At 47.3% G+C, this 70806-nt stretch overlaps 4 protein-coding genes across 4 annotated transcripts; 2 read left to right on the top strand and 2 right to left on the bottom strand.

Annotated features, from left to right (window-relative positions):
* The first annotated feature begins 10699 nt into the window (after positions 1–10699).
* LOC144160000 (uncharacterized) lies at positions 10700–25851 on the top strand. Its single transcript, XM_077691627.1, has 6 exons — positions 10700–10830; positions 11830–12116; positions 13574–13801; positions 17422–17744; positions 21928–22068; positions 25812–25851. Exons 2-6 carry the CDS (start codon positions 11835–11837, stop codon positions 25849–25851), a joined length of 1014 nt encoding a protein of 337 aa, XP_077547753.1. The 5' UTR covers positions 10700–10830; positions 11830–11834.
* Positions 25852–31422: 5571 nt separating this feature from the next.
* LOC144159044 (serum amyloid A-5 protein-like) lies at positions 31423–35171 on the bottom strand. Its single transcript, XM_077690288.1, has 2 exons — positions 34860–35171; positions 31423–32053 (listed from the first exon to the last, which is right to left on the bottom strand). The coding sequence occupies exons 1-2, from the start codon at positions 35075–35077 to the stop codon at positions 31819–31821; spliced, it is 453 nt and encodes a 150-aa protein (XP_077546414.1). The 5' UTR covers positions 35078–35171; the 3' UTR covers positions 31423–31818.
* A 6198-nt stretch (positions 35172–41369) lies between these two features.
* Positions 41370–49311, top strand: LOC144159043 (serum amyloid A-2 protein-like). The gene is made up of 2 exons (XM_077690287.1): positions 41370–41696; positions 45884–49311. Exons 1-2 carry the CDS (start codon positions 41479–41481, stop codon positions 46164–46166), a joined length of 501 nt encoding a protein of 166 aa, XP_077546413.1. The 5' UTR covers positions 41370–41478; the 3' UTR covers positions 46167–49311.
* A 3879-nt stretch (positions 49312–53190) lies between these two features.
* Positions 53191–58605, bottom strand: LOC144159042 (uncharacterized). Its single transcript, XM_077690286.1, has 3 exons — positions 58338–58605; positions 55768–56003; positions 53191–53252 (listed from the first exon to the last, which is right to left on the bottom strand). The coding sequence occupies exons 1-2, from the start codon at positions 58547–58549 to the stop codon at positions 55769–55771; spliced, it is 447 nt and encodes a 148-aa protein (XP_077546412.1). The 5' UTR covers positions 58550–58605; the 3' UTR covers positions 53191–53252; position 55768.
* Positions 58606–70806: the final 12201 nt, after the last annotated feature.

Here is a 70806-nt window from a genome sequence, read left to right on the forward strand (position 1 = left end):
TGTATGACAAGCGCCAGTGGTTCACGAGTTGCGACCGCTCATGGTTATATAAACCGCTTGGCTTCCGAACCTCTGGGCTACGACGCGACTACGGAATGCCGTGTGGCTCTACTTGGGTCCACCGAGCGAGCTACAACGACAAGGCGCGGCCTTAAAGTGCTCTGCACTTAAATACAACTATGTCCTGCTTCAAAGACCTAGCCTTTGCTAACTCATTTATGTCCTTTTAACCGCGAAAAGTGTTTATTCCTACAAAAGTGCAAGAAGTGATATCGAAAAGTTTCCATTTCCACTACCGTCACTAAACATGCGTATTAGTGAAGTAATATGCGCCGCCACTAGAAAGCGCAGTATAAGTTTGTTAACTGGAAGTTGTCATTCAACTGATAGGTTGAAACGGAACTACAGGCCCGACTACAATCTTCAGTGATATTTGTTGGTGATTGCTAATCGTAAAAAACAAGTTTCGTCGACGTCCTTTATAATCGCCCGTAAAAGGCTGGGCAGTCGCCACTTCTTTGTGTGTTTTATTTACCATCTGGAATATTCTTGGAAGTACGCGACGGAAATGGTATTAATGTTGATATGGGGACAATCAACTCAGTTATTTTAATGAACTCAACTTGTATTTGGTCGCATGGCCTCTTTGACAAATGGTTCAGTTCTGTTTTATACTGAAATATGATTGATTGATAGATAGATAGATTGATTGATTGTTTGATTTATTGATTGATTGGTTCATTGATTTATTATGGGTTATTTTAATAATAATACTAATAATTATAATATAAGCTTTATTCAATGTTTTATATACACGATATATTTACTCCCACTCACAAGCACGCAGTGCTTGTGAGTGGGCAGGCAGATCAGAAGCGCAGCGACCGTGCGATAACGCAAAAAATTGAAATAAAAGAAAACAAGGGGAAAAAAAATAAAGAATGAAAATACATCCATGTATGCCCTCAAACAGCATTTCATCCCTTAGAAAACACTGCTAGGGAAACAAAATCAGCAACAAGAACAGTAATGCCTAAAAAGATTACACAATACCGATATCACAAATATACAGCGGCGTACGACACAATTGACGCATATCAATGTATGCTGCACTAAGAGCAGAAAACATAACGTCATAGCTGCAAGCAAACAAAGAAGACAATTTTTGCATAACGAATGAACCAGGACGGTAAAGAAAGAAAGGATAGGCAACAATTCGCAAAAATATGCGAGGGAGGGAGAGAAGAAAAAAATTACAAAAGAGATATACTGACTTGCATACAGGTAATTGCCATGATGCACAATAATGCCACACTGATGAAAATGTAGATCACAATTTGTGCAACCCAACCGCGACAACCACGATGCATTGAAATGGGCCGCGAAGTTCTTTTTTCCACTATAGGTCTACTTAAAATCTAGACACCAGTTTTTCAATTGCTTTCTTACTTGCTTAAGACTGGTTATATTAAGAAGTTCTGCTGGGACCGAGTTAAACATGGATGGAACATATTGTCTATTCCTTTTCCCATAATTCGTAAAAATTCTAGGTATGTGGAATCGTTCTGTCTGCCTTAACGTTCTAGCTTTAGCTACAGGCATTTTGAATTCCACGAGATAGTAGCGCGTAATAAAGTCGGTATAACGAAACAACTGACCAAGATTTAATATTCCCACTTCATTCATTATATCTGTTGTTTTCTTTTCATGCAGGCTTGTAGCATATACAATGTTCCTGACGATTCGGCGAACAAGCTTATTTATCTTTTCCTGTTTAGTTATTGGGCAGCTTCCGTACAGAGTTGTGCCGTAGCGAAGAGTGCTTTCCGCAAGTGACTGGTAAACACGATATCGTGTTTCTATATTAGTGCGGTCTCGCAATTTATACATGTAGGCAGATATTGTCCTCAGTTTTTTACAAACTTGATTTATGTGTTCATACCAGTTAAAAAACTCGTCTATGCACAAACCTAGATATTTTACACTTTGACTGTACTCTAAAGTCGAGCCAGAACAACCATTACAGTTTTCTAAGTGTAGAACTACCTTTCTGTTCAATTGAATTTGCTTATAGGGGCTTCTAATGCAAAGAAGTTTTGTTTTGGCTTTGTTAACGTGTATGTAGTTCTCAAGCATCCAATGAAGTACTTTGCTTATGTCCTTTTGAAGAGCTTCAACGGCATGTTCGCACAACGAATGTTCAAAAACTAATGCTGTATCATCAGCACACTGATACAGCCTGGACGAAAGAGATAAATTGTTAATGTCGTTCGTATAAATATTAAAAAGTAAAGGGCCAATTGTAGAGCCCTGTGGAACCCCATTTTTAATTAGTAATTTTCCGCTCATGGCATTTCCTATTCGAACAGATTGGTGCCTTCCCGTAAAGTAGTTCTTGAATAATTGGCTATATTTTCCTCTGAATCCCATGTGTGCTAATTTCTGTAACAATATTTCATGATCAACAGTATCAAAAGCCTTAGACATATCCAGGAACAGAGCTAACACTATTTTATTGCTATCTATTGCTTCAGTGATAGAATCCTTAAAGTCTTCTAAAAGTAACGTTGTGCTCTTGCCCTGTCGAAAACCATATTGCGTTTCAGATAAAAGGGTATGTTTGCAGCAAAGATTTATTATGACTGTCGAAATATACTTTTCAAGAATATGGGACATAACAGACAAGATGACTACTGGCCTGTAGTTCTCAGGATTATCTTTAGCACCGTTCTTATGTATAGGGCGTACTACGGAAATCTTCATTTTTTCTGGAATACTACCGGTCGTTAATATGCCATTAAGTATCGACAAAATCGCCAAGCCTAATCTGTCTACATGAACTTTTATATCTCGCGTTCGGATCTTATCGTATCCCGCTGGTTTCGTAATTGAAATCGTATCCACAATATTGTGGAGGTCCCCCAGGGTCATGTCTGGGAGAAAGGCTGACTCAACAATGCTGGGCACATTGGTAATTTTTGATTCAGGGACCCTTATATTTTCATTAAGAAGTACGGCGCTACCAATAAACAATGAATTAAATGTGTCACACAATGAGGTAGTCTGGCAGGAATCTCCGAAGCCTTTGCGAATTGCCGAGTCCGCTTGCCGATTAGTGTTCCTGTCCATAAGCTCGTTTAACCGCAGCCATGTTTTTTTCATGTTTCCCTTGGCCTTATTTAACTCGTCAGAGTAATAACGTCTCTTTGCTAGTCGGAGCTTCGCTGTAACTTTATTTCTGAGCACATGAAATTCCTCTTTTAGCGCCCTGTCCCCTGGCTGCTGTTTACCCGCGGAACCTACACCTGGGCTATATTGCACGCCGTAGTGGAAAGCTCCGGATTAATTTTGGCCATGTGGGATCTTGCCCTTGCCAAGAAATGTCGACACACGGGTGCTCCTACTTTTCGCCTCTATAAAAAAAAAAGCGGTCGCTGAGGACGTTAATCAAACCCGCGTATTTAGGCACAGCAGAAACACGACTCCGGCACTGAGCCACCACGGCGAGTTTTTTCTATTGGAACAGACAGACTGATAGGATTAGAACGTGTTGCCTGGTGATTTTGCTTTCTGCGACTTGGTTATCGTACCTGTAAACCCATCGAGGCTACATGCACGCACATGCGACTGGTTTAAGTTTGAAGCTTACCTCGTTCAACTAATATCATAGGCGTTTCATGGGCTCTGTAGTGCTAAAGGCCTCCCCAGCACACCTTCACACAGTTTGGGGACGAAGTATGGAGCATTCGCACTCAACCGCGTGTAAATACAGTCATCGTCACAATGGTCCGGTCTGGTGGCAGTAAAATATCCTACAGACACAATGAACAGTCTGCTATGACAAAATAGGAGGTTGGGGGAAACGTTCGGAACGCTCCCTCCCAGAACACTGCTGACAGTGAATGGGTAGGCACTCCAGTGGAGGAGTCGCTATCAACTGCGGGAAACATAGTGATGCATGTTCACATGCAAACTTCGTCCGAGCATATCTGTGCATAAGCTTGAATCACCAAGCGGTATCATTTGCTGGCGTCAATTCTCTGTAAAATCGTCCAGAGCTCGATTTTTCAACATCTCAGAGATCGTTACTCGGAAATCGCGATGTATTGTAAATTACGGACGTTGTGTCTGGTATAATCATAAAATATAAGCTGTGAGTATGCCGAACCCCCAAGCGCGTACATTTTATCATCTTCTCGGCCGCTCGTCACTATCTATTCATACGAATAAAAGTTGGCTTCATCTCAGCTTTCCGGTGGCAAAGGGGGCCCAAACTCCACTTCTAGGCGCGCTCGCATTTTCCCCTCCACCCTCTCCTCTGGAGCAGTACATCACCGAGTAAATCACCAAGCGGCGTTGCAGAGCTCATTACCGACAAGAATTAGAACCCTTTGGGCTGGCTCAGTGGCTAAGGCGTTTGCAGGTCGAGCCGTTACGTCCGTCTGCTGTGGGTCATGCGTCACGCAGGGGTGGGAGCAAGTTCCTAGAACAAGCAATAGATAGCACACTGGCCTCCAGAAGAGGGTTCCTCTCCATCCCGCGAGAAAGATCCTCACGCTTCGGCCATTTATCTCCCAAATTTTTGCTCGAACCGTACAATTTGCTCCCTGACGGCGGCAGTGTTCTCGGGCGAGAACTTCATGACGTTCAGCCGAGACAAGATAACCACAGCTACACTGTTCTACCAGGTTTCCCAATGGGAGGAACAGGGTTTTGTTCTTTTCATGACGGCGAAGAACGAACACTCCCGTGTGCCCAAATTTCGCTGAACGTTGCAGATATTCGTAAATTTTTTGCACCGGACTAAGCCGGGCCTCCTATATCCAAAGGCGTAGCTGGGACGCAAAAAGCCATTCAAAATGTGGGGAAATCACAGGGCTCTTTCTTAGCTTTTCTTTGGTATAAAACCGAGATACAACAAGGGGTGCAAAAGAACCAACTCCCCTAAAGCGCGTTTGCTGTGCTTCACTTTGTCTTTGATTGGTTGCAGGCCACCAGCAACGGAACCAGGTCAGCTGCCAGGCCAGCCCGACGAGGCTAAGCCGACCCCCAACCCTGGTGCTGACGTCACCGCCCTGCAGCCGCCGTCGGAATCCGCAGCCGCCCCTCTCCCAGTAAGCACCTTGTTGAAAGCGCGGAAGTAAACGTGGGTGTACGGGGTCAAACCGCTGTCCTCCTCTATTCTTCAACAAAAAAGTAATATAGAGAATTTTCATCGGATCATTATCGGTAGCATTCTGTAGCGGAAACAGTATTCGGGAATAACGTTGGTGGCCTACTACCATTTTGTAGGCACAGGCCAACCCCAGACGGGCCGACCAGGGTGCCGGTAATGTTGAGATCGAGGAGCGAAACCCGGGCAGGTGAGATGATGCCTATTCAACCGACACCACCGGTTTTTTAAAGCGAAATCTTTTTTACCGCCACGTGTAAAAAAATACATAGACCCGTTGGTCGACCTTACAGCTTGGATAAGGTGTCCGGACGAACGCCGCTGGCCTGAATCCGGGCTTCCATTGTGTCACAGCGGTTACACCGAAGTAGCGAAAAATGATGCCCGCTCAACAATGCAAAAAGTCGACTACAATTGTATACTCTATGTGGTATACTCCCGCTAAATCTCGTATCGGTATACATTTAGATCGTAGATTCGTTTTTTCTTTAGTGCGCGGAGCATCGTCAAGTAGGTTCATTCTTGGCGTGTGGGTTGGGTGTTGGATGGGTTGGCGATTGATTGAACGCACTTTCTGCGATGGTTGGACTCACTTTTAGCGAAAGTTTTGATGCACGTTTGCAGCAGCTTTAGTGTGAGAAAGCCCCTGCGCTTTTCTTAACTTTACTTCGCGCTTCTCTTAACGCGCTTCTCTTCTCCTTTCCTGCACCCTCCTGTGCGGAGAGGGAAGGATTGCACTGCTGACTCGCTCCTGCCTGCAGCACCATCGTGCCACTCCTCGGGGCTGTGGGCGTGGTCGTCGGTCTTCTTCTTTCCATCGTCATTTTCCTGTTGCTCATCAATCCTGCACAAGACGACCCTGGCCTGGTGAGAAGGCGGCGACTTCACAGTAGACTCTCTTGTCATCCTAGCGGAACCTTGAGTTGGCGGGATCTGGAAATGGTACACACGTGGAGGAAACCTAGCGTCTAAGGTTTACGTAGGTTACGTAGCTTTGGTTACGTAGCTTTGTATATTGATGATGTTAACGCAAGCCTTGGATTTGCAACAGTCGTTTATTCACCCGTTTGATGCTTATACTACACGGATGCAGCAACTTGGAATTTAGGGTGTGCTTGCTAGAATCGTGTTCGAGACTACCTTTTCTGTTTTTCGCGCTTTTTGCCTTGTATGACTCCGTTTGTGCCCATGCGCTTGGGGCAGCGGCCCTAGCAAGCTGCTCCGGAAAACTTTATGTGGCTGATTTTCCCCTGTACCGATGTATACGATAAAATAATGATGATATGACTTGATTTGGTATTCCTCTGAGTAAAAATGTGGCGGTTGTTCAACGCGGGCTTTTAGTTACGCGGTAAGAGGGACGCGGGGCAAAAATCGCAACAAGATAAGAATTACTTGATCTATCAAGAACAATCGCTTCTGATACCTCGGAATGCGTGTTTTAAGTGACACTAAAATATAAACGTTCTCCGCCTATATCGGGAAATCGTAGTTCTTTATGTAGAGGTGTTTCGCTTCAAGCAGAAGCAGTTCATTGCAGGTGAACTTGCCCAAAGCATGAACGCCGTATCTTGACCAGGTACACTTATAGCTACGATATGTGATGTCTTAAGTCACGAATGGGAAAAGAAGATACGCCGTGCTGGCGTCAGCGGCTTTCTTGCGATCAAAGGGCAGGTACAATCGTTTCAAAAATATTTGAGGCATTGGAAAGTTTACTAGCACACAAATGAATCGAACTAGAAGTTTACCTCTCGAGTGAGACTGAAATGTTTTATGAGAGAAACGCGAAACAGGCACCTCTCTTCTTTAAATACGTATACTAATCTGTACTATTTGAGTGTTACGCTTTCGCTTTCCTCTTCTTGGGGGCCTGAAACTGTTGGCGGGACCTGGAAAATTTTACACGAAGACGTAAGATATACGTGTCTGTGAAAAACCTGTGGGCCCTCGATACTGATGCGCAATGTATAACTAAAAAGTGCTATAAAACACCATCGTTTGGCATGACAATGGGAGAAGGGAAGCACATAGAAACGACGTGACAAATACTTTGCCATGTCGCCTTGGTCAGTGTGTCTTCACCGATCGGGGTGCTATAAAAGAATTTATTCCGAATTCCGTATTTTCAGCATAATATTTCAAAACAGGTGGTCCCACTAATACCAGCGGGAAGCTTTACCTGTTTTGGTTTCAGTCAGATGAGTTGCCTTCGTTCACAAGTGCAGTGAAAAAAATATGCGGGTGAGTTTACAAAGCTTACCTCCGCGAGGTATTGTCCACTGTCGTTGTTGGTGCGCACTCCAGGCCATCAGTAGTGGTGTTGCTTTGCTTCTGCTGGCAGGCCGTAATTGATTGTGTGCTTTCATGGCGCCACATTGGGATTTTAAGTCCTCGATGCATTGTTATCAGAAGATCTTTGTGTGGAAGAGGACCTGCGTAAAGCCCGCACGGTGTGCCACTCGTAAGACCAAGGAGCAGCATGTGTTACGGAACTGCTATAGAGGGCCATGGGGGGAACGTAACCCGTAAGCTAAAACAGCCATGTATGTGAAGTGTAAAGAAGGCATACCAGCTCAAATTAGGCCAAACGAGTAAAACTACACTGGCCGCGTAATTCCAGGGCTAAAAGAGGTGAAGCAGTAGGGTAACTCTGTTAGCCGCAAACGAATCAGGTTATGCGTAGGCAAGTACACAGGGCTCTGTGGAAGGGTATGGGGACATTCAGGGCAAAGAATGCATTCAGGTAACGCATGGTGCTAAAAAAGGCAAGTCGCTGATGTAGCCTTCATCTTTCAGGCAAAACCGACCCGATGACGATGATTAAGGCAATGCAGCTTCGATGATATGGACACCGACACTTGTAAGGAGCTCATGGGAAACATCATATTGAAAGAAGGAAAATGGTTTAGTCGCGGCGCATCCTGAAACGCTGTACATCGTTTGTGTTTTGTCATCCCTCAATGGCGGTCATAATTCTCGCGCCAATACGAGCAGAGAACATCCTGCTAACTTGCGGGGTGTTTAATTCCCAGACGTTTCGCACTCCAGGGACACCGAACGCTAACATTCTGTGGCGGTAACTGTGCTCAACCCAAAAGTTGAAGTGGCAGTGTTAACGCCAGGTAACGCATTCAAAATGTGTTAGGCGGAAGCAGAATGATACGGTTTAATTCAGACAACCTAGGGATCTTTAACGGCGCAGAAACGTCGACACCAAGGTGTTTTTTTCCTCCATTAAAAAACAGTGCAACCGCCTGGAATCGATCTCTCGAACGCGTGCTCAGTACAGCAGCTTTATAGACCGATCCACCGCTGAGACTCGCAAGACGCAACAATGCGCAACTGTTTGAAGGACGGGCGCAAGAGTATAGTATAAACAGCGTCAGTACGTGGTTGACCGTATGTATTTCTAGGCACCATAGTTGACAGCGTCAAGGATGACAAGACGCACTCTGAGAATGGGAGTCCTATATTACCGGGCGTACGTGTCGAACTCGTGCGTTCACACCTCACAGTCTTGGATGCTGTGGCATCAAATAAATCTCGACGGTCGCATCACTCTCACAATATTCAGGTGTCCACCACATCGGGCCAGTTCGTCGGAACGATGGTTTCGGTGAACGGCGGGAAAGTGTACCGCTGGCTGGGCATCCCGTACGCCAAAAGCACAGGGGGCAAGAACCGCTTCCGCGAGCCCATTCCCCGTGCCGTCCGGAAGCGCACCATGGCCGACAAGCCTCGACCGCCCTGCCCTCAGTGGGGGAACGGCACGCTGGTGGGCAGCGAAGACTGCCTGCACATGAACGTGTGGGCACCGAACGGGAGTTGGGCGACCAGATCCGATAGGACCCTGGTATTGGCGTCTTCCGGCTACTGGTTCCAAAGAGGCTCCAACAACGAACCCGACTGGGCCGAACTGGCTTTCCGAGGTAAAAGCTTTTACCAGCTCAATATAGCTTATTAAAAAGTTTCTGAAGACGGTAGTATTTCTTTGGCTGCTTAAACGCGGAAATTTTGGCCTGTCTGTCGGTCTGTTTGTCTGTCGGTCTCTGTGGCCTGCTCTTGAGCCGCCCGGCGAAAGTTAATGCCGATGTTGAGCGACAGGTTTATATCCTCGGTATTCAATTGCGTGGAATGCATGCAGGCAACCAAGTGTGCGCCGCCATATCTGTGGCCAAGCGTCTGTTGCTAGGCGACGTTGTGCGCACGCCCGCAGATCAGCCACCCCTCTTCTCCTCCATGCAACTGTGTGAGTGCGCCCACGGTGCGCCGTCACTCGTTACGTCGGGCTCCGCGGGATGGCAACACTTGTCCAGCTAAGCAGGACTGTGAAACACATGACTGTGTTTCACGTAACGAACTCTTCGCCGAACGCAAATTATTGCGTAGAGTTCACTGTGAGTGCGATTAATAACATCTCTGTTGGCCCCACAGTTTAGAATCGGATTGGAACGGATCAGATGACGCACGCCGGTGTCTTTTAAATGCGAATGCATTTCTTAGTCGGGGGTTGTCGTGCGTTGGCCGGCGTGCACCTAGCAACAGCTGTGGCGCGCCTAGAAACCGGAGCATGTAGTAGCTCGGGCGGGAGTAGCGGATGGCAAGGGGAGAGGAGGAGCGCGCTCGGCGTGTGAGGGCGCTCGCATCGCGGAGCTCGGCGGAGAGAGCTCGCGTGCGGGGCGGGCATGTTGCGCGGGTCTCTCTCTCCTCTCCGCGTACCCTCTCTCCGCTCACTGCGCTCGGAAAAATATATATAAATGCAGTGGAGCGCGCGCCTCTCTCCGTGACTGCTTGCCGCAGCGCACTCATCGGTGCACCCAATGCATTCGCATTTCCGCACGATCCCCTTCGGGGAGGTGGGGGGAGTTTTTTTTTCTTCGGCGTGCGGCCGCAGTGCCCCAGGCTGTGCCGTGTCGGTGGCGCATCGGCCATGTCTGTGGCCGTTTCCAGTGTGGCCAATCGAATAAATTGACCGCTAAACTTTTGAACGAATACCGTCTATACTTACAGCCATGTTTAAAAGTCGAACACCGGTGGCAATCTTCACACTTGTCAACATTCCTTAGCCAAAACAAAACATCGCGAATATATAAGGCAAAACATCAATACATAAGTGATGTTTTCCGTGTTCATAAATTAAAATTTGTGCTTCGTTTTTGCGATAGCAAATAAAACCATACAGCCAAAGCAGACAAGAAAAGTGGCCGTACAAGACGGCGCCATCTTGCAGTTGCCCTCGGAGCGCACGATTGTGGGTTTCCCAGGGCGACCGCCAGGAGCTGCCACCGTGTCAACAGAAATATATTCGCCCGGGCGTTGCGTGGTTCGTGTTTCTTGTCTGCACTAGGAGGTGTAGAATTTAATTCTGTATTGTGTGCACATAGCTCAGGAAAGGACGGCGCCATATACGCGATTTTCCATCCTTCAGCGGCCACGGCAATGGGGATGAAGTACCAAGCATAGACGCGGAGACATGCTCATGAAGTGCAACGAAAACACCGGAGGACAACGAAAACACTACATTGCGGCGAAGAAGTGCCGGCGTGGCAATGATGTGCCCAGTGGCTAGCGAAATGCCACCCCGAGGCAGCGCTACACATACCTGGCGCGTTGCACGTGAATCGTCCGCTTTACAACTCTTCGGCGACAACGCGGTAAAGATGAGAAGGGAAGGAAAAATGTATTGATGTAAAAAAATAGAAGCGGATTAGCTCAGCTAATCTTGGATAAGCAAAGCAAAAGCGTGGCTTACTCTGGTTGAGTCTTGGTTTCGCTTGGTAAACCTTTGATATACCTGTATTGCCGAGCACGGCTCAAAGTCGTGCGGTCCCTCGCTTTCATTCGCGGCGAACGCAGAGATTTGTGGTAGGCCCTATAGAAGTTTCCCGAATTTTTCTTCATCAAGAGCCGCTCCTATTTTTCTAGCACACATTCAAGACCACTGTTGCGGGTGTACTGCTGGGTAATGTCGGCCTCGCGCTGCAGGGCTTCCTGTATTTCGCCTTCGGAGTCGGTTTGCCCATATAGTGACGTTGTCAGGGAAGACAGCATGGTACATGACCTCTATCGCCGAGAGTCGAGCTGGAAGTTTTATAAGCACTATGTTAAAGCGTGTTGGCGACAGTAGATCTCGTTGCGGGGTTCCCTTGTTTGAAGTAGGCAGAGGGTGGGTTATGAGGGCCCCTATGCCCACCATGCACCGTGGCGGTACAGTTTCGGAAGAGGGCGCTGATGTACGTGAAAGCACGTCGTCCACAGTATATGTCGGTGAAGTTGTTTAGTATGGTTTTGTGCATGAAGTTATCAAATGCAGCCTTGAGGTGTATTGCCAGAATAAACTTTGTTAGTGACGAAAAGATTGTTTTCTATGTAAGGCTGAAGTCTGAAGTCTACGGAAGGATGAAGTCGGAAGCTCGGTCGGGGGAATTTGTTTCTATTTTCCTCTGGCCTGTTCATTGCTCATTTGTAACGGAGTGTAATGGCTCCTGGCTGTCTTTTTATTGGTTGATAAGCTTAAAAGCAAAGAAGCGCTGATGATGAAAAGGGAATGCCGAAGGTGTAAGAACGAACATATGGATTATTGAAAAGTCAGATCGGATGCAATGATTGTACTGGTGTTACACTGACCAGTAAACGCAATATAACTGACACAGGAGGCATGGTGGTGATGTCCCCCAACGTGCGCCTCGGCGTGCTCGGGTTCATGCACCCGAAAAAGGTGCTGCCGGTGCTCGACGTGGCCAACGAGGACGCCATAGCCGCAGTCAAGTGGGCCATCGCCAACGCGGCCGCCTTCGGCGCCAACGCGGACGGAGTCGCCCTGGTGGGCCACGGGTCGGGAGCCTACATCCTGGCCCAGGCGGCTGCAAGACTGAACATCAGCTCCTCCCGGGCCATCCTCGAGGGACTCTTGCCTAGATCAGTATTTCCAGTGAACAGGGCGAGTGACATCCTTTTCTTCTTCATTTCCCGCCGCTGCTCGCAAACTTTTTCTGCGGTGTAACCAGGCCACAATATGTAAGTTGAGGCTGTAAAGTATCTGGCTGGATGGCCAAAGCGGATCACATAGTTATTTTATGCATCTTATTCCCGCCGGCGCTCCTATTGAACTCGTTTGAAGCGATGTGGAAACTGTATGGTAACCTTTATATACGCAGAGGTTAACAAATGTCTAACCGTATGTGTCGACGGAATAGTAGCTCATTTGTTTTCCTTGGGAGGTCTTCAGTTCATTTTATTCTCCTCTGCAGTGCTTTGCTGGTACGTAAGAAACAGTCGCATCTTTTTAGAGATTCGGTCGTGTCACACCGAACGCTGGTCTACCCGGCCGCGGCGGCCGCTGTTTTTAAGGCGAAAGCGAAAACGCGATTTTGAGCGCACTTTAAGGATCCCCAGGTGGCTTAAATTAATCCAGAGCACTCCACTACGGCGCGCCTCATAACCTGTGTAGTTTTGGCGCGTTAACCCCTGTGATAAAATAACACTACTTGAAGGCCTGCAGCAACGGAGTAGGACGAATGACGCGACGGCACAAATCAGTATACCACACCTTCTTGATCACGGTGTCAATTTGGCGACATAGGTGCCCTACAAGTTGATGGTGATGACCGGATCAAGGTTACTCCCAACCACGGTAGTGCTCCAAACACCTCGTATTTCATAAAACTACAGTTAATATACGTTTTGGTGAAGAAATTTATAAACACTGACCGCAGAGGGGTCACGCCTACGTTGTTTACCAAGCAGACTGCTAACGACTTTTCATTCCTTTAGTTGGCAGTTTAATTATGTGCCTGGAGTCAGTACTTCTTCGCCCCCCCCCCCCCAAAACGAAAAGCTGGAACCGTTGTTAACGGCAAGAGGAGGGACTTCGGTGGAAGCACTTGAATATGCCTTTGTTGGGACTTAAACACCCTAAGAATGCGCATAATCTAAGAATAAGAAGCGAAAGCCACGCCATTTGTGGTGAAGAATGATCAGCTTTTAAGCTATATAGACTGCTCCCCAAGCCTCCTGCGGGGATCGTAACTCGCTTTTATTGTAAAATACTGAGAGCATGTCTCAAAGCAGACAGAAAGCAAAATGTAACACTGTCATTCAATTCGGTGCAATAGAAGAGGGTGCGGATTCACTATAAACTCACTCTTTAATAACCATCTTATAGCCCTCTCCCCCCAAAATACCCATATGCACTGAGTGAGGTATAGCGAGGCACGTATCGTGACCTAAACTTGGAGCGACGTTGCTTCACAGCGAAGGATTTTGTTGTTGAATGTAAATAAATTTCCTAGTGCTGCCTGACAACACCATATCTTTCCTGGCTTCCGCGTATCGATGCTTTGGATAAAGCCTGCGCACCTATGAAGCAAACAAAAGTGACGACTGTTATTAACGCAGGGTACACCAGAGCCTTCGAAGAACCTGAGCGCTTCGCTGGGCTGCGGCGACCATCCACAAGGCTCAGCCCTGCTTTCTTGCTTAATGGGCGCTGATTTGGAGGCGCTTGTTTCGACGGCAGCAAAGATGGACCTTCGTTTCACGCCGGGCTGGTGCGATGACAGCCTTTCTAAGAAGGAACCCCTGCCTGCGGTGAAAGAGGTCATTGCTGGCACCGACATCGGGCAGGTGGGGAACCACATGGGCGCTTGTCGGCTGTAAGGTTTTAGCCACGGAGTTGCTGCTGGTCGAGCCTTTCCGTCTGTCTGCACAAGGTCGTCCGTCACGCAGGCATAGGAGCACGTTCCTAGACGCGCAGGCGCGCTCTAGCGGGAGGTGTGGAGAACGCGACTGATGACGGGGACAGGGGATGAAAACGAGAACGAATAGGACACAAAGCGCTACTATTAACTGAATTTTTATTTTGAAACAACACCGCATATACAATAGCATTGATCACTGTACAACAAGAATGATATCACGGAGCCCTAAAACACAGTCTTAAATATACAGGTTGTCACGTGTAACAATAAGCCAAACGCTTCCTTTGGCCGCGAGAAGAGGGTTAGTGAAGCTCTTTTGTTGGCAGGGATACAGAAGCTACGCTGGCACACTGTAACCTAATCTACGAATACCTCTAGTTTTTCAATTTCTGTGGTGTTCTGATATCTGGGTCTGCCTATACGCCTCGAGCTTCGCGATCGCTGCGCCGCCTGCCGCCGCATCTCCGCGGCGCTTACGGGATGTCCGCTGCGCAGCTGATAGCGGCTCAAGCAGTATTTTGGTTCTGTTTCGCTTCTTTTAGCCTTTACGCGCCCTAAAAATCTGGTTAGGGTGATGTTTGTAAGCAAATAGTACGTTTAGGGCACTTCAAAAAACAGCTGCGTCCTGATTAGAGTGGTCGAACGCCAACTGGAGCTAATCGGGGACACGGTACTGCGCGCTTATTCGCCGCTCTTACGGGCGTCGGCGACGGCAGCGGCATATCACCACTGTCACCTCCGAATATCTCAGGCGAAAGTGAATGCTATTAAAGCCTTGTTTAGTCCTAATACTGCCACAGTGAGAGGTTGGTTTCGTTTTGCCGCGTGGACAACGAATTCGGCCTTGTTTTAATGTATACGTCGTAGAAAATTATCATTCGAGGAGATGATTACCTTGGACGTGACAATTACGTGTGCCTTTTATAGAAATAGAGGTCACGCGAACATGCTAAGTATATTCCAAGTCTGTGGGTCGTTAAATATGTGCCCACTCCCGCCTGATAGCATGGACCAAGGAGAGTTAATGAAACCACGGAAATATAAATGGTCTACCAAGTGCGGAAAATAGCTAGTGCGGGAATAAAAAAAAGCAGTGCAGTTTCGGAAATCCTTGAGACGTTTGTCTTACAAGCAAGGTTGAACTCACTAGGCCTACTAGATGCGAAATGCACTGATATTTTCCAAGGCAGGTATCGGGAGGAGGGATGCGCATAACTATTGTTGTGTACAAATGCGGAGCGAAATCAAGGAATGGCCATTTTAGTAATCACACACAAGCTGCACGTGCACCTTCATTTTGTTTTTCGACTTTAAAAGCAGATCACTCGGAGGACACATTTTTTGAAGTATACAGTAGGTAAGTTTACAAGCGATAAAAGGTTTCGTTGGAAGAGTGTGGTATCTGATAAGGCGCTCTGATTACACTTTTGTGCTAAATTCTGCAGGCTCCCTGTGTCATATGATGATGTTTTTCGAAGAAGCGTTTAGTCATGGTCGCGGATATAACCGGAGGATATATGTAACCGATGAGTGTTTGGGAAAGCTCACCTCGCGACAAGACGACCCAGCCGTAAATTCTTTGTGCTGACTCCCGCGTGTAATTTTTCATTATCCATCGTACTTATTGCGCAGAACGTGCGTGAAATTTATGCAACATTGGCTTGTTCAGGGTAGGGATCAATATCCGAAATCTGAAGCGTAACTGGCGGGCTGTCAAGTGCGAGTGCTCCGCTAGATTATGAAAGCACACGAAACCAATTTACATCGCAGTGTATAGCCGTAGCATGCGCATCTGAACGAACGCTGCTTACGGAGGTACCGTTAGTAAATTTCAGGGCAGTGGAATTACAGTCAGCTCCATGCATATATGCCGGTTTCGTGATGCCGGCCTGTGACACACACCTGGCGCTAATGCGGACCGAATGTACCGCAGTGAGATCGCGTCAGAAGCATTTACACTCTCTTAAATACACATTTGCGAACAGAGTGACCGCTCCACATAAATATGTATTTCCAACGCATACAAACGAAACATGTTCGGGCAGCCCATTCCCAAAGTGCGAACACTTAGACGTTTTGGTATGCCTTTCCACCTTGATGAATGGGGTTCGGCCCTGTTACCAGAACTTCACAAAACCGAGAAGCAACTCACTCACCTCATACGCCGAATACGAAAGCAAAATGACGGTCTCACCGAAAGTGACACGTGCCGATTGGTACAAGCTTTTCTACTTACCCGAATAACATTTGCAATTCCATTTACTGAACTCCAACCTCAATAGAACGGCGAGCTGGATGCGCTCATATGAAAAACATACAAAACGGCCTTACGCATCCCCACACACACCTCAAATGAAAAACTGCTCAGGTTTGGGCTATACAACCCCCTTCAAGAGCTAACTGAAGCCAAGTGAAACTCACTTCATCGACTAACACTTACTCCTGCAGGGAGGAAGGTGCTTTATGACATCGGAAGACCGACCTCAGCATCAGAAGACCTATCTCCACGAATCCCGCTACACATATGCAAGAAACTCTAGGTTGCTCCCGTCCCCAAGCATACTCACCCTGTCTTTAATCGAGGCCGCCGTGATGCAAGGGTCCAGCAGCTTGCGAAAAAATATGCAGACGACTCTCATAGCCGACACACGGATATCGCTCAGAATGCCAAGACTCTCGACACCACCCTGGTCACGCATGATTGCAAACCAAAAGTTGCCACTGCAGCAACGTACTTCAACTTATCTAGAAGATCGACAGAACCTCTAGCTATACCCCAAGCAAAAACCACTTACCACATGGAACCATATCTCACCATCATTTCGAACTGTCAGCAAGCCTTCCGATTGTACCAAGCTGGGCTGGCCCCACCGTAGGCCATCCCAATCCCACAGCGATTGCTTCAAGAGATGGAAGCCGTCATTGTTTGGACTGCTGGCCACTCGGGTCTTGTTGGGAAGCTGGGCGCGCGCTGCCGCGCAAGAACTCCACTGTCGGGCATTCCCATCCTCAGCACAAGCTACCTTAAAAGGTACGGACCGTGAACCCCTTCAACCTGGCACCCCTCGACAGCAGCTACAGCTCACTCGTGACACTTTACACCCACACGAGGAGAAGATATCTCCTCACACCACACGTTATCTAACTACAAGGCATACATCTACCGCAGACTATAAAGTGAAATCTTTTAAAGCACACCATTATCGTACACATATCTCCATATATAAACCAATACAACTGCCCGCACCTAGACACGACAGTCCTTACACAACCCACGAAACCCTGACCCTGGCCACTCCTCTTCCCCTGAGTAGCGGGAGTTTGTGCTTACCAGCTCGGCACCGGAGCGCCAAAAAGCCCTTGTACAACGAGCTCTGAAATCAGCAAAGGCTCGTTGCCTCCTGGACGTAGGAGGATGACCACCACCCTTCACTCCCGTCCTTTTGCTCAATAGATGTTTGTTCCTCCTCCCACTCATACATTAGAGCGTGTTAAAAGGACATGTGGAGTTCCCGTAAGTGACAGGCTATTCACCATCCCGCGCAGGTCATCTCGTTTCTTGAAGTATACGTGATGCATCGAGCCGTGGCTGCTGGCGAGGCAGGAAACATCAGCGCCTTCTCCGACTTCGTGCTCAGATACATCTTCGGTAATGGAACTGCGGCGTACAATCGTTTCAAGGATGCATTCACTACTACGGAGAAAGGGTTGCAGTACACTGTGGCCCTTCTCACCTCCGGATGCAGCACACGCGAGCTTGTTAAGCGAGCAACGGCGAGCGGATACCACTACATCACCAGCGGAACGGGCGGAGACCTTTTCGAACCCGTCCTGGACATGGCCGCTATAGTAAACTTCCTAAAAAACGGGTAAGAAAAACTATATCATGTTTTACAACCAGGTTGCTTCTCTGTGGAGAGAGACTATCAAACTTTACGTACCCTCGGCATGGCTAAACACCACGACCGTCAAAGGGATAGAATGTCGACAGGCTACTTGATAAACCAAGCGGGGCTCAAGCACACCTCGTATCTCGATAACCTTACGTGCGGTACATGTTTTTGGCAGGGAGGAACTTAAGGCGGCTTATACAATTAATCCGAAGCACTCCACTGCGGTGCGCCTCCTAGTCCCGGTGTAGGTTCGGTGCGTCAAACGCCACATCAGTCAGGTAGGGTTATCTAACATGAGAGGTTTAATGTCAACCTTGATCGCGTTGTCCGAAGGTGATCACGGAGTGGCTAGGCAACCGTTATGAGAGAATTGACCTTGACAGTCCCTTTGTGTCCTTTTGTGTCAATGTACGGGAAGCTCCTCACCAGCGCAGGACGCGTTCTTGATGAAAACATTCACGGAGTGATTGCGTTCACGAAGATGAAACGCGATAATCAGTTTGGTAAGAAGGGTCTGGCGCGGGAGTCGGCAACCTGCGGCCGCGGAGGAGTATGATGCGGTTACAGGAACGACGTCAAAAACCTCATCGCTCAACTTGTCACTTGCAATCTGAAGGCCCACATGGAACTTTTGACCTGAAATGGGGTTAGATAGGAAAAAAAAGAAAGATGAATACTAGTTGGCAGTGTCCTCCATTTGCACACTTAGCCAACATACTGTCAATTATTGTAAGGTAATTCGGTGAATTGGGCAGTCTTTTATTCTTTGCCTGCAAAGCTCCTCGCAGTGTTCGCTTCATTCTATTCCTCTGCCCTCCACCTCAAAAATGTTACCGACCCCTGGTCTACCGCATCACAAGACATGACCTGGCGTAGACCTATAGGAGTGGCCTTCAGCCTTCAGTGGATACAAACAGGGAACGATAATGACGATTTGAGTGTTTGCTTAATTGCACAAGTATTCCGCTCAAGTTTTTCTCGTCACTAATGCATTGAGCGGGATGGCCTGTGGTCTGTCAATAACGGTACATTCTTTGATAATTGCGCTCCATGCATGTATAGCTGTTCGGGTTCTATAAGAACTTGGTGCTGCAGTGATGACCATTGCAATGCAAAGTCATTGTGGCCAATATGTGACTACAGCCGTGCATGCATTTTAGCAGAATCTGTAGAAACAAATCTTTTTGAGCCAACAATAGTCGATGACTGTGCTGTATTGTACGGTATTGATCCTGCTGGCTTGTTACAGCGTCGAAGTGGCCGTGTTCGTGAGAAAACAATGGTTTATTTGGCACCGTGTTGATGCATGTCATACGTTATGTAGTTCAAAAGTTATACGTCGTAAGCGATCGAGGCTGAAGAAGCTACAGATTTCTATTGCATGCTGGAGTTGGTATTGGCTCCAATCCTGTTTTTTTCTATTTCTTCTATGGCAAGCCACATATAGCGCTATTTTTAAGCCCTTATTACAGCGGCTATGACACCGGCCAGCTTGCAGTGTAACCAGTTTTTTATTGCGTGACTATTATTATTCTCCGGTACCGGTAGTATATATGGTACGTTTAAACGTAGCTGGTTAGAAGGAGAAGAATAAACTATTGCTCGGGAATGTGCCTGGTGGTAGAAGCATCGAGGAGATGACCGTCCGACATACTTTGTATTCGCCGTGGATGTGTGTAACAAGTGCGTGCGACAACGGGTGGGGATGAGAAGAGATGTGTGTGTGATATGCTGCTGCCACTTGCGGGGATTTGTACAAGCCATGACCACTATTTGTTCGGCCTGTGTAACCTTGAAGAAAGCCAAAAATTTTGAACGCAGAACCCACCGCAATACCATCCTCGCAGCAGGTAGCTCTGCTCGTGTTAGCGTGATATCCACTGGGGGATCACGGGGGTCTTGGTTCGCTCAGTTTAACCCCTGGGTTGACAAACGTATTTTGGTTTACTGGCATTTGTTAGGAGCAGGCACCACCGTGATATGGGTCGTAAAAGCGCTCCAAGGTACAGCTGACGCAGACACGATAGTGACTTCCAGCACGCCCATCATAAGGTATGGAGATCGGAAGCTGTGAAATTGCAATCAATACCACACGGATTTTTATATTTGTGCAACCACAAACGCTGTATAATGTTCCAGCATCCCGGGGCCCTGACGTGACCGTCTACGACATCTAGAACTGGCATTAAGCTGATCGGCCTCTTATGCTATCTATGGCAGCAAGCGTGGAAAAACCTAGGCCCTTTCTGTGCGAGCAGCTAATCACAATTTGGATTAAGTGGCTCGTCGGATAAACACAGAGAAAAGCCAGCAGTCAAGAACTTCATCGACGGCATGGGGGAAGTGGTTCATCATTTTTCGATTGAAATAGATTTCCTGAGATGTTTGAGAGAATGCAAGTGAAAGACAAACATAGTTTCCTGGCGGCAATTGTCATTTCGTATACCCTACAGAAGCGGCCCTCCCTGCATGGCGCAAAGCATGAATTAAACACGTTGAGAGGCTGATCACTGCCTAACGCCTGACACCGAAACCCTGTTATTTACGCTAAAATTGGTACGGATATTGATAAACAATGTTTGCATTTCCTCAACAGAATGTGGTAAAAATGAATCAGCCGATGGCACTAGGCGCTTTTACTTGTGTATCTTGAAAGAAACGGAATTGCGCCCCCGCTGGGAACCCGAACCTATGACCTTCACTGTATGCATTTTAGGGTTGAGCGAATAAAGAATTTGAGGTTCGAAGCCAATTCGAAGCCAATAGTGATTTGGTCGAATGTTTTACAATCGAATAGTTGAAATAGTGCATATCACAAATTGAAAAGAAAAAGGAAATTGTGATTCGACTGGAACTAGAACTCACGTAGGTACAGCATTAGGAAATACATTACCACTTGAGAATATACTCGAAAAAACATGCGCAGCTTTCCTTTAGTGTATTCTCATGTTTTCGTGAAGAAATACTTGTTGCCCCACATACTCGGGGAGAAGCAGCTGCTGCGGGCGGCTGACATTTCCTGTTGTCAAGAACGGCCTCTGACTTCACGCTTTCGTGGCGGGAATTCAAAGGTACTTTCGTCCCACCTCGGCCAGCGCAAGGTAAAGCCGGCTGCCATGGTCCCTGCCCGCCTCCAGAGGGATTTCAGACCGTGGGAGCACAGGGGCGCCCAAGTAGTCGGTAACTTGTCGGTCACCGCTCACCCAGTGAGCTGCCATATTTACTAAACACAAATGTGCTGAATTCTAAGCAGATACTAAAGATGTAAACACAGAAGTGATGGGTGCACTTAGGAGATTTATTTTCAAACGCCATTAGTATTAGCCAAAATAGAAAAGTACACGCAGTTGGCTCCAGAGATCTTGCGCCAATAGAAGCTCCGGTAAAGGAGAGTATTTTAGCCACTCGTATCCGTGTCCGATGCCAACCAAAGCTCAAGTTACAGGCCACCATTTTGAATAGTGTTCCGCTAATTCTGTACCAAATTGGCAGTAGTAGTGCACCGGCTTGGTCCCGTATGTCGGCAGTGTGATCATTTAAGTGCAGCCTTTGAATTCATAGTGTGATGGCGGCAGAGCTGGTCGAACCTCTAGCCAAGGCGATAACTTACCACTGATAGAAATGTCTGCGTTGGCAGGGTCTTTGATGAAAGCCCGGGATGAAAGACAAGCCTGGTATTAAATCTCGGAAGGCTTGACCGAGAAGCTCTGCATTTGGCTACCCAATCGGGAGTGCCGAATACTTCTAAAATATCAAATACCTGCATTCAGATCGAAGCGAATAACGCATGGAGAGCAATTCAATTGAATATTCAAGAACACCTAATATTCGCCCATGCTGAATGCATATACTGCTTGCAAGCGAAGTTTTGTTCTCACATCACCCGCCGCGGTGGCTCAGTGGCTAAGGCGTTGCGCTGCTGAGCACGAGGTCGTGGGTTCGATTCCCGGCCGCGGCGGCCGCTTTTCTGATGGAGGCGAAAAGCAAAAACGCCCGTGTGTACGTGATTTCGGCGCACGTTAAAGATCCCCAGGTGGTCAAAATTAATCCGGAGCCCTCCACTCCGGCGCCTCTCATCGCCTGCGTTGCGTCGGCGCGTTAAACCCTATAATCAGAATCAGAAATTTGTTCTCATATCCTTCCCCGTCTTCCCCGCCAGAAGCGTGCCGAAGATGAAGAATGGAGAGCCGTGGGAACCCTGGAAGTCCACCAACAACACTCGCCTAGAAATCGAGGACAGCACCGAAGCCCTCACCGAGTATTACGAACCACTGGACAAACTGTGCGCGAGGTTCTTCTGGTGAGGCGGACGCTTGAAGAAAATGGTTGTAGAGCTGCATCGCCGCATGATAGAAAAAATATATTGTTCAAATGTCGCTGCTGCACAGAAACGCATTCTTTCGTTTTGTTGTCTGGTTTGTTCTTTAATTTATCTTTTACGCACGTGAGGTCCGAGCACCTTCTTTGCACGAAAGACCATAACATACAGGAAGAGGTTCTCATTCTCGCTGTCTGTCTCGCACGCAGCCACAAAGAGATGCTCTTCAGTATGGCAGCGTTTATCAGGTCCCGTGTCGTGTTTTCGGGATACGCGTGTGGCCGGGCCCTGTCGTGTTTCGACGACGTTTAAGTGCGGAACACTTGAAGGGCCCGGATGTCGTCGTAGCTCGTCCGGGGTCACGTGGTCGCGCTCACAAACAGAGGTTTCAAAAAGAAAACCGCTTTTTCTGGTTAGCACAGAACCTCAGCCACTCGCGTTACGAAGTTTCTGTTTATTGCTCTGCACCACAGACGTCCACGTTGTTGGTATGCGAGGTGTTAGTGGTGATCTTTGCGCTGCGCCCTTGCCATGAACGCTCCCGTTGCTAGGCCACACATAGGACATAGGCTGCAAAAATATAAATAACGCATAATTAATTAACTCGTTATATACCAAAATAATAAAAACTTAGTATGGTGTCTCTTTATAGGCCTGACTGACTGACTTACTGACTGACTGAGTGAGTGACTGTTTGACTGACTGACTTTACTGAAGAAAAGGAAGTGGAGGGATGGGGTTAGGGAATAGATTGGCGTGGAATTCATGGGTGGAACCCAAGCTACCGGGCTCAGGTGACGAATTTACGACACCATAAAAGAAAGAAGTCAGCCCCGCAGTACAGAAACATCGTTGGGGACAGGACGATCCATACTGTAGGTGGAAGGACACTCATTGGAAATGGAAATCCTCGAGCAGGAGCACGATGTAACACCGGTGCAAGGGAAACACAAAAAGCATTGCCTCTCTCTAAGAATACTTACCCAGAGATCCACAAAGAGAGGATCCGCTCTGTGGATCTCCATGCTAGCTTTCCCCGAGGAAGGGTAGCACAGATTTCATCCGTCGCAAATTAAGCAATCCCGACAAAGCGGTGTATCTCGACGCGGCAAACTACAATGCCACAACGACGGTCTGAGTGGTAGCCACCAAAGTAGGCAGAAACTTTAGGCTGCCTGCAGCAGAAAATCGCCTTAAACTAGGAGAAGTGAGCGCAATACTTTCGGCCATTCGTTTTAGGAAAATAAAGCAAAGTAGCCTCAACAGTAGCCTACGTAGCCTAAAATGGCGGCACGACTAATCGCCGCTGGCAGAATACACAAACAGGTGACATCCATACTGCCACAAGCAATGCGAAAGTTCGAAACACATCACGTGTACCCCGGGAAATAAAGTAGTCGAAGGGAATGAGGTGGCCAATGCGGCACAACACATTTACCATGCAGCCCACGGGAGCATCACGCGTCCTTACACAGGGCTGACCTGTGGTGAAAACCGACACAGAGTGCGGCAGCTCGGGGCCCAATTTCCACCTACACATTAAAGCCTCACTGCTTCTGAAGCGTGAATCCTGCGAAAAATCCAAACAAATGCCTATATACACACATCCAGATGTTTCAAGATGCTGCGACAAGAATATAGAGACCTTGAGGATTACTCCAAGAAATGCGGCGAGACAGCCATGTTGTTCCACGTCACATGGTCCTGCCCAATCATATGGGGAACTGGAACCAGAAACACCTCAATGCAGCTTACCACACTGGATACATGGGAGGCGGCCTTGGCAAGCACATATCAACGCTAGACTGACACTGAAATTAGTTAAGAGAGGGCGTAGCAGCCCCTCTTGGCGGAAAAGTAGGAGCAACGCCGCCGCCTGTATCAGGCAATGTTATGCAGGTGGCGTTGCATAAAATAACATAAACACAAGGTATTCTCAAGAATAACAAAGGAAACACTGGCGAGCCACTTTCAGTCGTTTTCGACATCTTTCACGTCAAGTGAAACTACTTTAATTTTTGGGCAAGGATTCAGTGCGAGCTTCTTTGCACCAAAGGCCACATAATGAAGACGAGGTTCTCAACTCTCGCTGCCTGTTTCGCACGCAGCCACACAGACATGCAGGTAAGTTTGACAGCGCTTGTCAGGTCCCTTTTCGTAGTTGCAAGCTACGCGGGTAGCCGACGCTATCGTGCAGGAGTGTTGTAAGCTGGGCTAGTTGGTAGTGTTCCATGGCGGGTAACTGCGCAAACTAGGCGAAAACAAAAATTTCTCCCACCTCCCCTCGCGGGAAAGCCTGTGTAGATGCGACGCATAGGGGGTTCCGTTGTTGTTTCCGTTAGGTTGATTCTCCCATCGCGTGAAACGTGCCGTGAACCCCCTGCCGCGGCTATGACGCAACGTGGCGCGGCTATGACGCAACGCAATCCAACACAATCCACTTTAATCCAATCCAATCCAAATCCAATCCAAGCCAAACCAAGCCAATCGAATCCAATCCAATGCCCCTCGCGAGAGAGTTCGCTATCGGAGAGGAGAGGGGGTGAGCGGCGGAGAGCGCAGCTCACGCGGCGAGGATAATGGGGGAGGGGTGTGGACGGACAACAACAACGCCGTATGGAGGGAAAAGGCCAGTGAATGAGATGCAGTCGCATCTAATACACACCCTTTTCGTGTTTTCGCCCAGTTTGCGCTGTTACCCCCCATGGTGGCTATCGTGCTTTGACGTGGCAAACTTGTGAACGAGGTTTTACTGCCAGGCCTTCTACATTTCAGACGCTCTATAAGCCGTTCGTTCGTGCGGTGCCGGATAATTTGAGGAAGGCTTTTGTCCGACTCCGCAAACCGCTAGACTCTCCTTGAGGCGATCTCACTGCGGTTCAGAGCATGAGTTCGCGTGTTCTAATTCTGGACCTCAGGTGCTGTTTCTCAGGCGGATGTGAAAAATTGGCCCAGCTTGCTCTTGCGGTGCAACGCTGGAGAAACACCAAAACTGGCAGCCCCTCTCTGTTTGTCGGATTACAGGCTACAGTGATTGCGCATTACAAGACTACTGATGCTTAAACTCCCTAAAACCTAAACTAAACCCTCCATTCTATTCAACCCAGGGAAGTTATTCAGGAGGGGGGGTTCGCATAACACAAATGGGCCGACTTCCTACCGGGCTAAAGCAATTTCTCACTTTTTCTATGACCATATGCCGTGCATTTGTCTTACTACTTCCTGGCCACTCAGCCAGCTGCCAACCAAAAGTGTGATCCCTTGCTTAAAGTTACATTTCATTACGCATGTACAGGTGCCCCAACAAGTAAACGGCGCACGGGTTGGAGATTTTGAGGGGATTTCTCTGCCGTATTCCTAGCAAGCAATCTTGAGTGGCTATTCAAAAAAGTCATTGTAAAATAAAATCGGGCACACATATATTATTTACGGTAGCAGCCGCATAAAATATAAATTATTCTGATTCATGCAGCCGTGATCCGTATACTTTTAGGGCACCTTTGCTTTGCACAAACAAGAACAGCATAGCTTTGTTTGTGCATCTATTTGTATTTCCTCCTTTGACGAGCCATTACCAAAACCAGAGCTAATTTAGCCCTCATAGAGGTGGTTCAACTTGCACAAAAATTTTGGCGGATGGTGAGAACTTTCTACGAATGTGAAGGCAAAAGTCTAGTTGGGCCCTCTGTTGATCTGCTTTCGATCTCTCATGTTGCCCCCATCAGCCCGCTGCCGCAGCTGCACCACTCGCCACTTTCCTCATGACGGCAGTTACGAAGAGCAGAATTTCGAGCTGCTCAAGCTCCTTCCATTGCGTTGCACTTCTCGGTCTTCCCCGCCCGTGAACAGGGCCTGGTGCGTAGTGGCCCATGGCCATGTGGAATGAAGCTTTGAGCACATGCGGCAACATATGCGTCTAGAACGTTCTAGGGTCCCTCTCCCCCTCTCAAAACCCTCCAGCACGGCTGTTTCTCCTTCCCAAAGCGCGTTCCTGGTTCTCCCTCAGGTTTTCTCTATTACCGATTTTGTGTGCCTCACAATGCATTCAATGAAACAGAGGTTCCAAAAATCAATTCCAAATATGTTCTTTTCACAAGGCATGCAGTACTCAACCAAACAAGAGCAAGGGGTGAATGGTAGTTGGAAGATGGTGCAGTTGTGCCAGTTCATGGATTGGATAGTTTGCTTTATAAATGAGGGTTCCAGGCACAAACATGATTTTATATTATGTACTGTCTTACCAAGTGCAAGTACGACAGGCGTTGAAGGGGCAGTTTCAATCCATTCATCTATATTTGTGGACGCCTGCAGTAAAAACAAGTAAATGTATGAATACAGGTTAACACAATGGGTATTTGAGCTAGCTAGCTCAGGTCTTTAACGTGGTAGATTTGGTTCGACTTTCTTTTTGTCAAGCCTTTGCAGGAGAAATGCGTGCATAACCAACATGGAAAAAAGACATTTCCCAATGACACAATTTCAGAAAAAAGATACCTAGATGACCAGACCTAGGGCACTAGGAAAAGCGCAAGGGGTGCTCAGTTCCGCAAATTAAGTGAGAAACCCCCAATCAAACTTAATGGCTGAAATTAGAAATACTTACAGTAAGGAAACAATCTCAGAAATCAGAAGTCACGAAGTTGAAATGTGCATGCCGTATTACAAGTCCGGAAACAATCCACCACGAAATCACGGGTATACTTGCTAGCAGACGTTGGCTTCCATACAGAAGAGAAACACCAACTGAAAATAATTGGATGCCAAGCAGGCGTCAACATAGGCAGCATACTGGTTTATTGTCCTCCCACTATAGTCTTCACTAAGTATAGGCTACAGAAGCCGAAAATTTTGTTCTTACCAGCAAATGACCTATAGTCAAAATTCATGGCTCCTTCTTTGGCACCTGTGAGGCTTGAGGCTTGGTTGGTGCCCCAGTACGGGGTTGTGTTGTATCGGCGGAAGAATTCTCCTCACATGTGCACAATCACAAATAATTAAATAGGGGTTGGGCGGCACTATGGGCCCTTAATGCCCAACAGTAAATTTTATTAGTTTTATTAATTTGCTCTTAATACCAAAAGCCCTTTCCGGGAGTACGATCTAGGCCTGCGTGCCGCACGATTCGTAAGGAAACAAAAATAATTCAGTGTTGGGTTCGCTCGGGTAGCACAGAAGAAAATGCCTTGGGAAAGCTTTGAAAGTTTTTATGAAGGCTTCGAAGGATAGTGGTGCGAAGGGTTCCGCATGAGAGCAATATATTCCCTTAGGCGACGAAAAATGCCAAATGAGGACTACTGGCTGCCGGCCAAGGTATGGCCAGTCTAGCATGACAAGGACTGGTTGGGGGATTCGGTGCATGTTTTTAAAAAATGTAAACCGCTAAAGAAAACACCACACAGAGACAACACAAGGACAGGCGCAGGCTTGCAACAAACATTTATTACACCCAGAACCAGACATAAATATAGGCGGGCATATAATTCGCACGCGCAAGAAACACAACTCTAAAACTAGTGTCGTGAGGATTTTCGCAAACGCTTTTCTATTAACATCAGTTTATTGAAGAGCACAACGTTGATTGATTGATTGATTGATTGATTGATTGATTGATTGATTGATTGATTGATTGATTGATTGATTGATTGATTGATTGATTGATTGATTGATTGATTGATTGATTGATTGATTGATTGTAGGGTTCAGCGCACCAACGCAACGCAGGCGATGAGGCGGGCCGTAGTGGAGGGCTCAGGATTAATTTTGACAACCTGGAGATCTTTAAGGTGCGCGGAAGTCTCGTACACAGCGGCATCTTGGCTTTTCAGGAAAAGCACAGCCGTGAGATGATGTTTATCGTAGAACGTTTGGGAAAATATTCTCCACAAGCTTTAGGTTTGTGCTCTTGGCGCGTGCGCAATGATATGCCCGTCTGTATTTAGGTGTGTTTCTGCGTTGAATAAGAGTTAGTTGCAAGTCTTCGCATGTCCTTGTGTTCTCTCTTTGTGGTGTGTTCCTTAGCGCAATTTACACATTTTGGTATACCCAGTCGTATAGAATTAATGATTACGGAGGCTAAGCCAACCTTCATCTGAAAGGTTCACTATTCGCCAACTCCAAACGCGTGCTTGTTCAAAACGCTACAAAAAAAAGTATACTCTCGCCATTTGCCCCGGCTGCTTTTACTGTGGACTCAAACTTTGTCTACGCTGCGACGTGACAGAATAGGCACTATTACCATAGCGTAAGATTACCTGACACAGTTCGTGCAATTGGCCGCCGACCGCTCGTCGTCCGCGAGCCGTACCGCTTCAGCAGCGCACAGGGAGTGCATTGGGTTTCATGTATTGGACCATAATGGAGACGTTTCAGCGGCGCTGGCCGCTCGACGATCCAACAGCCAATGCCAGCAGGCAGAACAGCAGCAGTGGGAATCCTTATAGGACTAGGCGTATCCCAAAGGTTATCTGAGTCGGGAAAGCATTGTTTCTATGCTCAGACGGGCTTTTGCGAAACTTTCTCGGCTCCGGTGTCTTTGTATAGGTCTCAAAGAACTCTCACGATAAACGCTGGCATACGATTACTGAATTAAACTCTCACAGCCAAGGTAAGCTGCACGAGTACGCGGTTCGGTTGATGCTGGTGGGGTAGGGGCACTCTAATAGGGGAGTTCATGTTGCGTATTTCACCCTCCCGCATGGATAAACACTCGCAGAACACCTTGGAATAGAAAGAAGGCTTGGAAGTCAGCACACAGGCCTCAGAGATAAGGAATGAGTACCAGATACGCCTAGTTCTTTGTTTGCTTGTGTGTTTCTTGCTCTCCACATTAAGTGGTTTTTATATGTTTTGTTGAAGATAAGGAAACTTTTGCTAAGATAGGTGAGGCCGTTTCCTCAAGTGGCTCTTGAGGCGACACGAAAAGCTTTTTTACCTCTCTTATAAATTGTGTTTTGGTGGTTCGGCCTGTTTTCCCTTGGGTCGGCAGGTTGCTTGTTATGACTATGTTTCGTTACCTCGAACAGTGACCTGAGTCCTGGTTTTCCCTTCTTGAGCGAAATATGCGCAGGCGTCTCAGTGAAGCACAGCGACCGTTCAATTAGTCCGCGGATACCCGTGGTACAGGTTTTCCGTCCGCTAAGACGTGGGAGGAAGACTCTTGCAAGGGTCGCAGTCTTTAGTAAGGCAAGAAATCCAGCAGGACTCTGTAGTAGACAACTGAAGGCCCGTCGCACGGGCTCCATGTGGAAGGGTTGTAGCACCACTTTTAAGGGTTTCGCTAATACATGAATCATTTTTTTAAATGACCCATCGGAATACATGGACACTCGGTAGAAAGAGGGTGATATGTGTGAACCTACTAGATTGAACAGTAGAGGGATCGAGGTGGAACTCTGGCAGGCTTAGCTCTGGTGATTATGAGCCACCTGAAATGCTATCGCGCTTCTTTTGAGAAATAGGACGGCGCAAACATGGCTGCATACCCGCATACCTGGTCTTGTGCTCTGAAGCTATGCCAGGATAGCTGAGTGGCATAGTCTATTAAATGTCTTGGTCATGTCCAATCGTCTTACAGTACCTATGCACGGGGACGAAGGTTCCCTTCGTAGATTGTTGTATTGCCTGAGGTGAACCACACATGTTAGGTGACAGTGCCTGTTCTTGCATCAGCCTGTTTATTCCGCCCAAAAAGATTCGTTGAAGATTTTTCCCTATACATGAGTTTAGTGAAATGTTTTTTTACAAAACTGCTGGCGCAGTTTTAAATCAAGAAAACGTTCGCACGAGAGAATTCATTGGGAACAGCGCTTTTCGTCTAATCCTTGTGAAAGGATATAGAAGTAGGCGATTGACCGGTTGTTTAGGTTTCTCAGCATTCTATTACTTACACGTTCTGAGCAGGGGGGGGGGGAGATGTTCTCACGTTTTACCTCGGTCCCGTATCTTCTGCTTCTGTTATCCCGTATTCCAGAGAGGATTGATGTCGGTCGAAGTATTTCGGGGGAGGCCCTCTGATGACGTCTTGGTTAGCCGGTTCTTTTAGCAGGGGAGCTTTTGTCGGCCGCGCCTTTTCATTCGCCTGCTGAAGCTCGTGTGTCACGCAGGGGTAGGGGCAGGTTCTCAGATCCGCAGGCGGCCTCCATCGGTGAGTGTGCAAACCGCCTCGCCGGTGGCATTAGGCATTAAGACACACCGATAATGGGCGCAGTGGTCTCGCAGACGCGGGTTCCTCTCCCTCCCGATGCGAAAGCCTCCCGCCGCTGACGTTTAACTGATGCATGGAGGACAGAAACTGATAATTCTCTTGCGCGAGCTGCAGAATTCAGGTGAACCCAAACAAGAAACCGTAGTTCCGCTGTTCAGCCGATTTAGCACTGATTGGAACTGGTTTTAATTTTTTTTTTACCATGTTAGAGCTAGAAGGTGCATTAAACCAAGTCTTCGGGCTCGCAGGCTACTTGTGCTTTTGCGTGCGCCATCGCTTTGTGATGCCTTTGAGAGCTTCCCACATATAATTTTTGGGTGATCCCGTACGTCAACCAGGAGCTGCTTCGCCCATCCCTCTGGGTCGGGCGCCGAGAAAGATGGGAGGTCCTCTGCTCGCCGTGCCTTCCGAAGGTCCTTCCAGTCCATGATAATAGCTGGGAAGAGCGGTGGTGGTGGGAGCTGGGGGTGTCTGAGTGTCATGTGTAGCTCTACATTGTGATCACCTAGTTATCTAACCTATCTACCCTACTCTATTCCCTTATGGCCCTCACTGTGGGTAGAGGAGAGGTCCGGGGGGACGGTGTCTCATGCACTCCCCCTCTCCCTTCCTCCCTTTAGCTGATAGGTCCGGTGGAATTTCGAGCGTGAGCGGCTGGGATTAAGTTATAGCCCAGAGTACACTGCGGTATTTGCCATACTTAGGATAACCATATGCCTATTTTGGCTCGTTCGAGTCAGGCGGGTGTGATGCGGAATGAAGTGGAAGCGGCGTGTTCGGTGGCGAGGATCAGTGACCGAAAATTGTGCGTGCTGCGTTAGTATGAATAAGATAGTTTCATCCTAAGGAGAGGGAGTACACCTCTTTTATCTGAACTGCAAACTTCCTAGGCTCTGTACTACAAGGAAAACGGATATTAGCAAAATGTTCTTCCAATGCAGACGTTCAAATACCTGTAACATCAAGGCTTACAATCGGTAACATTCGGTAAGGATCTCAAATATGTTCAAGCATTCAACTTAGTCGGTCTTTGAAATCTGACTTTTGTTCTGTGGTGGAGGCATACGTTTCTGTAACATGCCCGTACGTATACGTCGGCGGAAGGGAACTTCGTGGAAGCAAACCACTGCTGGTCGCACCAAAATAATCTCTTTATTAGAAAAGAAACTAAAAGCCCAGCCATCCCAAAGAATAGTCCTGATGAGATATATGCTCCAAATCTATTCAACTACTCTAAAGGGGAAATTCTTCCTAATATTTTATTCCTGTATAAAGCCGTTCAACTACAACTGCTGAACCGTTGCTTGCAACCAGCATAGCGGCGAAGAAAAACCAGTGCTGACAACTCGAAATAATTCCACAACAAGAATCCCCGCTACAAAACTTAGGAAGGTTTCGCTGGTATGTTAGACTTCTGAAGGTATTGTTTAAGGATAATTGAACACCAGAGGTTGACAGCCCTCCGACGCTACGCCTTGCAAAAAAAGTGCTAGTGTATCCCATTCCCTGAGTCAAGGTAGTATTATAGCTTAGCCGCATGTCTTGGTATCCGGGTTGTACGCGCAGCGCACGGCGGCCAAGTATCGGTGGGCGCAGTCTCCTCCGCCACGGCCATAGCGGTTGGCCTCCTGGTCGGCTGCGCTGTCAGCACCTCCGCCGTCGGCCTCCTCGCGACAGTTGCTCACGGCTTCGGCCGCACGCCTGGCTGCATCCGAGTTTCCGCACTGGTTCATCGCCCTGTAGTTTCCAATGCAGTGGAAGTACCTGCGGAGGGGAACCAGGGGGCGGAGCTTCAAATTTGAAATACCGAGAGGCCATTAAGGAGACCGCTAAAGCAAAACTTAACCTCGTTCAGTTTGAATGCACCACGCTCTAAGAAGTATCTGTCGGCCGTCTTCATCACAGCGCTCCGAACTGACCATTCCAAGTCTCCTAGTGTGGAAATTCGGTGAATGGCGGCGCCCAACATATGATTTGAATAGAAGAAAGTGCACGAAGGATAGCGTTACTGTATTTTTACTATACTATCCTTTATTTTTAATAAGCCCCCATATTAGTTAGAAGCCTGGTATAAAACCAGCGCGCGCCTATACATACAGTACGTTATTTGGAAATCAACCTACATTTTTGCGCCCCATACTGCATGTCGGCAAACTTTCATGCTATAACAACATAAAGTGATGTAATACAATACTTTGAAGCGCTCGGCAAGATTCCAAATACTGTTTTACCTTACATACGATTACTGGGGATCGTAATGCCTTCTGCCAAAGCCGACAGCCCCGAAGGTCTGGAATTTGTTTTGGTCTCTCATTTTCGCTATTTCCGGTTATTAGACTCTGGCTGTTCCCTTCGTTCGAAAGATTGCTCGACACAGAAGCTGACGCCTAGCTCCGACTCTTCGCGCTCCGCATGGGACCAGCGTCGCAGGAATGGGGCGACGCCGGCAATGTTTCTTCCGGAGAGGCATCAAAAACTATACTTTAAATCACCTCTTCCGCTAGTCAATGCCATTTTATGTCTGTTATAATTGTAAAAAGTGGCGCACCCGCAAAGTCTGGTGAGGACAAGCACTAAAGTCAACCGCGGGCAAAGAAATAGACGGGAGAGCGAGCCCCAGTGAAGCAGATGACAAATGCGAGAATCCCTCAGCCGACGCCAAGGAGACGTTCTTCGCGGCGCCGCCCGGGGTCGCGCTCACCGCCAATAGCGTCACCAGGAGAGTAGTTTAGCCAGTAATCTATCCCATTAAGCAGACAGGGATCAGCGAAGCAAGCCACAAATAAGCAGGCGGCTAATCGGCCGTACCGATACTTTTGGTCAAACCCCCGCTAAGGTTTACACCAAAACTGGGAATGCCCCTGAGGCCGTCTTTCACTTTTGTCGCTGGACGAATACCATATGTTTTCTATCAGCGGCATATATTCATGCCATTTCTGGGTGCCCTAGAGAGTCATCACATAGTATGCTATGAATTATTTTCCCGCCTTTCAGTATTTGTACTGATCTACAGCTAAATGCCCCTAAATTTGGTTCTTCTCAGCAAACGAGTTGCGGTAGCATAGTTACGATTCAATTGTTGGAACTGTGTGGCTTGCTTGATTCGTTCGCCTGTACATGGTAGTGTCTAACCTTTCAAATCACAGCAGAAAGGATCTACGCATGTTGGTACCCTCCAACATTGAGAAAGTGGATGGAGGGCTAAAGGCATTTTTATACTACTAATGAACTTATGAAATACGTTTAAATAATTTTTTACTGCGTAGTACTGCGCAGCATTTCTTAGAATAAGACCTTTCCGGCATGCTACATAACACTTTGACAAAGAAAGATAATCATGTGTCGAGCTGCCGCTTTTTAGGCTGCATACAAAACAAGAGCTATGGGAAAGCGTTACAAGTTTAAAATGGTCATGCAGACAAAACACAAGTTTAGTTCATTCGAGAGATTTCCTCGTTAGAATCATACTGACACAACTTTTAACGCACACTTTGCTCAAACAAGCTATATAATTAGGAAAGAAGAGAATGGCCATGTGACCCACTAGCTCATTTCCCGCAACAGAACCTATGATGTCACATGCCCAGCTCTGCGATTGGCTTAGGCCGACAAAAGCCAACGCAAGTTAAGCAGGTCTCATAAGCTTACCGAAGGAGCTATTTGCGCTTAAGTGTAATGCATATTCCCTTCATAGCAGCTAGAACGGCGGGGTAAACAATGAAAGTTACGGCAACACACGTAAACTTAGAAGTCCCGATGTGCACTGCTGTTGGTACTGGGCGCATAGCTGCAGAGCAGTCCGCCGCTTTGGAGTTGTGTTACACGACACTGGCACATTGACGCAAGCGACGTTCTTTTACGTGGCCCTGTTTGTCGAGCATACCCCATATTTCACGAAACGATTACTTCCTACCGTAACAAAAACAAGCCATGTGCAAATACAGTCAAAATAAAGCAACCGCGGACGACGGTCGCGGCTCCGTAGCGTAGCGCCATCTGAGAGGACTGACGGTAAGCAAGACAGCAGAGCCTAATGACGCACTGGAATATCATTTGAATACCTCCCGCTGTGACTTCATGGCAGACGTCACGGAAACACAAGCGATTTGACGGGAAAATCAATATTTTAACAGAATTGATTAATTTCTCAGTGAATACAGCATCGTTTGCTGCCGGACAAGCGCTGGGGGCACTATAAAACGCGAAGACGTTCGTATAAAACAAACGCATTTTGTCTGCATGGCCCCTTTAACTGTACAGCGCGAAGGGTGGTAAACGTTCCTCGAAAGAATGATATTGTTGCGAATCGCTTGACTAGGTTGATTGTTAACGTGCTCATTACACAATTCCAAATTAGGGCTAGGTTCTGACACTCCAGGTATAGGCTGGCGTCAAGGATGATTACTGTTTCAGGCTAAATCCATCTAAAAAGTTTCTTGATTGCCCAACTCCAGGTTACTGCCCCGTGCTTCCACGAAATATAAACAAAATAGTGTCTATTGTCTCCAGTGATCCTCAGTTGGAATCGCCTTTCTTGTGTGGCGAAACATTAACCATAGCGGAAGCTTACTTGTCGCAGTTGATGCAGTTGGCCGACCTCATCTCGTCGTACGCAGACTGCAGTTTTCCCGCCGCGCAGAGGGCGTCACTGGAGAGCAATGCAGCGGCATTCCTCGTCATACATGCCGCCATGCCGAAGACATTGGTGCGGCGCTGGCGGCTGGCTCCAAAAGCCGGGGCCAGCAGGCAGGCCAGGAGCAGTGCGCAATACATATTGGGACCTGGCATTTCTGGCTAAAGAAACGCTGCCGATGCTCGGAAAGCGTCGTATCTCCTCTAAGAGGGACTTCTGCAAAGCGTTCTCGGATCTGGTTCCTCTACTTGGGCACTCAGCTATCGGCGAGAGCTCGAGATAAGCAGGAAGCGATATGCGCTTCCTGTTTTTCGGTCTGCAATTTCTTTCAGTGAACTCAGCTGAAGTTCCTGGTTCGGTTGAGGCGAGGAGAGGGGGATTCTTGTGGGAAAGGTAAGGCTATGTATTCTTTCTCCCGCCAGCATAAACAGTCGGTATAGATTTTAGAATGAATGAGATGAAGCAGAAGATGGAAATAAATGCCTAGAACTCAAACAGTCGAAGATAACACCTGGAGCTTCCAGTCTAGTTTTTTTTCTCACCAAGTTGTTTTTCTATAAAGTGCACTTTCAAGATAAGGATGCTTTTCTCAGATTAAGGAGGCGGCTTTCTCAAGTGACCCTCGAGACGACGCTTTGGGAGCTTGTAGGTCTCACCGAATGGTTGTGTTCGCACGGTTTGTTTTGACGTTTGTTGGCTTGGCGACCAGCTTGCTTTGAGGGTTGCCTCCTTACATAGAACGGCTGGCATCGCGAGTTACGTTTCAGGCAAGATACGGGCAGCGTTCTTATATCAGGGCAGCGACCTCTTACTAACGCCACGTGCGTCTTCAGAATTTTTTTTTATTGTAGTAATCGCAGTTGTAATGTCTGGGTGTTTAAACACGCATTCGATATATCCCGGTATTCCACGAAACACGATATATCCCTGTATTTCACGGAACACATTTTTGACAGACTCGTTGCATAAAGACGTAAGAGAGGGGATAAAACTTTGCAGAACGAGAACCTTTTACTTGTTGATTTTGCATGCTTAGAAACTTTTCGAAATGCATGTTTCATAAACGTACAAAAAGTTGCCGCATAACACGCTTTACCTTATGTGTCTGCAAGAGTAAAAACCTTAGGCGAGTGTAAGCATTTGCATTCCAGCAAAAGCCAGCACTTTGGTCTGATCAATAGCCCTAAACTTCGGCCACGTTTGGTCCATTTTGTAGGCTTGCGGCCACTCACTTGAAATGCACACGCATTGTAAGTACTGGCTTCACACTCTGTTTCTGGTGTCCCACAATTTAGAATAATTTACATCTGAAGGCAATTTTTGTCTGTAACTCACGCCCTTACATCACAGCAAATACACAAAATTAACACCCTTTTCGAGGGAATGTAATGAACAAAATGCCCTGCCAACAGATGTTTTTTTTTGTTTTTTAAGGTTCAAAGGTGTAATTTTTCTTTAAGCCATATAAAAGGCTGGTTTCTCGTGTTATTGCTAGGCCGTGCGGGTGTGAACCATTTTACATTGTAGTGTTCACACTTCCCCGTGCTCATATGTAGAAAAAAAAAATCAGATAATGTCTGCAGACGCAAGGCTGAGTACTTGTTGTTGGGCGAGTTGGTGCGTCTTCTCAGAAGGGGTAAACTGCGCTAACGAAGACGTTACACAGAGAGAGGTACACAGAAACAGGCGCAGACTTGCAACCTCTCACTAACGGCATCGTTAGTTGCAAGTCTGCGCCTGTCTTTGCGTACCTCTCTCTGTGTAGCGTCTTCCTTAGCGCAGTTTACTCCTTCTGAGAAGACGCAAGGCTGCAGCAATCGGAGCTCCTCGCGGGAGTTAAAAGGCATGTGCAGCTTTCCCGCTCATGGCAGTCCTTTCAACAGTGATTACTCTGCAATTTTTAGCGAAAGGAAACGTTCTTTTGCACAGCTAATATTTGGGGTGAATACTTGCTTTGTGCACAGTTTCAATTCGCGCACGTTGCGCGACTGGGTTCCTGAGCTATGGGAACTATCCCACAGAAATGCATGGGCAGTTAGATTTGACAGCGAATTACACAAAAAAATATTCAGAAACCTGGAATGTTTTTTAGCGTTTTAATCTTCACGTTGACTTCTAGCTTTATGCCAACTATCATTTTCCTAAAGTGGTTTTTATAGGTTCCCGAGAGGTTGTAATTTTGAGCGAGAAAGCTGGGTATGGGTGATGCTGTCAGCTTCGAGGAAAGCCTCGTCTTTCAGCTCGCTTGTGCCCTGCATGTTCTAAGCTTGGAAGCATGTGCTAATTTACTGAATTTAGTGTCCCAAAGCTGGGAGCCGAAGTTTGTTCTGTTTATGGCTTTACAGCTTCGATTGACCCTTCACTGCTTGCTCTGTGGCGCACTCAGGATTAGTCGAGAACCCGTATTTAAGACAAATGCGGACGAAACTAGTAATTCTAAAGGAACGAAAACTTTATGCGGGTCAGCACTCCGTAAAACCAAACTTCATGCAGACAGAGGCTGCGAATCAAATGAAGATGCGCAGAATGGTATGGAGGAAACATAAACAGGCATGGTGCATTATGCACGTGCACCCCAGTTACGGATTCTATATATTATTTGTGTTTTCGATGTCATGCGGTGGCAGATTCTTATGCGCTCATTTTTTTAAAATACTCCAACAACTTTTAGTATAGTTGGTAGAGTACGGTCGGAAATTGAAGGATTAGAGGAGTCTAGGGCTTTTTCTCTGTTTTAGGGGTCTATAGCATTGCATTTTAAGCCTTTTTTTCTTTCATAACGACGTTTTCTTTCAGTTTCATAGCCGTTAATATGCCTGTTAATATGCTAGCGCGTTAACGGTTAAAGAGTCCCCGAGAAGGTGGGTGAAAAGCAAAGCGTTGCATTTTGTTTCCTCCAATATTACGAAGTATGCTTTCGACCATTCCTCTCGTTTAATTTGAATGAGCTCCGCTGTACCACAACGCAGAGTTTAAAAAAGTGCGCGCAAAGTGACCTATGAAGCCCCCCATGAGATACTCTCTCGGGCTTTGAATCGCTGAGCATAAAAGTTTCTTCGGCTTTTTTGGAGAACCCTTCCGTACGTCCTTTCTTTTAGCCGGCTTTGATTTGTTTCGATGGATACCCTATAACGAAAGTGGATGTCCTGCATCGGTTTTTGTCGAGCTGCCGACAAAATTTGCTCGCTAAAGGCAGCGAAACCTTCATTGTTTCCCATGTCGCCACTCGCATTTCCCGCGGCACCAAACTGAATATGTTGCCTTTATTTAAGGTATCCCCCTTCATCACGTCATTTTACTCTGCATTCCTTCCTGTCGCCTGCACTTCAGACTAGTGCCACTAGATAAGGCTACAGAGTATCGGCACTCTGTCCTCCTATTGTTCCACGTCACTGCCGTGATCATTCGTGAGTTCGCATCACATGACCAAAAAAAATGTATTTCTGAATTTTCGCACACGATAAACGACACGCCCCTTACCAGGGTGACAGAGTATAAATACTTAGGGATCACGATAACGCATGATCTTAGGTGGCGATCCCATATCAACAACGTTACATCATCCGCTCTGAAACGGCTATTTTTTACCAGGCGCCGCCTGCATCTCGCGCCAGCTGAGACAAAGCTGCTTACGTGAAACACTCGTCAAAACAATCTTAGAGTACGCAAACATCGTCTGGTTCCCTTCCGAAAGAGTGCATATTAACAAAGTCGAAGCAATACAACGGAAAGCGGTTAGGTTTATATTCATCAAATACAAAATAACAGAGTCACGTTCCGAGTTATTAAAAAAAGGTGAGTTGTTGACCGTGAAAAATAGGGCGAAATTAGCGCGTTCGAAGTTCCTTGATTGATTTGATTGTGGGGTTTAACGCGCCGACGCAACGCAGGCGATGGGGCGCGCCGTAGTGGAGGGCTCCGGATTAATTTTGACCACCTGGGGATCTTTATCGTGCTCCGAAATCTCGTACACACGGGCGTTTTTGCTTCTCGCCTCCATCAGAAAAGCGGCCGCCGCGGCCGGGAATCGAACCCGTGACCTCGAGCTCGTTTAAAGTTCCTGTTCCAATTGATTCATAATCAGATGAACATTAGTACCACAAACCTCATCTCGGTCGTACAGACATGACCGACGCGTAATAAGCACTCTTTTACACTCACTGAATTCCCTTGCCGCACTAACTGTCTCAGGAACTCCTTTTTCCCTCTAGCGATAAGAGAATGGAACAAACTAAGCCCATTCATCACGAGTGCCACTTCAATGACAACTTTTTTAAGACTTGTAGAAAAGTAAATGGTGCAAAGTTAATTTTTTTAGCTCTAACCATGTGGCGCTACCCGTGTTATAAACTGCCATCATCGTCTGTTTGTATGTATTACTCTGAATATTTTACAGTTCGATTGCTTTTATGCCTGTATTTTTTGCTGAAAGGATCAACCAAATGTAAACCTTTTCAGACATGAAACTGTGTGAGTTTGCTTTAGTAATGTCAGAGTGTATTAATGCCAGTAAGATGCACACCATGATAACTGAAATCGTTCTGTTATTATACATTATTATTGTGCGCTGTATTGCTATGCATTTAGTACTGACTATCACATCTGTGGCACATTTTTTACACTTCAATGTACTTTTTTTTGCCCACCTGCTATTATCTCTCACGAAATTGGCGGTATCTCTAAATAAATAAAATAAATAAAACTTGTTTACACTGCGACGGTTCACGGGCACCGCCGTTTTGTTGTTTATACGTTTCTGTCGGTCAATTATGGTAGTGTTGCAAGCTGAGCTAGTTGTAAAGACATTCTTGGATAAAACCAGCGCGAACTCAGACAAAGACGAACGAAGTGCAAGCCGAGCGGCTGTCCTTGTGTTGCACTTCCTTCGTCTTTGTCTAAGTTCGCGCTGGTTTTATCCAAGAATTATGGTAGTCTTGGCTTTTCCTCCCTGCTCTGTGGCTAGGCGCGACTGGCGTCGTTCTGAGCGCGAATCAGATAACGCGCTTCGCAGCATTTCGGCTACAGAAGTGTTTCCGAAGATGCCGTGTTTCTGCGTCTTCGGCAGTGTTGTTTATAAATCACCTCGTCATAGTTAACGGTGAGGCCGCAGAAGCGGCAAGATGGTAACACTGATAAACACCAAAATGGCCGCCGTTGCTCACTTGCGTTCCTCTGTGGCGGTACTCTGTATCTTAACTATACTCGGTGACAACTTAAGAACGGCACCGGAAGTTGCCGCTGTGCCTTATCACCGTAGCCGGATGTTTCTCCGCGCTGCGCAAGTAGGGCGTTACTGGGAATACTTTGAACATGGCGTTCTTATAAACGGCTGCAGTGACGACAAACAAACTGCTCGAGACAAGGCAGACGATATCACGCATTCATACCAAACCCCTTTCAAAACGCGCGCGCACTGACGTCACGGGTCCGGCGCTTTGGCGGAGTGATACACTACATGAGGTTCTGCTGTTCTTGAGTTGTAACTGAGTATAGTCACACTACTTCAGACTATACCTGCTGCTGTCACGCGTCTCTGAAAGTTGTCATTCGTGAGAAAGAACAGGGGTAGCTCGAAAGCCTTTTTACTCAACCAGGCATGGCGACGACTGAACCAAGGCTCCAAAAATAAATTTCCAGGTGGGTATATGCGAATGAAGTGGCGCGTGGCACTTGTGAAAGATCGGTGACCTGATATGAGACCCCTGCCCGCATCTTTCCTGAAAAATAACTCGTGATACGCGCACTTTGAGCTAAGTAGGCAGACATCAAAGGAAACCGCTTGCCTGGCCATGATACTCCAGAGACAACCGCGCCAACACAATCATTCGATGGGATCCACTAAATTTAAACGCGTTGTCTGAAGGACCTCTCGAGAAAGCCGCCTCCCTATCTCAGCAAAAAGTACCATATCTTGAAGTGGGCACCAGAGAAAAAAATCACCGGACATCTCCGCTAACGTTAAACCCGGGAAGGGGCCAACAAGCAGTGTATAAGAATATTCTTGGTGCCTTGTCGTTTTTGCCAACGGAGATGAAACCATTGGGGGGTACAGGTATACAGCTTTGCTGTAAAAGTCTCTTGTCTTTGAAGCACGAAGCTCTCTAGCGCGAGTCGTAAACGAGTCTCCGATGTTTTTTTAGTGCGCTGTACTACGTGCTCCAGCGCAAGGTGTACACGACTGTGCCGGTGTTTTAGTACCGTGACTCCATGAGACGACGATTACGACGACAACAGGAGACGCCAACAGCCCGAACCCCTAAGGGGCTTTGCCCTAAAACAACGTCAACGTCATCAGGGAAACAAACACACCCCTCATCTCGTTCCCGACCTTGACTGTCTGAGCACTCCGTGTTTATGTTACTGTGCTTCCGCTTATCTAATATAGAGTGTTCTCCGACTACTTATGCCGGTGGCAGCGCATATCGGCGTTTATCTTGAGCTCTCGCCGAGATCTGAGGGACCGGTAGAGAGACCACATTCGAGCACGCTTCGCAGCAGCCCGTTTGAGTCGAGCAACGACGGCTTCGGAGCTTCGGCGGCGCTCTTTTAGGAAGAAATGCTAGGTCCCAAGATGTATTGCGCACTGCTGCTGGCCTGCCTGCTGTCATCGGCCTTAGGAGCCCGCCGACAACGCCGCTCCAGTTTCTTCTCCATGGTTGGCTGCGTGGGGAAAAACTCTCCAGCGTTCGCCTCCGTTGGTGCCCTCTGCGCTGCCAGGCAGCTGTGGGACGCGTACCAAGAGATGAGGGCGGCCAATTGCAAAAAGTGCGACAAGTAAGCTGCCGCTATGGTCCCGCCTTGCTTTCTCGCTCGAAATTTTGACCGCTCAAAACGTAGTAAAGAAAACTATTGCAGCATCGTGGTATTTCGCCGACAGCAAAAAGTCGACTGTAACATAAACCCTGTAAAACAATTCGGAAAACTGGCCATAGTTTTAATGCGTAGCCTTCTTTGACGAGTAACCCCAAAGCCAGGACCGTGTAAGGCGCTGAATTTCCACAATACTGCAGATATCGTGGAAGTACAACCTGTAACCACTATAGTACCGTAAATGGAGATAACTGATGGTACGAAGTTTCGCAAAAGTAAAAAAATACGAGAAATCTTTAAAAATAACTGAAAATGGCAAAACGTATACCTCGTAGCATTTCCACAATATTGCAGATTTCGCGAAAGTTCCACGTGCAATAGTTATAATACCGTAAATGGAGATAATTGGTCGAAGAAAATTCTGAAAAAATAAAAAAAGAATAAAAGAATAAAAACACAAAATGATTAAGGAAACTGCCGAACCGTGAAACTCTCTGCATTTCCGCAATTATGCAGATTTCGGGAAAGTTCCAAATGTAATTGTTATCGATTGGACGAAATTTTAAAAACTAAAAAATGAGAAAAATACAAAGGAACTACAGAAAATTGCATAACGTATAACGCATGGCATTTCCACAATAAGGCAGATTTCACAAAAGTTCCACCTGAAATCGTTATACTACCGTAAACTGAGATAATTGGTCGAACAAAATTTTGGAAAAATGAAAAATAGGAAAAATATAAAATAATTAGGGAAACTGGCGAACCGTGTAATGCCCTGCATTTCCACAATAATGGGGATTGCGGAAAAGTTCCCAATGTAATCGTTATAATAAGGTAAATGGAGATAACCGGTCGGGAGACATTTTGAAAAACTACAAAAATAAAACAAATGTTACAAAATTACGCGAAATCTCAAAACGTATAACGCATGGCATTTCCACAGTAAAGCAGATTTCGTGAAAGTTCCACTTGTAATTGTTATAACAGCATAATGGAGATAATTGGTCAGACAGTACTTAGAAAAACCGACGGCTTTGTCTTTAAAAAAAAATTCCCCGCATTTCCCCGAGGGGAAGAATGTGAAAGTGCGAATGCACGAGTTGAATTTGCGCGGTTCGGTAATGTTCGCGAAAGAGAGATCACACACACACACACACAACTACAAAGAAAGAAAGATGCATTTATTCACAGACACCTATTTGTGTTGTCGTTGTACTTGATTGCTAGAGCGGATCTCAGCTTTAAAATTTCGTGTCAGTACTCCTTTAAGCGGGTGCATTAGCCCTTCTCACGCCCGATTCTTGGCCAATCCCCCACGTGGGTATGTGCCATGTCAGCGACCAGGCAGCGCGCGCCCATCTCCCCCCGTTGCCAAGGAAGACGAGGAGATTCCTGGCCAATCCCCCACGTGGGTATGTGTCATGTCAGCGGCCAGGCAGCGCGCGCCCATCTCCCCCCGTTGCCAAGGAAGACGAGGAGCGCGCGCACCCGCAGCTGTTGCTATGCGGACGGCGGCGGACGCTTCAGGCTCGCTTAAGAAGTGCATTCGCACTTAAAACTCACACTCACGACAAATGGCATAAGAATGCTACGCATTAGTAGATAACTCTGTATTTATGCAGATTTTTGGGGGTGATTTTTGTGTAAAGTTTCTTCTCATGCACTTAAAGCGATATTTTGCACGACTGTAACTTTATTGATGGATGGATGGATGGATGGATGGATGGATGGATGGATGGATGGATGGATGGATGGATGGATGGATGGATGGACGGGCGGGCGGATGGACGGACGGACGGACAGACGGATGGATGGACGGACGGATGGACGGATGGATGGATGGATGGATGGATGGATGGATGGATGGATGGATGGATGGATGGATGGATGGATGGATGGACGGGCGGGCGGATGGACGGACGGACGGACAGACGGATGGATGGACGGACGGATGGATGGATGGATGAATGGATGGATGGATGGATGGATGGATGGATGGATGGATGGATGGATGGATGGATGGATGGATGGGTGGGTGGGTGGGTGGATGAATGGATGGATGGATGGATGGATGGATAGGTGGGTGGGCGGGTGGGTGGATGGATGGATGGGTGGGTGGGTGGGTGGGTGGTTGGATGGATGGATGGATGGATGGATGGATGGATGGATGGATGGATGGATGGGTGGGTGGGTGGGTGGGTGGATGGATGGATGGGTGGGTGGGTTGGTGGATGGATGGATGGATGGACAGATAGACGGACGGACGGACGGACACATGGATGGATTTTTATTCATTTATTCATTTTTATTATTTATTTATTTATTTATTACATCGCTGCAACCCACCACTGCCCGGCAGACGCTGCTTTCTCTGTAGGAGTTCGCGCGCTCCTCAGGCGTCGACCGCCTCTCGTAACCTTTAAATTCTCCCCCACCTTCCTTTCTTCCCCATGCTGACCGACGCGTCCACCTTCTGTAATAAAGTTTTCTTATGTTATTTATTTATTTTTGATTGACTGACGCATTGTTGCGGCATTACAAGAGGTCCCATAGCGACGAAGGCTTCCGCCAGATGGAGCGATAGCGGAAGATTGCCCTTCTCCATTACCCCATTCTCTTACACTCTAATAAACGTTTTACGATCTCTACATTGCTAATGTTGACTTCACTGGAGCAAAGCTCCGCCGTGTTTATCGTGGGAGCAGCGAGAGGGAAGGCGAAAAGCGTGACAACTGGGGAGGGGGTGGGATAAGAGAAGCGTTTACGTGGCAGCGGCGGCGCTGGACTATCGTGTTTCGGCGATGATGTTTGCAGCGAAGTAAGAGATACGCGGCAAGCATTTTCTGGGGTCCCAACATGAGTAGATCCCTTCAGCAGTAACTGGAAAGAACCGCCGCGGTGGCTGAGTGGCTAGGAGGTTGCGCTGCTGCGCACGAGGTCGCGGGGTCAATTCCCGACCGCGGCGGTCGCTTTTCTGATGCAGGTAAAAAGCAAAAACGCCCGTGTGTATGAGATTTCGGCCGGCCCACGTTAAAGATCCCCAGGTGGTCAAAATTAATCCGCAGCCCTCCACTACGGCGTGCCTCATCGCCTGCGTTGCGTCGGCGCGTTATACACTACAATCAATCAATCAGTAACTGGAAAGATAAAACATATAAATACCGGGTAGCGAACCGTGCAACCCTCACGGTTTCAGCATTGGAGTCTTAACAACGCGACCAAAACTTGTTTGCTGATCAGAACCACACCTAGTGGCTTTTAATTTAATTTTAGACTAGCAAGAATTCTGAAAGACGGAAACACAATTCGTAGTATTCTATGTGACACGCTTCAACTGCAGCCAGAAATTGCAAAATTATAGGCCGCCGATAAAAAAACATTAGCGGTTCATCCCTCGCAGAAGTTGAAAGATGTCGTCAGTCCTACTGTCATTTTAACTCGAACCTTACCGGGGGATTGGGCAGAAGTATTGTCATGACCCACTAGTGGCTTGCCTGTTTGCGTTCCTCATTGTATTTTTGAATGAAAATAAGTGCCTTCAAAAGCAATGACAAGACCACTCTTTTCTACGCTACATGGAACTGCCCCATTATAGTGGCAGACAGAACAACGTACACTCCTCAATGTAAACTTCAGAGAGCGGCCCCCGGCAAGCCACGCTTTACAGGACAAACTAGAACTGATGCGTAGAGTCAAGACCGGGTTATTGTCACCGGGGTTTTGGATATAGGATTCCAATCATAGTTCCACCTTTCAATCCCTTTCCCCCCATTTTCAATAAAGCGTATGATGATGATGATGATGCTTGCTTCCGGCCTGCTTTTTGCTCATTGTCTGCTTAATAAGACCGATTACGTCCGCCTTGGTGCCCTCAAAGGTGTTGTCAAGGGATGATCTAGTGCCACAGATTCTATAAGACACATACTGTCATACTGTCGTATACACATACGCAGGGCAGGACGGATTTCTCTATATGTCTTGTGTTTTCTCGGTTAAGAAACGACCCTCGGGGATAGAATGGAGTTTAGTTTATTACCAAGTGGTAGCACATTTTCAAATGAACAAGGTTACATGTCGTCCTCACGGCCCCTTAAGGGCCACCCGCTATTTCCAGTCTAAAGTACCGGCCCTTGGACCTTCCTCTGCAGGTACTTCCACTGCATTGGCAACTACCAGGCGATGAAAAATTGCGGAAACTCGGAGGAAGCTCGTCGAGGGGCCGAAGCCATGAGCAACTGCCGCGAGGAGGCCGACAGAGGCGCTGATAGCGGAGCCGACCAAGTCGCCAACCTCTACGGCCGCAATGGCGGAGACTGTGCCCTCCAATACTTGACCCCCGTCCAATGCAAGTACGACCCGGTTGGCAAGACATGCGGCGATGTTACAACAACAAGCGCACCTGGACATACACCTGAACCTAGCTACTACTGAGCCGTACTGGCACTCTTTCTTTCACAAAAGGCGTAGCTATAAAATGCAGGAATGACCTAACGAGAACAGACAAATACAAGCATTCTCTATACATTGTCAACTCCGATACCCTTTTTGTAGTTGTTCTTTAGCGTTTGCGTTGGTCTTCCACTTCGCCCACGTTTTAGCCGCTGTTTTTGAAGCAACGCCGTTGTTGACGGGATATCGAGCGCATAGCAACCAGTTTCGTGTGCCGAACAATTTTTTAATGAGTACACCAAACCCTTACTTTAAGAAAATCGGTTTGTTCGAAGCGACTCGTGTTGTTGAAGGTGTACACAACACGTAGCGGCTCCGTTTAGTCAGGAATGCTCGTTGCGATGAATCGTTCATTTTCCTAATTGCAAATTACGCACGGTCTAGAGTGCCGCCGACGGCACGCGAATACGTAGGACTAGGATAGCCACGCCCTAAGGGCCTGTCGTTGTGCTGTAAACGTTCTATTATAGCTACTGGTTCCCGAGGATGGTTGATCAAGAACGGCTGTTGCCTCGAGCTTCTTTTCCCATTTAAAATAAATTATAATATTCATGGTTTAGGTAAATTTACGGCGTTTTAATTGAACGAATTGTATTCGTTAGGTCATATTTTGTAATGTTAAGGTGGTTTAGGAGGGGTTACTTTACGTTAGGTAGAGCGATGTAGTTCCAGACAAGGCAATTTATGCAAAACGCCGGTGGATATCCATAGAGTAGAGTGCTTATAGAATCGTCAGACGGCATTCTAAACAGTCTTCAATAAGGGATGTTTTCCGGCATCACTGCAGTGGTTTAGCTTAATGAGCGTGCCCTGCGCCACCTTGTGGGAATGGGAATTCTAGGAGAAAAAAGGAGCCTTCAGCAACGCACGGCGAGTCAACATAATGTTTATAGATATAGATCATTACCAGATATTGTTGACGGCAAGACCAGACGTTAACCGTCTTTGGGGGCCTGCAATTAAACCAAATTTAGTATCAAAGGACAGGAACATGCAGGCACAATGAATTACCACTGTATTAACATAGGCAAATATACAGGAAATGCCGTGAGCGCTGATTACCCCAAACCATTCAGTACGCAAACAAAGTCGATTATGCTCATTCCGACTACGCCATATGAAATTCATAAAATAATCGCTAATGTGGACAATGGCTCAGCTGCTGGTTATGACGGTATAAAGGCCTTGCCCCTCAAATACACTTCCCAAATTATCAGCCCAATATTGTCACACCTAATAAGCAGTATGCTTGAAACAGGATAATTTCCCGACGATCTAAAAGTAGCAAGTTAACACCGTTTATAAAGGAGGAGGAGAGGTGGAAATAAACAACTATCGACCGATGTCGGCCCTACCGGTCTTTTCAGAGGTATTTGAAAGGATTATTAATGATAGACTCACATCTTTTTTTCGAAAATGGAAACAATAACTTCAGCGCGATATGCCTTTAAAAACATAAATCCACGGAAATGGCGCTAATTCACATCAAAGAAAAAAATATAGAGAACATTGAAAACAAAACTACTTACACGTGGGCTATTCCTAGATCTACGAAAAGCGCTCGATACCGTGCAGCATCACATACTAATTGAAAAACTTGAAATGTATGGCATACGAGGTGTAGCGGTAAACTCCATGAAAAATTATTTGACAAATAGGTATCAGTGCGTTTCTGTCAACGGTCTCTCATCCATTCAATTGAGGATTCAGTATGGCGTCCCCGAGGGCTCTATTTTATGGCCGCTATTATTTCTGATATACATCAACAATAATACAAAAATTCCTGGTTCTTCCGAATTGACTATGTACGCCGACGACACAAATGTATTTTTTACTGGAAAATCTGTAGAATGCATGCAACAATCAGTTAACGTGTACCTCATGAAGCTATCGCAGTGGTAGAAACCAATCATTTAAGGCTTAAGACAGTACATCGTATTTAAGCCAGGAAGTAAACGAAATACCAGTGCAATTAAACTAACGTATGAAGGTAACTTATTGGAACAAGTGGCTCAACAAGAATTTCTTGGTGTTTGGTTTTCTGAGGAGCTTTCGTGGTCGTTTCACGTCAACAAACCTACAGCTGAGTTGTCACGAGTAACAGGAAGCATATACCGAGTTCAAAATCTTATAACCACCTCGCTAAAACAAACACTCTATTGTCTTTTCTATTCCAGACTGAGTTATGGCATATTAATATGGGGAGCCACGACGGCTTATAACTACAATAACCTGATTATTTTGCAGAAGAGAAATGCTACCAGAGGAACAAACAAAATTTAAGGAGAGACCTACTCTTTATAAAGAATAACATGCTTAAAGCTGATCAAATCTATTACTTCAAACTTTTACAACAGATTATAAGAACCGCCTACATAGCGTACTAACGGCGAAACCTAGCACATTTCCAATACGCAAGACCTTAATTCCACCACCTACAATTCACACTAATTATGGTAAACAGGCTATTCCTTATCAGGATACAAAAATATTAAATAGCAGTGATATGAAAATAAATATCCTAAGACCATTTGCCCCATTCAAAAGCGAATGCAGAAAATTTCTGGTCCGTAATGGTACATCAATTCTCTAAACTGGGGATTTTTGATTCTTGTGAAATATTGTTTCTTTAATATTTTTTGATCACCAAGAACGTTGTATTGTGTGTTTGAATATTCAACTTATATGTATGATATATTACTCATGCTATAAACAAATTCACTGGGCCCATTGTTAGAAATACCTGTCTATTCCCTTCTGTACACTCTACGCCCCATTAACATTTGTGCGATGTATGCTTACTTAATGTTTGCTATTATAACATGTTACACAGATAGATACACCCCTGAAACGCTTCATCTATGCACGTGGATATATTGTAGTAGTATTGTGCTTCATTTTTGTTTTAATGCATGAACCTGTGTTATGTGTTTTACTATTTTGTTAAATTGAATTCCTGTTGCTGTTTTCTATCTCGTTTTGCCGTGACCCAGCTGATTGAATCTAGATCCTTTGTGTGAAACTGTGAAACCTGTAAGGGGGCCGGGGTCCCGCCAGGCGATGCCCGCCTATAGCCTTGGCTCCCACTTTAAGCTGTCTAAGAAAAATAAAGGGTAAAAATTGTCCAGTTAACGTTTTCTGAGAGGCGTGGAACCACCCTGCGAACTTTTTGGAGAGGTATGAAGGCGTGGTCATCGGGCGGAGCCTGAAGTTAGGGAGGGACAGGGACGAGATCTTATCCTTGGAGGTGTTCCACTGTATCACCAATTCATTTTTAAACCAGACATCGCCACAACTGGAATGTGTGTGATGACAAATTACCACGTCAATGTGTGGGAACGAAGATACACGTGCGTGGCGTTTAGGGACCATCGCTGTCCTCTAAGGCTGCACGCGTTTGCCCAAGACGGGTCTTTGATTTGTTGGGTTTAACGCACAGAGACTACACAGACGATTAGGCGCGCCGTAGTGGAGGGCTCCGGATTAAGTTTGACCACTTCGGGATTTTTAACGTGCGTCGAAATCTCGAACACACTGGCGTTTTCGCTTTTCGCCTCCATCATATGCCCCAGAACGGGCACTCATGACTGAGGTTGTTCGAGGTAACGATGCGTAATCAAAGCAAGCCACCAAACAAGCGAAACGACTAGCGGTCGAATGAACATAAACGCGAATAATCAGTGAGGTGAAAAAGCCCAACACTCTTTGTCTTAAGAGGCACTTGAGGAAGCGCGTTCACTAATCTAATCAAACCGTCCATTATCTTGAACAGATACAGAAAGAAGTGCATGGTGAGAGGAGGAGGAGGGTAAAACTTTTATTGAGGCCCAATCCGACTCCGTTTGTGAAGGCAGACCAGTGGGGAGACTCCTTAGTCCAGGAGTCCCTGGCTCTTGCTGGCAGTCCGGGCCCGTTTCACCAGGTTAAGCTGGGAGCCGAGTTCAGAGCTGGACAGCTGCGCCGCCCACTGTGAAGGGGAGGGGTGGGGATTGGGTGGAGGTCGGGCGTGTGGGAGCAGTTACATACTATGTGATATAGAGTACCCCTTTGGGGACAAAACTTGCACTGTGGTGAGTGTGAGGTGGGGAAGACCAAATGCCAAAGTGTATTATGAAGGAAGGTCCGGGTTTGAAGTTGACGGAGAGTGATTTCAAGGCTTTTGTTGTATGGGGAGAGCAAAAAGAATAAAAAAACCCGTATCTGCTCTTCATCCTCAAAGGAGCCATGAATACAAAACACGACATTAGTTCATTCAAAACATTCCCTCGTTAGAATCATACTGACAGCACTTTTAAAGTACACTTCACTCAAATAAGCTTCATAATTAGAAAAAAGGGCAATGGCCATGCGACTCACAAGCTCATTTCCCGCAACAGAGCCTATAATGTCATACGAGACAGCTCTGCGATTGGCAGAGGCCGGCAAAAGCAAATGCAAGTTATACAGGGCTTATATCTTCCTTCACAAGATATTTTAGCTTAATTGTAAAGCATATATTAATTTTCGTCAGTGCAAAAGAACGTCTTCGGCGCACCAAACGCGCACTCATATTTCTGCGCGGTACGGATCTCCCTGGCGGGTTGTCCCGATTGGATGAGGTCCTACTCCAACAACTTCCCTCGGGGATGGCCCTCACGCCGCCTCTGACCAGGACCTAGCCAGCGCAGTACCATGCCCCGTTTGAATAGATGTGCCCCTTCTGTCCCGCTCCTGTTTAGCAGGCTACAGCAAAGCATTTGGTAAAGATCTGGCCCACCCTACAAAGACTACTCCTCGTGCACCTCGCTTACTAGAGCCCGCGCTCCGGGCGTCCCCGGACTTCGCCTCACGGACACAAGGTCCTCGTCATGGCCCACTTCTTTTGTTTCTTCGGGAACCCAGAGTTTATATCTATATATAGCATTGTTATGCTGGTTAGAAAACGTCCACAATAAACAACGAACTGATTCCCCAACAACATACATGATCAAAACAGTTTTGGGACCTGCCTATTTTATTCTTATCGCACGCCCATTTCATGCCCAGGTAATGCCGTAAGATGATTTGTGGAAGCTCTCATAAAACGCAGCAGTTGGGAAAATAATTCGGGCTCCCAGAAGTATCTGGTAGATTCGTGACAAAGCTACAATTTCCCGCGCTGACACCCGAATTTTATCAAGCGTTTTCTCCTCCTTCAAGATATGGCGAAGATATGGAGCAGGTTTCCCCAAAGATGCAGGCCACATGCTCTATTTCGTTTAGCTAGCAATCACTTGATATCATTTATTCAAGCTCAGTCGCCTTTGCCATGGCGTACCCCTGCAGTTTGATGAGTATTGTACTCCTCCTTACCAAGTGGTACATGCGCTTCTTCCAGGCCCTCACCTGCAATGTTCACCACTTCAGACGATGCTCACACATAAGCACCGTAGTTGACAGGCCACAAATGTACGTTTTGCATATTCCACAATATCACACTTTTATGGAAACATGAAATTACTTAGAAACAGGATAAGAAAAACTTTGGTAACAGTGAAAGACAAGCGAATGTATCTATTGTGCTCAGATTTTCTTGCCGCCGAGGGGCGTTCTTCTTGCCATGCGCAGGGAAATTTCGCGAATGCGAGCAGGTGTCGTCACTTGCCCACAAGTTAACCGCAGCTCGCACGGGAGGAGCGTAGGGCCTAATAGCTGAACCCAAGGTGACGCTAGCTTTTCTACGAAAAGAAGATTTGTACCAAGGAAACGATGCATCTTCTGGATTTAACCTGTAGCAACAAGCAATTAGCTTGAAACATCAGCACCACCGCCTTCGCTATCTTGGTGTATAACTTGAATGTATTTGTGATAACCTTTCTTATTTCGTGGTATGTAACTAGAGAACTTCGAAATTACCTACGCAGGTACATATGTTTATGCCTGTGTATGTGCGGGACTATGGTCTCGCGCAAACCCCTTTTCAAGATTGAAAAAACACATGTGTTCACCAGTCTGAAAAATCTGAGCTTGACGAAGGCTCCAATGGTTCTAAGGCGGAAGTAATCTCGTTTTCCCAGGTCTCATGTTTCCTGGTGTATAAGTATTCACCAGTTTGTGGACACGTGGCCCTGGTTGCGTTCTCTGCGTCTGAAGCTGACGATAAACACGTGTTGTGGATCTGCCGAACACTTGGAAATGCCCGTATGCAACACCTCCGACGTACAGGGCTCCATTCCGGGAGACTCCCGGAGAGTCAGATGTGGATATGGAAGTTGCATCACTGGTGTCTTCCCGCATTTTTGCGTGAAACGGGTGCAGTGCTCTACCTTTGAAGAGTTCCACTTTTGCCGTAAGGCAATATCTGGCGAAAAAAGCTCATTACACCGTCAAACACCGTGCGGACGTACACCTATGCGGAGAATTGACAAAAAAGTTCTAGGCTAAGTGCTTTCCAGATCGATATCAAATCTTGATGGTTATTCAGTTGCTTGTTGAAACTATTGGTGGCTGAATCACCCCTTGCGAACGTTATTTTCTGCAGGATCGGGCTGCTGACACTTCTGATGGCGCGAAATGAAGATGACATGCCAGAAAACTACGTCCAAAACACTATGCCCAAAAATATTAGATCATACCAGCATCCCTGAGCTGGTTAGTGAGCTACTACTACAATAGGGGCTTGAAACCTTCGCGTCACCCTGCCTCCACCCCATCCTCGATTAACCAAAGATGAAGTATTCAAATGCGCGTAGCACGTGAAAATCTCAGTACAACGTACCCAACATCCACTCAATCTCCCCAACCTATATAGACGATAAACTGCAATTGCCGTGTCGTAATACCACTTGCCACATAACTTGTCCTTGCCACTCCACATCGTCTCTAACCGCTATCCCCAACCATTCTCCCGAGCGGTGGGATGGCCTTCTATCAGCTTTAACCATGTTCACTACATACCTCTGGCAACACGTGCTGTGTCTGCAGGGACGCTCCAAGGGCACCCGGGCTAGGCAACTCTTCCACGCGAAGGACGAATCAACAGCCACAGTTTGCTTGATTAGCTGTTTATTCTCTATCCCTTTCACGCTGAAATTGCCGGCGATCTTCCAACTGCAAGAGATAAAAACAGAAATTCGTTCGTCTATGAGAAATAGCCGCAGATTAGGCGAATGTATGTTTTTAAAGCGAAACTTCCTATGCCTCGATCCCAAATGCTGTCCATCTTTATGCCCAAACTGCACTGAAGAAAATCCGACTTGCCTTGTAAGCGCTTCAAAAAGAAAAAAAACGATTCCCGTGGTCGAAATTGAACCGCGGCCATGCGCGTTATGAAGCCAACATTTATCTGACTGCGCCATATCGACACGGTCGAAGCGGCTTGGAGTTGCGCCTCTTGGCTCTCGTTTGAAAGGTGAAGGCGTCGCGTTTTAACCGTCTTTCTAATTAGAGAGCGACGTTCATTTTTGTGCCCCAAGAATGAAACTTCGTGATCACACTTAGCCCTATTTTCTTTGAGCATTTCACATACAGATCAGCCCAGTGGCGATTAGGTATCATCGATCGATGTAACCGACAACTTGGTGGCCCCTAGTCAGGTATTCTGAATTGTCAAATGATATTTCAGCGGAAAAGTGCAGTACTGAAACGATTCGAAGCATTTGCTTATTTTCTGAGGTAAGGGAGTTTCGGTGCAGTTCACGTCATTCTAGAAACAAGACACTGAACGCCATCAGTTTTAGGTGCACTGCAACCAGTCCCTATCCTGTAGCGCTTAGCAAATGGAAATACAAAGAAACGTTAACGGGAATAATCCTTTTCCACTAGTGCAATACCGACTACGTTTATTTTAGCACCGACAAAACAACGAATCTTTACAAGGAGCCACCAGGGCGAAACGAAGCAGACGTATGCTCTGTACCAGTTTAATGATAGTGGAAGACATTCCTTCTGCTTTATTAGTTAGTGTATGGAACAGTGTAAACACAGTGGATGAAGTGTCGTTTGTGACCAACAAATTCTTGAGAAAAGTCCAGAGGTAATGGTAATCTGTCGAACATTCTGCTGCACGGAGAAGCTGGAATGTGAAATTCACTACGTTTGTGTCATTATGTAAACTTTTTGTGTTTTTTGATTAGGGGTAATTCCGGCCTAGTCGTCGCTGGCATTGCGATGCTATGCAATGCTTGAAAAAAATTGCCCCGCATCCAAGGAGTGAACACGGTTGGACAGCGAAACAAAACATTTGCAGGATACACAACACCATTAATGGGGCATATTCCCTACGAGTGCAAGAAACAAAACTCGATTGTTCGAAATTGGCGATTGAGCATTCCTTTAACTCCTTTAGCCTGATGAAATTTTCGAGGACTATTAGCCCTCCTTACACTCACTCAGATAAAAGTGGTCAGAGAACACTCATTATAAACACACCCGAGCAGTGGGAGGCAGCCTTGCTCAGCTCGAAAGCTGACATCCAGCTACAAGTAGTCCGGATGGCCGAAGCCGCCGCCAGAGACCAAGGACTCCTGGCTTATGGCTGAGGGGGAATTGGAGGGGACTCCCACCTCTCCTACTCCTAACTCCTTACCGGGCAACAATAAAAGTTTTTCCTCCGCCTCCATTACCACGCGAACTCCAATTCCCCTCTTTCTCTCACTCTAATCTCCATTCTCTACCTCCTCACATTTCCCTTCTCTTTGGCGACTCCTCTTCCAAACCTCTGTCAACTTACCCCATCACCAATCCCCCCTCCCCTTCCAGTTCACCCCCTCTTGTTACCTTTCCTTCCCATCATGCCTTTTTTCCTCTTTGTTCCACCTTCCTGCACTCCTTCCCTCCGTCATCTTATTCCCCTCAATCTCTTCTGTTCCCATACCTCTTGTGCAGCTTTTCTCTTGGTTTTTCCCCTCCCTTTTTTCACTCCCAACTCTCCCCACTCGATTTTTACCATCCCATTTCCAATGCCATTCGCAACCACCCATTTGGTTTTCCGCACCTCAACTCCTGCTTCCCCGAATATTTCGAATTTAGGCATTCCCAGTTGTTCACCTCACCAACCTTTCCCACGACGACCCCACCCTCCTACTCGCCACACTCTTGTCACCATTTTCTACTTGACTCACTTGCTCACCCAAACACTAGCGCTCTTCTTTTCTGTCTCTATCCAGCTTTTCCTTCCCTTCACCTAACGCTGCACTCTTTCCCTCTCTCTGTCTGCTGTCTAATTCCTTACCGTCATGAATTATCTATCTCTTTCTCGCCATCTTTACCCCTCCAGTCTGACTCATTCCCCTCCACTTTGCAATTCTCCCTCCATTCTACACCATTTCCGTTACAGTCTTTCTTATCGTTTCCTCCGTTTCTGTACCATGATCTCGTTACATATATAACGCGCTAGCCTTCCTTTCCTCTACAGTCGTCGCACACTCACCACCATTCACCCCCTCAATTGCAGGTGTACCTGAAACCTACTAGTCAGCAGGCTGACCAATAACATATCTGCCATATTCAAATGACCGGTGGACCAACAGACAGACCAAAATTTCCCCGTTTAGATAGCCCACGAACGTCTATCAGCTTTAAAGGTGTTATTGCAGTCAGTTCTCAGAGCGCGGGTATATCATACCTTAGCCGCATCTCTTGGTATCCGGGTTGTAGGCGCACTGAACGGCCGCCAGGTATCTGTGCGCGCAGTCCCCTCCTTCGAGGCCATAGCGGCTGGCCTCCTGGTCGCCGCCTCTGTGGGCGCCTTCAACTCCGGCTGTCTCGATACAGTAGCTGGCACGTTCGGCCCCTTCCCTTGCTGCTCTAGAGTTTCCGCACTCGGACATCGCCCGGCTGTTGCCGACGCAGATGAAGTACCTGCGCGAGCATCAAGAGCCGGAACTTCAGACAAGGAGTACTGCGTTGCCCGGAGCGCCCTGAAGGGAAAGAAAAATGCTTTGCTCCGAACACGGCGCGTGCGAATTTCGCGAGCTTTCCTAGTTATGGTGCTTCGGATCGCGTTTTCGATGCTTTCGTTACGCGGAATGCTTGCCGAAGAAATTCACGGCAATGGCGGAGAATATCCACGGAGAGTCCAACCAGATTTCTCCTTTTGTACCTTCGGGGCGAGCGGTACGATTACACAGGCGCACTGCTAGCGCAGGGAAGTTAGCGGAAAACCCGGAAAAAAAATGGCGTGAGGTCAAAGCTCTGATTAGTGCAGTGTCGTCTGCTTAAGGGGACAGGGAAGTTATTTGTAAACATTGCGGGATTACTAGCCCAAATTGTAGTCGGGAGTCTAGGTCATGTTTCGATCACTCTCGCTGCGTTTACGCGACATTATTTCAAAGAAAAATCAATTCGAAAATGCTGGTCTCCTCTCTGAACATCCCTGCCGATTTCTTTTATGACGTTTCGTATGACGTCAAAATGATATGGCTAAGCTTGACTACGCTGGTGCACGGCCCGCCGACCCTCCGACAGAATCAATAGGCCTAGTGTTTGTTTAGTCGTTGGCGGCGCCGGCGGGTCGTCACAATTCGCTCGCTCAGTTGTAACTTAGCCACGACACGTTTCTGCCTGGAAGAATTTTCCTTTAGTTTGTGAGTTTGTATACTGTATCAACCTCTAATCCCGAGCCGCTCCACACAAGTGAGCATACGACGCTTCGCTTACTGGAATGCAAGTAGAAAAAATCGAAGGCCAATTGTAGGCGGAAGAAGAGTCAATGAAGCTAATAAAGGTTAATAAAACTAAGGCAACAGCAAGCGGCGGCTTTCTTCAATTGGTCTAGTATTTCATTTGCTATCGCAGAAATCAAGGATCCAAAATTTTTTTATAAAGAAACACTGCACATATCACGTATGTATTGATTTTCCACCTTACATTTACGTAATGTCTTGTTCTTGTTCAACAATGTTGACAGGTACGAACGTTGCCACGTGACTTAGACGTTTAGATTTGGCTGTAGGTACACAAGACTATTGCGCAGCATCTGTTTCACTTTGGCCGGGTGGCTGAATCGAGTCACGTTAATTTTGTAGCTACAGGCGCTGCACTCGTTTAATTGTTTCTGCTGGTCACGTTGTATCGTTGGTACCATATTTTTTATAATAAATTTATTCTTTCGAGACAGACAGAAAGACAGACGTACAGACAGAAAGGCCAAAATTTCTGCATTTAAGTGACCCAAGAAAGACTATCGCTTTTATAAACCTCCTCTCGGCTCACTGTACCGCCACGCGACGACGCATGCGACGGAAAATGACTGGAAGACAACCATTGCGCTCGCGGAATACGCCCACCGCCCATTTTATTATACCCTAGACATAGCTGGAAAGAAATTGTGATGCTCCTTTCTTTCGGACATCGCAAGCGAAAGACTTTCTTATCAGCAGTGGTTATTGCGTTAATGCCGTTTTTGCTGTCGCCATGGGTGCCGAAGAAACGACGTAGACCGTCAACCTCATCGAGTGCCCGCGGCGACGTTGGCACGTCGGACGTGTGTGCATGGGACAATGCATGGCGCCTTCGTCGTCGCTCGCATCGGTTTGTCAGGTGACCTCCGCGACAATCGGTGGTCTCATACGTAGCGACCGCTGGTGGTGCATGGGTATACGCGCCATGCACCGCCAGCGCTTTTAGGAGCCCACAACGAATATAGAAGCCAAGCCAACCTTCATCCATATGGAGCAAATGCAAAGCAAATAGCTTATATCCTATTGTATCAACTCATCAACTTTAGTCTTATCCAAAAGACCATCTGTAATTTGTACACCCATACCTACTGCCTCCATGTCCCCACCGCGCTTTGCCCATCTCCCTGTCGAAACTTCACGGGCTACAGAACTTTCAACCCTTATCAAAATGCTTCATTTGCACACGTCGGCCCTCACACACCGGACCCCTCCACGCTGAGCAGTATAACGCGAGCAGTTTGGTGACAGAAGTCTGCTCTTTTACTCCACGCGACCTATTACGACTTCTTAAGGGGCCCAGAAGTTTCATTGCCTAAACTCTACTAAACCTTTAGGACGCCCCAGGCATCGCACACCCCTACCTATACTCCCACTTTCCCCACTTGACCTAGAGTTCCCTGACCAAATAAAAACTTCTCCCTCCGGAGATCCCCGATTGGCCAAAGTTAGGACTCACTTTTTGTACACGGTAAGACGTATCAGAAAAGGTTCAATTACCGTAACGTGAGCTTACCTGTCACAGTTTGTGCAATTGGCCGAGTCCCGCTCGATGTCCGCGGACAGTAGCTGCTGTCCAGCGCACAGAGTGCTCATCACAGATCCCACGTTCCTTGACAGGCACTGTACCATGGTGACAAAATTTGATTGGCGCTGGCCGCTCGATCCAACAGCCAATGCCGTCAAGCAGGCCAGCAGCAGCGCGGAATTAATTTTAGGACCAGGCATACTGAAAACCTTCTCTGAGACCAGAAGTGCCCTTTCTAATTTCAGACGGGCTTGTGCGAAACTTTCTTGGCTCCGGTATCTCTCCATAGGTCTCAACGAGCTCTCAAGATAACTGGCGGCATAAGCTTTGTGACTAACTCTCAGAGTCAAGGTATCTGAAGAAGTGCGCAGTTTATCTGAGTTCGGGGTAGGGGGCTCTAACTACAGAGGGGTCTATTCAGATAAGATCGAAAAAAGCATGGCTGGTTGACCTCTTCAATTCGCTTAAATTCGCTCCTCATTCCCGCTTGTATTTCATGCGTGAATTCACAAATATTTTCGGCGGGCAAAATTTCGTCCGACTGAAAAAAAATTTTGAACGCACCCGCGGGGACCCCGGCCGCAACCTGCCACTTCGACGCGGTCAAATTTAGCGACGTCTACTAAAAAATATACTCATCAGGTACGAATGGTAATTTTTATGCTTAATCTACGCCTGGTATACATTTCATCCCCAAAATTCATTTGGCTAGAAAAACATATATTTTTGGTAATAAATTTCCAGATGTTGCTCAGAGCGCATTTTGTTCTGTACTTTGCGGGCAAACATTATCGGAAGTACTAGAGCCACAGGGTTCATATTTTAGCGAAGGATGTTCCTGGCAAGCACAAATAAGGGCCCTAAATATCATGCCTGTGAAAACTACGGTAAAAACGCAACTGGCGCACAAGTTTGAAGAAAAACGAAAACACTTTGATTCAGAGGAGGAGGAAGTAACTTTATTGTGTCCAGAGGAAAGGCCTAGTTATGGCCGGTGTGCTTCAGACGACGGCCAGGATGCCTTGGCTCCTAGCGGCGTCATCGGCCCTCTGGACGGCCCAACGCTGGATGACAGGGTCCTCGCTAAGCAGCACGGTCTCCCACTGCTCCTTGGTGTGGATAATAAATGTTCCCTCTGTATTGCTGAAGTCTTTTCTTTGTATAGCAGGGCATTCCCAAAGCATGTGTGCCAAACTTGCAAGCTGAGGGCAGTGCTTACATTTACCGTCCCGAATTTCTGGGTGGAAATGCCTGTAGAGGCCTGGGTTGGGATATGTATTGGTCTGAAGACGCCTCCATGCAACTTCTTGTTTTTTTGTCAGCGAGGGGTTGGCTGCAGGGTACTTCCGTCTTTCGCCTCTGTATTGGTCGAGCACGTCCCGGTAGGTGCACAGGCGATCCTTGGTGTTGTCGGCAGGGTGTAGGGCGGATTGCAGGGGCTCTCGGTAGGTGAATGCTCGAGCAGCCTCGTTGGCCCGTTCGTTGCCCTTCAGGCCCGCGTGTGCGGGCGTCCATACTAGAGTGGTTCGGGTGTCTACGTTCTTGTCCTCCTGGGCAAGGACTCGCAGTGCCGCACTGGAGATTCTCCCCTTTGTGAAGTTGCGGATTGCAGGTTGAGAGTCGCTGACAATTTTCCTCGCTCGGGTTGTGGCTAGGGCTAACGCTATGGCTAGTTCTTCACCTTCTTCGGGGTGTCGTGTTCGGATGGAGCAGGCGGTGAGAACCTTTCCTTCCTGGTCGGTGACAACTGAGACCATAGCCCTTCGCTGTTCGTAAGAGGCAGTGTCCGTGTAGACGACTTGAGGTTCTCCTTGAAGCTGTCTCCCTAGCGCTAGGGCTCGCATATCTCTTCGCTTTTCGTTGTAGACTGGATGCATGTTCTTGGGGAGGAGAGGAATGTAGATGCCTTTGCGTAGTTCGGCCGGAACAGTGTGTTTGTCTCCGAAAGATCTCTCGTACGGGATGCGTAGGCGGTCGAGGATTTGCCTGCCGGTGGCCGTCTTGGTCAGACGCTCGAGGTGTGCAATGCGATGCGCCTCGATGAGCTCTTCGAGTGTGTTGTGTATACCCAGTACCTCAAATTTTTCATTAGAGGCACATATCGGGATTCCCAGAGCCTGCTTATGCACCCTCTTGATGAGACTGTTGATTTTATTGCGCTCTGCCTGTTTGAAGGGTAAGAAAGGGGCTACGTACGTAATTCTGCTAATTACGAACGCATACACGAGCTTTAGCAGAGTTTTCTCCTTCATGCCTCTATTCTTGTTGGCTATCCGCGCAATCAGTCTCGTGATCTGATGGGTGGCTTTCTCTAGTGTTTGCACTGTCTTGCCGTTGTGTCCGTTGGCTTGGAGATGGAGGCCGAGGATACGTATCTCGGCCCCTTCGGGGATTGGGGTATCACCTACTCGCAGCGTTATGCTGTGATTTTGTGGGGTATCCTTGGGCTTTCGACCTCGTCGCGTGGGCTTGTACGACAGTTCGGACTTTTCCGGAGAACAGGTAAGGCCGATTGTTTTGGCGTGTTGCTCCACAGCGTCCACTGCCAATTGAAGGCGATCTTGTATGTCTCCATCGCTGCCCCCCGCTGTCCACAAAGTGACATCGTCAGCGTAGATGCTGTGATGTACTTCATCTATGATTTGCAATTTGTTGGCGAGGTCGATCATGCTGGCGTTAAATAGGAATGGAGAAATGACTGATCCTTGTGGAGTTCCAATGCTCCCTGTTAAGATTTCAGGCGAATCATGGGGTCCCACCTTAAGCTGTGCCGTTCTGTCGTTCAGAAATTCCCTGATATAGTTGTAGGTCTTCTCCCCTACCTGTAATTTCTGGAGACTGCGGAGAATTGCATCATGTTTGAGTCTGTCGAAGGCTTTGGTTAAATCAAGCGTGACTATCACGCGGGCGTCAGTGGCCGCCTTGTCTTCGTTGTAGACGATCTGGTGTTGTAGTTGCAGCATGACGTCTTGGGTTGACAAACCGGCCCTGAAGCCTACCATAGAGTTTGGGTAGAGCTGGTTGTCTTCCATGTGGTTGTTGATTCTATTGAGAACCATGTGTTCGAGGAGCTTTCTGAGGCAGGATGTCAGGGAGATCGGTCTAAGGTTCTCCACACAAAGTGCCTTCCCGGGCTTAGGTATGAGCCGTACTAGCGCCTTCTTCCATTGCTTGGGCAGTGTTGCGTCGTGCCAGCACTTGTTGAAGTAGTCGAGTAAGAGCTCACACTCTTCGTCTGCGAGGTTGCGCAGCATCTTATTAGTGATGCCGTCTGGGCCCGGCGATGACTTCGGTTTTAGTCCCTGTAGGGCCGCCTTGAGCTCTTCTATGGTAAACGGTTGGTTCATTTTTTCATTGGGAGCGCCTTCATAGTCTTCATGCTTCTCGCAGGGGTGTTCGGGTATGTATCGAGCTTGCATCTCTTGGATTCTCTTTTGTACATCACCCTGATTGTGTGTGTGAAGAAGTTTTTCCATATTCCGGAACTGTTCGGATTTACTTTTTGCGGGATCAATAAGGTGCCGAAGTATATTCCAGGCTTTAGCGGTGCCCATCTGGAGTTCCGTGCGCTCACATAGAGCATGCCAATTTTGCAGCATGAGCTTGTCTGCGTACTCTTGAATTTCGAGGTTGAGTCTTGCTATGCGGCGTTTGAGTGGCCTATTGCATTTATTCCTCTTCAAGCGTCTTTTAAGGCTCTCTTTGGCCTCCCACATGTGTAAAAGCCTGGAGTCCACTTGTTGGAATTCCGCTTCTTCGGGGATGGTTGTGGTAGCATCTTCTGCCATCCTCTTAAGTCTAGCCGTCCACTCTTCGATGTCACGTATTTCACCGCCAGTTTCTTGGGAATGTTGCCTGAACTTTTCCCAGTTAATAATTTTGCACACCGCCCCCTTAGGCTTGGCCGGGACTGTCGCGATCCAGGTGGCTGTGATGATGTGATCGCTGCCCAAATCTTGGCCGAGGTAGCTCCAATCGGCACTGTCACCTTTAGCCAGGTTCCTTACGAACGCAAGGTCCGGGGTTGTGTCTGTCGTGACGCTATTTCCCTGCCGCGTGGGTTGGCTGGGGTCCGTGATCAGAATTAGGCCTTCCCTCTGCGCGTCTGCCCACAAGTTTCTGCCCTTGACCGATTCTTTCGTGTACCCCCATGCGGGATGGGCCGCGTTGAAATCACCGAGTATGAGCAGCGGGTGCCCCTTGGCGGCTTCTATTGTCTTGCGGAAGAGGTTGGCGAACCTGTGCTGTTTTTTGGGGCTGCTGTATAGATTAAGTATGAACAGGGTCGTGTCACCTTTCTTGGAGGTAGGGAAAATTTCCAGGAGAACATGATCGATCAATTTTTCTTCGATGTCATGCTGAAGAGCCGGTACATTCCTTCCGACCAAAGAAGTAACGGTGGCTGACTTGTCTGTGGCGTTAAGGTCTATGAAAGATCTGTAGCTTGCAAGTGTGGCTTTTCCTCCTGTTTCCTGTAAGGCCAAGATGTCGGGGGGCGTCTGCTGCGTACTTAAGAATAGCTGCGTGATGCTTCTTTTTTTCGGAAACCTCTGCAGTTCCACTGCCAGACACAGTACCGGGAATCCCTATTTGTAGTCTGCATCGTTGCAGTCATTGAGATCAGTGCTTCTACGTCTATCGGTGGAGCTGTACCTGTCGTAGGGCTTGCTGTATTTTGAGCGTTTTTCCGCTATAGCTCCCTCAATGTGGCTCATTGTGCTGTTCATCGTTGATTCTATGCGGCTTATTCTGTCAGTCAGGTCTCCTACGGCGCGTTGTATTATGTCTTGCATCGCCCTTATAGCTTCATTTACGGCCGCATTCATTTCCGCTCTTAATTCGATCTTCAGGCTGTTGTCAGATTCGTCTAGCTTATTCTCCTGCTTCTCGGGTTCAGAAGTTTCTTTTGCGCGCTTCCGAGGTGGGTTGAGGTTCTCAGAGTGGCAGTGGGTTTTGTCAACTGCAGGTGTTTCATTTACTTGCTCTCCGTTCGCCTTGAGAGCCTGCGCTATTTCAGAAGGGTTTGCGCTCGTGGTGTCCATGGGCTGGGGTTCTTTTTGGCCCTCAAGTGCTGCTATTTTCTTTTTGAGTTCTCTGTTTTCTTGCATGACTGACTCGAGGAGTTGTCGGATGTGCGCGAGTTCTGTTTGCTCGCCCTGCTGTCTATTAGGCATGGGTTTCCTCTCTTGTCTAGCTTTACTATTACTGTTCTTGGAGACCTGGCTTGCCCAGCTCACCTATTCTGATGTCTTGCTTGAGGCGAGGATTCTGCTGCCTCCCAGGTTGTCCTCGGAGAGCCGGGTGGCCTTGTCTTGTACACCCTGTTCACTGGCTTTGTTTTGGCTCTCTTGGGTCTGGTGTCTTGGCGGTCGTTGCCCTCGGCTGTTAGATCGGGGCCTGTGGTCCTTACTGCTGTGTCTTGCTCCAGGTAAAGGCGGGAAAGAAACAGATCTTTCCCTCCTCGTTGCCGATGGACATCGTCCTTTCCTTCTGAAGGGGCTGCGTGATGGGCGCTCCTTGGACGGGCTTTCTTGCTGGCGGAGTTTCTTCTCCCATTGGCGTCTCTTCAGAAGGTAGGGGGTTTGAAATCGTTTGTGGCATTTCTTGTCGCCGGTGGCGTGGCCTTTTCCACAAAGGGCGCAGGCGGGGTCGCAACGATGGTTTTCAGGCGGTTGTTCTAGCCCACATCCCTTGCACCGCACATCCTGAGGATTTGGGCATACGTCCATACGATGGCCCACTTTGCCACAAACGTTGCAAACCTCGTACTTCTTTTTATGCAGAAAGCAGCGGTATTCAGCCCCGCGGTAGTAGACGTAGTGCGGGACCTTTCCTCCTTCGAAGACTATGATGAGCGAGTTTGTCCGACCCATTCTTCATGCTTGTAAGATAGTTGGGTTCCGCTTGTTAACCAAACTTCTGGTGATGTCTTCTTGGGTGTCATATGGGGGGATATTTCGTATGACACCCTTTGCCGTGTCTTCAGGTGGGGCTGCGTACGCCATGACCTCGTAGGAGCTTCCGCCGAATGAGAGTTCCTGAATTTTGCCGTAGACGGCCGCTCTGGCTAGCGATGGGGTGCTGATCACCAGGGTATTTTGTTCAGGGTTAGCTCTCAGGATGTCCTCCGTCTCTAGCTCCTTTCCTATTCCAGTGGCTTTAGCGATGCTGTCGTGGAGCTGCGCTTGACAGTGCTTCGACACATTGAGCCCGTTTCGGGGGCGGAGTACAATCTTAATGTCCTTCCTGGGGAAGCTGGGTCTCTTGGGACCTTTCTTCGTCTTGTCCGCATATTGCCGGACGCTGATCCCTGCAGCGCCGACTGATGGCTGCTGCGACGTTTTCTGAGAGAGTTGCCATAGCTCCGCGAGAGCTCGTCTACTTTTCCTAGAGTGGCTAAGGAGCCACCCGGGCTCGCTTTCGAAGGATTCAGGGTCAATACTCTCTCTCACCTTCGACTTCAACGGCCATCGGTTGTAGACCTCTTGCCTCTAGGATGGGTGCTTCGGGCGTTTTCCGCCCCCCCCCCCCCCCGGTGCTTCGGTGTCAGCCGACATGGCCGACCAGGCTGTCGGCCGGACGCGGCCCGGCCGCCGTTAGGGTTAGGGAGGGTTGTTGGGTTCGGTGGCGATTACACACAAGTAAGCGCCCAGGGGCACTCGTGGTGAAAACGCTGCGCTTCGGGTGTCCCTTACGCACACTAAACAGCATGAAAAGTACACCAACCGTAGGTATTTCCGTCAGGAAAGCTGTGTAAACACAGAGCCATATGGAGGAACGTCCACACTGCTCAGCCCCCTAGCGGCCAGTCCTTGATTCAGAGGGTTCTAAAAAAAACACTTCTTCGATTTTGCTGAAATTCTCCTCAGATGTTCGCCAGTCTATGTACTTGAATGATCATTAAAAACACGTTGCATCATTTTGTTTCTGACGCGCCTGCATGCGAGAAAGAGGCCTCGTCGGCCAGGTCTTCACAAGGTCCTGAGACACGAAACAGTTAGAGCAACTACCACCGAATGTGCAGACATTTTATAATTTTTGTACCAAAGGCAAATGGTTACTTATATATAATATTACGGAGAATTCAGAATCAAAACTGAAATTTTTATGTGAATTTTGGAACAAAAATACACAATCTGCGCACCTCTAAACGTGTACAGTTTGAAGGAAAAACGGCGGAACTCCACGTTCGCGCGCATTTAAAAAAACTCTTAAAAATATCGCTTAATACAGTTTTACGAAGCTTTCGACAAATATTTTCCTCCAAATTTAGTTTAGTGAGGCATTAAAAGTCTGGCATCATTTTGATCACCGAAGAGCATAAAGAGCCTTGTCAAGCATGCTTGTCACAGACAACACAGTTACCATGTCTTTTGCCGTCTGAATCGCAATTCTTGAGGGTTCGCTTAGGTTGTAAAGTGTCGCCTGGTGCTTGACGATTCCCCCAACTCCGTCGCAGGCATTCTGTCCATGCCCTGTTGCGGAAAAATATCCACTGCGTTTCAGGCACGTCACACTTAATTTCGCAACTCATGCATCTGGTACCTGTTTTTAAACTGACTGGCAGCTCCGTCACTGACATAAGTCACCTTGGAGTAAAGTGGGAGATTTTCGTCTACCCACTGCCTGATTTTTTTCTAAAGCAAAGCAGGAATTCGCAGAGTCATGGCAGACGTCATCGCTTGCAACCACAAAGCTATGACTGTTTTTTCGGGTCGTCACCACACAGGTGAATATCGATACTTGATTTTTATTCAAGTGGTAGCTTTGCACCACGTCGGGAAGGAGGACAGTCCAAATTTCGGCAAAATCAAAGTGACAGACCACGCTTCCTCGCTATTCACATTTCTTTTCATTGTATATAGCAGCTCCCTGTGTCTGTCGGATGTGATTGTGCACGATCCATGTAGACAATGATAGTAGGAGTCCCCTCAGGAATGCTGAAGGGTCAAGGGTCTTCTTCACAAGGTCGCAGGTCTCCCACGTGGCCACCACAATGTCTGCTTCTTCGTGGATATTTATGTTTCGAGCGTCAGGGACTCTCCCTTTGGGCACTTGTCGCACTCTTATAAGAAGCACAGGTCTGATGCCGGAGTGCGGAGGAATGCAGCACTCAATCCACTGTCATCTATTTTTGAATTGCTAGCTTTTTCCACAGCAACAACATAGAGTTCATAGTTGGCACAGTAGACGCAGACACACACTTCTTGCTGAGGACTACATTTTACCCGACGGGGCCGCAACGAGTAAAACATTGTTAGCCCAATGCTTGAGTCAGGATTTCGTTCCTTGTAAATGCGGAACGCTTCTCGAATTGATCGTGCCATAAAGCGTTTGGTGACAAGAGTTTTTTCTCCGTCACGCAGAACCGAGATGACGTCTTTCTTATTCGGTCTTTGTATCGCACACTGCACCTCATCTTTCGTGAAGTATTCATATGCCGTGGATATGCACTCCTGACTCACCCTTTGCCTCGTGTACGGGTCCGGCTGATACCATACGCCGCGCTTTTCCCTCAACTTCCGTGACTTGTTGATCACGTACATGGAAGCTTCCGGAATGATCTTTTGTACTTAGTTCTTCTTGAGGGATAACGGCAGCAACATGAGCAGCTGACAACGCTCCCTGCAGGATGTACAAGTTGCAAAAGCTTGTCGAAAGTTGATATTGAACTCGGCGCAGGTAAAGCACTTTTTTTTCTGTTGAGCCAGATGAAGTCTTCGTGTTATATGCGGCCCGCACGCTCGAGCGCACCTTTTTGGCCACAGCTTGCTCTAATTCCCTTTGCTTTCGTTCGGCATAAGCTGGTCTGTCCCATTTTCTCATTGCACTTGGCGGTTTCAGTATGGACACTTCAGGAAGAAGTACGCCAAGGTTTAGGTGCTCCACAGCTTCCGCGGCAGTCACAAAAATGTCGGCGTCAGGCTCGGACATTTGCAGAGAAATGTCTTTAGTAAATTGCATGAAGCAGCGCTGACGCAAGTAATCATCTTCACTCACTTTCTTGAAGTTGTTCAGGCCCAAAAGGCGTTTCAGAACGCTGAAGTCCAGGGCCTTAACACTGCGAAAGTTTCGTTTCTGCGGTATCCTCTGTCGATGCTTGTCGAAATAGCCCGCCCAATGCACTCGATGAAAACTACTCTTCTCAGCCATTCAGTAGTGAAATAACGAACAAGACTTAACGCAAAAGAGACTGTGCAAAAAGCGAAATATATACAAAAAATAATAATATCACGATACTTAAAACGAATAACAAAAAAGAGATGAAATGAAGATTTAAGTGCGACCGTAGTCAAAAAGCGGGGAGGCTGCGCAAGGCACTCTTCCAGTGTGACAGAACTCCAAACTCGCAACGATTCAAACGCATGCAGCCCCCTTTCTTCCACTCTTCTCTTTCGCTCTTTCGGTCAGCCAAATCCACGCCCCCGCATCCGGTAGAAAAAGCACAAAACATTGACGACTCAAACAAAAAAATGAAGATCACACACGTGTCGCCCCGTACCCCACCAGGCTCAACGGCATTTGCCTTTCTGTTGGGTCGCTAATTCGGTAATTGAACCAGCGTCCCCGGCTAAGGACTGAAGAGGGGCGCGCTACCTGGAGGCGTTACCCGCGCCGGGGTCGTGTGTGGCCGATGTCCGTTTTTATACTTGCCATGTGTGCTGTTGACGGGACTGGCTTCCATTGGACCTTTGATTTCAGGCGAACGAAAGTTACGTAAGGGCGAGTTAAATACAAGACTGCGTGCACCTTGTCAAATAGTTGATCTTATGAACCAAAAATAAAGCGCATCACGGCAGCAGTGTGCATAAAAAACAGAAAAAAAACAGCGTTGATAATATAAGGCAAAGGGTTACCGCGGTTGGGTAAATCTAGAGGACGCTCTAAAAATAGACGCGAAGAACCTACAATTGCGCGTTTTACCACCATACATTGAGCGGTTTCACCACCGCAGAAAAGGTGCGCTGTATCCGCGCTGTGCTTAGAATGACGCGCAATTTTTCTAGGGCTCACAAGTAAATTTAGAGGAAAATATCTGCGGAAAGCTTCATAAAACTGGAAGATGCGTATTTTTAACAATTGCGCGTGAACCTGGAGTTCCTCCATTTTTTCTTCAAACTGTACACGTTTAGCGGTGCGCAGATTCTTTATTTTTGTTCTAAAATTCACATAAAAATTTCAGTTTTGCTTCTGAATTCTCCGTAATATTATCCATAAGTACTCGCTTGCCTTTGGTACAAAAAATTATAAAATGTCTGCACATTCCGTTGAAGTTGCTCTCACTATTTCGTGTCTCATGACCTTGTGAAGACCTGGCATACGAGGCCTCTTTCTCGCGCTGTAGGCGCGTCAGGAACAAAATGATGCAACATGCTTTAATGCCAAGTCAAGTACATACACAGGCGAACATCTGAGGAGAATTTGAGCAAAATCGAAGAAGTGCTTTTTTTTTAAATAAGCCTTTGAACTTAGAGTGTTTTTGTTTTTTCTTCAAACTTGTGCGCCAGTTGCTTTTTAACCGTAGTTTGCGCAGACAGAATACTTAAGGCCTTTATTTATGCTTTCCAGAAACATCCTTCGCTAAAATATGAACGCTCTAGCTCTATAACTTACGATAATGTTTGGCCGCAAAGTACAGAAGAAAATGCGCTCTGAGCAAGATTTGGAAATTTATTACCAAAAATATTTGTTTTTCTTGCCAACGAAATTTTTGGGGGAAATGTACACCAGGCATAGATTAACCATAAAAATAACCATTAGTGCCTGATGAGTATATTTTTTAGTGTACGCCGCTAAATTTAGCCGCGGCGCAGGGGCAGGTAGCGGCCGGGGTCCCCGCGGGTGCGTTCCGAAGTTTTTTTCAGTCGGACTAAATTTTTTTCCGCCGGAAATATTTGTGAATCCGCACATTACGCACATGCGGGAATGAGGTAAAAAAAAATTAAAGCGGATTGAAGAGGTCGACCAGCCATGCCTTGTTCGATCGTATCTGAAATGACCCGTCACTGACCCGTCACTGACATAAGTCACCTTGGTGTAAAGTGGGAGATTTTCGTCCACCCAATGCCCGATTTTTTCTAAAGCCAAGCAAGAATGCGCAGAGGCATGGGAAACGTCATCGCTTGCAACCGCAAAGCTATGACTTTTTTTCGGATCGTCAGCACACAAGTGAATATAGATACTTGGTTTGTAATCAAGTGGTAGCTTTGCAACTCGTGGGGAAGGAGGAGAGTCCAAATTTTGGCAAAATCAAAGTGAAACACCACGCTTCCTCGCTATTCACATTTCTTTTCATTGTATATGGCAGCTCCCTGGGTCTTTCGGATGTGATTGTGCACGATCCATGTAGCCAATGATAGTAGGAGTCCCCTAAGGAATGCTGAAGGGTCAAGGGTCTTCGTTGTCCAGACACAAACACTGTTGTCCAGACACAAACACTCGTCCGACATCTTAGAATAGAATATAGGGATGGAAATCAGCCCACACGGCTTAGAGATTAAGCATGGGAACCACATAGGTCCAATCTTTTCTGCTCTCCTCATTAATTTGTTTATCTCCTGACCTGCAAGATAAGCTAGCGTCTTGTAAGATGAGCGGCGCCGTTTCAAGTGCCTCTTGAGACAAGGTGTGCTGGGCTTCTTCGCCTCACTGATTAATTCCCTTCTGTAGGTTTCGTCGGACGTCTCTTGGCTCGTCGGGGGCTTGTTTGACTGCCCAACCTTATCTCGAACGACGTTTGCCCCGAGTGCCCGTTTCGGGGCAAATGCGCGCAAGCTTCTTAGATTACGACAGCGACCGTTCATAAACACCATTGTTACCCGTTGTGCAGGCTCTCCGTCAGCTATGACGTGAGTGAAAGCCTCTAGCAAGGGTGACGGTCTTTTAGGAAGTAAAACATGCATTTTGTTACTTGGTAGGACAGCACTGAAGGCCCGCCTTACGGGTTCCTCGTAGGATTGCTGTAGCACTGGCGTAAATGACTTCTGCTAGTAATGTAACACTTTTTCGAGTGACCCACAGAGTTTTGTCACCCGCGTACACCGACGCCGGCTCTAGAAATGAGGCTAAGTGTGACACTGGTGGATTGAACAGTAGGAAAATATACACGACCCCTGTGATGCCCCACATAAAGGGGGAGCTCTGGTGATCACGAGCCAACCCGTCTTACCGTAGCGATTCGTGCGATAGGAAGTCGGCAACTTAACGGAATGCACGTACGGCTTCTCGTATGAGCTCCAGAACTGCCAGGGTAGCTGAGTGATCGCTTCTAGAATGCCAAGATGACGTCCGAGGCTATATATAATTTCAGCCGAGTACCCCGAGGGAGGCTCCTTCAGCAGATCGTAGTATTGTCTCACGTGGACATCGTTAGCCACAGGTCCCTGCACTAAGACCATGCAAGTTGGACAACAATTCCTGTTCTTCTGTTAGCCTGTTTATTCTGGCCAGAATGATT

The sequence above is a fragment of the Haemaphysalis longicornis genome, unplaced genomic scaffold, assembly GCF_048455015.1.
Source record: "Haemaphysalis longicornis isolate Haplotype H1 unplaced genomic scaffold, Haemaphysalis longicornis Haplotype H1 scaffold_10, whole genome shotgun sequence".
Lineage (NCBI taxonomy): Eukaryota > Metazoa > Arthropoda > Arachnida > Ixodida > Ixodidae > Haemaphysalis > Haemaphysalis longicornis.

What these genes read in the sequence shown, in the direction of transcription:
- LOC144160000 (XM_077691627.1), top strand. Translation starts at nt 11,835, where the DNA reads ATGGTGGTGATGTCCCCCAACGTGCGCCTCGGCGTGCTCGGGTTCATG. An exon ending in CTGGCACCGACATCGGGCAG is followed by an intron (nt 13,802 to 17,421) that starts GTGGGGAACCAC and finishes CATCCCGCGCAG; the next exon opens with GTCATCTCGTTTCTTGAAGT. An exon ending in GTAAACTTCCTAAAAAACGG is followed by an intron (nt 17,745 to 21,927) that starts GTAAGAAAAACT and finishes CTTCCCCGCCAG; the next exon opens with AAGCGTGCCGAAGATGAAGA.
- LOC144159044 (XM_077690288.1), bottom strand. Translation starts at nt 35,077, where the DNA reads ATGCCAGGTCCCAATATGTATTGCGCACTGCTCCTGGCCTGCCTGCTG. An exon ending in AACTGCATCAACTGCGACAA is followed by an intron (nt 32,054 to 34,859) that starts GTAAGCTTCCGC and finishes TCCCCTCCGCAG; the next exon opens with GTACTTCCACTGCATTGGAA.
- LOC144159043 (XM_077690287.1), top strand. Translation starts at nt 41,479, where the DNA reads ATGCTAGGTCCCAAGATGTATTGCGCACTGCTGCTGGCCTGCCTGCTG. An exon ending in AATTGCAAAAAGTGCGACAA is followed by an intron (nt 41,697 to 45,883) that starts GTAAGCTGCCGC and finishes CTTCCTCTGCAG; the next exon opens with GTACTTCCACTGCATTGGCA.
- LOC144159042 (XM_077690286.1), bottom strand. Translation starts at nt 58,549, where the DNA reads ATGCCTGGTCCTAAAATTAATTCCGCGCTGCTGCTGGCCTGCTTGACG. An exon ending in AATTGCACAAACTGTGACAG is followed by an intron (nt 56,004 to 58,337) that starts GTAAGCTCACGT and finishes ATGCTCGCGCAG; the next exon opens with GTACTTCATCTGCGTCGGCA.